General features: G+C 42.7%; 1 protein-coding gene across 1 annotated transcript; it reads right to left on the bottom strand.

Annotated features, from left to right (window-relative positions):
* Positions 1-27,307: 27,307 nt before the first annotated feature.
* opn7b (opsin 7, group member b) lies at positions 27,308-58,431 on the bottom strand. Its single transcript, XM_086105687.1, has 5 exons — positions 58,344-58,431; positions 56,544-56,706; positions 55,672-55,799; positions 29,591-29,925; positions 27,308-28,713 (listed from the first exon to the last, which is right to left on the bottom strand). The coding sequence occupies exons 1-5, from the start codon at positions 58,429-58,431 to the stop codon at positions 28,216-28,218; spliced, it is 1,212 nt and encodes a 403-aa protein (XP_085961813.1). The 3' UTR covers positions 27,308-28,215.
* Positions 58,432-72,089: the final 13,658 nt, after the last annotated feature.

The following is a 72,089-nucleotide window of genomic DNA, read 5'->3' as shown; positions in this document are numbered from 1 at the left end:
GATAACCCTGCCCCCCACCCTCTGATGTCGTTTGTGCCAGAGTCTGGCCCAGCAAATAATTGGGGTCAGGTTAAGCACCAGTTTCAAGCACCAGAGCTAGAGGTACAGCCAATTTCGGTGGTGGAAAAAGAAAGAACTGGTGGTAACGTGGGCACTGGCCGGAACCAGCTCGGGCAAAAGCCCAGTGGAAAAGGGCCATCTCTGACCTTGCTTTATAGACCCAAAATCCCTCACAGAATAAGAATCTAAGAGCAAAGAATCTTACTCATTATAAAATTCTTGGGGCTTAAGCGCTACTGGCATCTATTTTTTTTTTTGTCCTCATTAATCATTCACGCTCATGTAGAAGCTATATTAACAGTACTGTACTTGCCTCTAGGACTGTTTTTACAAGTGCAGTGTTTCTGAACTTTTTTAGAGTCAAGACACATTTTAAAAGGGAACAAATCTCATGGCATGACACTGAATAAACAACTCACAAAAATATACACTGAACTAACTAATGATGATCTTGTCTCAAGTTACTTTGAATTTTTTACTCACTCAGTTTGAAATGCTGGCCTGTTTACTTGAATGCAAAGCTATTTTTGTGTTGTAAGAATGTCAGCCTGTGGATACACAGGTCAATTGTGCCTTCTGGTCACTATAGTGTAAAAGTATTAACCAGTAATTTTGTTGTGGTTCTCACCATATTGTACTTTGAAGTAAGTGAATCATTTTCTAACCAGTTAGGTAAAATTGGATCATTTTTTTTGCGGCACTTGATGATCACTCACAACATTGGACCCTATTGTTGTAGACTGATGCCCATGCGCTCGGCGTAAAAACGGGTGTCGCTTCACGTTTGTGCCAGCAAAAAGTGTAGTTCAGTGTCTTTGCGCTCATGTTGCACCCAATTGGGTATTTCGCTGCATGGAGTTGCCTCGCCCCTGAGTCAGCTAACAATTTAGTAACAGAAAATATTTCATCAGTTTCGGGCAATGGACTAATTCAGCATGTTTGTCAAATTGGTAGACCCTCTACACCTCACTGGCCGCATTTGCCTTGCCCGGGGGTCGGCAACACGCGGCTCCAGAGCCGCATGCGGCTCTTTAGCGACATCTAGTGGCTCCCTGGAGCTTTGTAAAAAATGTTTGGAAATGGAAAATGATTTTGATATACTGTAAGCTAATATAGCTCAAATAGATATAGATACATGTTGCAGCTCCGAAAAAGGAGAGCTGTGGTGTTGTTTTTTTTAAAACGTACACTTCACTTTATTTATGCTTTTAACAGTCTCGACAAACACAGACATGTCTGCGTCCGACTCCGTGCCTTCTCTCTTCTCGTTCAACTCGAGAGGCATTCAAAGACAGCCTCCGAAAAACGGAAATTCATGATGACTTCACTGACATTAAGAAAAGCGAAAACAATGCACCAAAACAAAAAATCAAGTGAGGAAATCACAAAATAAATTCTATGGGGGCGTTTGTGAACACACAACAAAGGAATGAATAACATAAACAATTCTGAGACAGTCCAGTCTCTTACATACATACAGCATGTGTTTCCTTCATTGAAAGTTTTATAGAAGGCTTATATTTTTTTGTGGCTCCAGACATATATATATATATATATATATATATATATATATATATATATATATATATATATTGTCCTATATGGCTTTTTCAACATTTTGGGCTGCCGACCCCTGGTCTTGCCCCTCAGCACATCTGCAAATTTGGTCATTAAAGGTCGACTATATTTTAGACATCTCAAAAGGTTCATTTTGCAGTACAGGTAGTCTCACGCAATTTTGGTGTATTTAACCATGGCGCAGGATGACATATTTGGTGCTCTGCAAATGTCTGCGTTGCACGTCACCAGATTTAATTCATAAATATGATACCAGCGTGGGACAATCCCTCTAAATCTTTGTAGAAATCAATTCTCTGAATGAATTATAATTATTATTATGTTTAATAGTACCCCCTTCGGCACTCACCGTTGTGTGTGTTGGAGGGACAGTCACACATCCACCCTCCCCCATGCACACGTTTCCCCAGTCGACGTAAATGTATGATGATTGAATTTGCTGGAATAGAGGGGATACTTTGAGAAAGAGATTATCCCAGCTGACGTCGTTCAATGGGCGGCGCAAACACTGAACTGAACGGCCAGCCAATCATGGGGCACCCATCGACAAACAACCATTCACTCACAATAACACCGAAGGACAATTTAGAGTGTTCCATGAATCTACCATGTGTTAGGATCCATTGTGTCTGTCCTCAGTGTTCCACTGTGTGGCCCCTCCCTCTATTTCTGTTTTGGTTGCCTTTCCCTTAATTCAGTGTGGGCTGGACGTCTCCCAAATCATTGCACCTCTCTCACCTACAAATCTGCCAGTCTTCAACTCGTTTCCAGTTCGTCAGCTACCTTCCCTGCCATACTCTCTACTGCCCAGCAGTCAGGCCCGGCCTTCCAGGACACCTTTGGTTTGGGTTCTCCGACTGCCTTTAGTTCCTGCCTCCTTGACCTGGCTCTCTGCCCTGACAATAAACCTGTACTGAGTTCATTGTGTCTGCCTGTGGGTCCTGGGCTTGTTGTAAGATAATCTTATCAGTATGAACTGGCCAAAATGGACCCAATGTACCAGGCACTGTCAAGCCAAGGGCTTTTGCTTGGGCAACATGACAGATTCCTCCGTGCTCTGGTGGATAGCAACCAGTCTGTGTCAGCCCATATCTCAGAATTGTCTCTTCAGGGTTCCACACCTGCCCCCTCAGTCCAGTCCGGGACATTCATGTGAGTGATCCATATCCCTCAGTACAGGAGTACATTGCCCAGTGTAAGAGGGTTTGGCCCATTTGTACCAACCTGGCCAGGTGGTTTGGTTGCCGACAAAGAACATTCCATTGCTCACAAAGTCCCACAAACCTGCTCCCCCATGCCTCTGTTATATTGTACCCTTTGCCATCGACAAACTCACCAATCCCTCTGCAGTTAATCTTAAAATACCAGATAACATGAAGATTCACTTCACATGCCACGTCTCCCAGATCAAACCGGTATGCACTAGCCTGTTGCTGATTTTGAAATTGTTTTGTGAATCCCTAAGTTAGGCTACAGCTCATGCATCCAAGTTTGGGTACCACTGACATCATTAGGACATAATGGCCTACAGGTCAAGGGCAACTCCAATATAAAGTAATGCAAGGTATTGAATAGCTGCTGTAAATCTTGGACATGTGGTCTCCCGAGATGTGCCAGAGCGAGGCGGAGGACAAATATTCACTTTTTTTCTTACAAAGTTGCTTGACTGACAGAATCCTAAGTGAAAACTGATCCAGAGGTTTTAAGAGGTGTGCCATGCCAAATCCCACTGAGCTGGCAAGAAGCCCGACGCTGATTTAACTTTACATTCTTTTGACATGGATTTTCATGAAGTCATTTTTCTAGGTCAAATTATGTTTTTCTCTGTCCAGTTATCCAAGTGGCATGAGCTTGTAGGACTCACTGTTAGGGAGTGCCTTATCTCACAAATCCTAGCCGAGAGCTGTATCCAGACGGGCAGCTAATTTTCTCCCCAATTAATGAGCAAAACATTTACATTAAACAGTCTTGTGGGAATATTTAGAGGAGCAAGCAGTCTGCTTGCGCACCATTAACTACTTGATATCTTGGGGGATTCATCAAAGGTCAGTTCACATTTTTTTTAATGTACTTACCCTTTTAAATGTCATTTACTGAAAATAAACTTCAAAACATTCAGTAGTGGTCAAATGATTCACATTCAAAGGAGAGTATAAAGTGGGTGCAGCCCTAATAATGTCACTGCCATAATCTTGTTGTCTCATATACTGTACAGCTGCAGAGCAAGTATTTGCACAAATTAGAATGTCACGACTGTCTGTCATATCCAGCGATGTCAGTAACACGTTACTCAATAATTGCAGCCATTTTGAGTAACATGCAATCTAACATCTTACTATTCCTAATATAGTAGTCACAAATCAGATCAAAACTCCTATTCAAAGATTTAATGCATTTCTTTGTGGCCAAACAAAGCTAGTAAATTGTGCAATAAAATGTTTATTAATAATCCAAAGGCCACATCAGGCACTGTATGTTGTCCCATCGAGAGCACCAGTAAAATGGATTTTGTGATCCAATCCAATGTTGCTTTGAAAAAACAGCATCAAAGTAAAATGGATTACCTGATCCTGGGCAACAAAAAATGGGATTTCCAAATATGGATAATGTTGACCCAAATGACATCTTTTGATTCGTCTGCCCGCTGAGGTGTCCTCACAAATGCACCAAATTACATTTTCAGCATGTTGACATTTTACGTGTACATTCCAATGAAAGAAGTAGAGGTTTGCTTTTTCAATCTGGAAAGACAGTCCCTAAATTGAGTTTGGGAGTTCTTAGGCTGAAAATAGTTTGTTTGGTTGTACACTCAATTATGCAGACAGTGTTTTCACTGCATCTTAAAAACAAATAAATAAACAAATAAACAACACCAACAACAACATCAAACTCAAAGAGGTAACTAGCAACCTGCCTCGCAAAATACGGAAACATCCATGAATTGGGATTTAATATTAAACCAATATGGGACGCGGTGTGTTCTGTATTTTCCTAATTGTCCCATGTGTCTGTCACACACAAACGTGGACACTGAATTGTGGTATCAGCGGTAGGACCTCCTGCGAACCGCAAGCATATCCTTTTTCCGGTGCATTCTCCTCTGCTGTGTTCCAAATCCTCTGTCTGCCTGCATGCAGACAGCCCAGCACCTTTGCGCTGCCGCTGCCTGTCATGAGGGTGTTTCATTTTTTTGCTTCGTCTCAAAGTCAAGGTATTCCCAGTTGTTCCATTTACAGCACGTTATAGGCTATTTAATTTAAGTATTGTCCTCTTTCAGTAAAAGTGTCCCTAGACAGGCTTTGTTGAATTTACAGCACCTAATATGCTTGTAATACAGTTGACCAGGTCTATATGCTCAAATTCAGGCTATTAAGTTTTTCATCATTGTTAAAACTGTTCAAGTACCAATCTTTGTTTCATATCGAGCACTTTTTAACAGCCGGTAGGCCATGCTCAGGTTCAGGATACTTTGTAGTCTAGAAAAAATAACAATGTCCATTCCTAATATTCATTCATTCATTCATCTTCCGAACCGCTTCATCCTCACTAGGGTCGCGGGGGTGCTGGAGCCTATCCCAGCTGTCTTCGGGCAGTAGGCGGGGGACACCCCGAATTGGTAGCCAGCCAATCGCAGGGCACACAGAGACGAACAACCATGCACACCCTCACTCACACCTCGGGACAATTTAGAGTGATCAATCAGCCTGCCATGCATGTTTTTGGAATGTGGGAGGAAACCGGAGTACCCGGAGAAAACCCACGCAGGCCCGGGGAGAACATGCAAACTCCACACAGGGAGGCCGGAGCTGGAATTGAACCCGGTACCTCTGCACTGTGAAGTCAACGCGCTAACCACTGGACTACCGGGCCGCCCTCCATTCCTAATAAAGCACCTTAAACTTTAAGTACCTCTCAATGCTTTCTTGACTTCCCTTCCTTAGTGACCACCAAATGACCCCAGGGCCCAGAGGCTAATATAACATGCTAAATAATGTCCATTGGATCAAAGAATTTTGTTTTTTCGTACTGTATTTGAAAAAAAGACATACATTTCAGGGTTTTGGGGAGCCAAATTTCTTTCATTTTTAATTTAAGGGACAGTCCACACGGTTTGGCCGCGACACCGTGTGGAGTGTCCCTTATTTCGAGATCTGAAAGGTGGCAACAGTGGTCATATCAACTTTAGCAACAGTCAGTAATTCCCAATTAGTAATAGAGCTGAAATACTTTGAACAATTTCAAATGCATTTTAATATGATTCATTTCTGCGTGAGAGATGATGTGAACTCATTTCAGCACTTTTTGCCGAACACTAGCTGTAAGTTGTCCAAAGGTAATATGACTGGATTGTTGTTATCAGATTGAGTTAAATCTTGAAAATGGGTTGTCCAAAAGGGAAAGAAGGATTTTTAAATCAGATTTTATGTTGGAATTGAATCCCATCTTTATTCAGGATCAAAACTTCGATTTGTTTTGTTCAAAACATTTCACAAGGATCTGGATTACTTTGATTGCAACAATAAAGGAGGATCCTGATACCAACAGGGGCTAGGATTTCAAGGTGGATTTCAGGAAAGTAAAACAAACAAACAAACAAACAAAAGGTCAAATAATCAATATGTATCATTTTCTGCGGATACTTTCATTTATATTTTGCACTGGAATCGTTTAACTGTTACAGTGATGAAGAAGATAAAGTGGAGGTTAGCTTCCAATTAAGGCTTCCAGTAAAGTACGGTAAAAATGAATTATAAACATAAATGATCTTGTCCCAATGAAATAAAGCCCCAAATACAAAGTAGATTCCAACAAAAAACTAAATAAAAAAACTCTGTTCAATATTTTTGTCAATCATCAAAGACATAATCATCAGCGATGAACCTGTCAAAAACACTTTCTAACATTTGCATCCCTTCTTTCATGTCTATTCAATCCCTCATCCTGACAGAGCGCCAAAGGTTGGTTTGGTTCTTCAACAGGCTCAGGTACATCATAATCATCATCACAGACTACACTTACATGCAGTCAATATTCAGGTTAAAGTCAAAATTCCGGTTCCTGAAACATAAAAAAAAATCCCCGTTCCTCAAACATTTGGGATAGCACGTGTGAACGGACAGAGTTACTCCCCTAAACATGGTAGTTGAGATCAATTAGAATATCTCTGCCACTGATGTTGGTTGGTTCAGTTTGATGTCTAGTGTCAATGGGTACATGGGCTTTTAAATTGCCAATGCAGCACTGGAGGCATAAGATGGGGCTGGAGAGGGATGATTTCCCCAGAGAAACATTTTAATAATATTCTACAGTCAGGTCATACAATTTTAACATAAATGACAAAAAGCTTTTGTTCTTTTAATCACTGACACAAACTCCAACTTTACAATTGAAATCAAGACATGTAACATCTTCCATAACATGCTAAATAAATCAATATATGCAAAGAAAAGTCATAGTGAGGGGGGCAGTACACAAGGAGTTGCGTTTAAGACGTATTGTTTACCTTGGGTGTGCTTGAAAGCACACTGGCATCTCAACACCCAACCAGAAAACATTCCCATTTCTGTGTTTTTTTTAGCGGGAGGGCGAACAAAGCAGCCAAATCTTGAAAGCAAAACCCCAAGCAGACTGAACCATCATCACTGCCAAGTTCTTTGAGCTGAGAAAACCTCCAGTGTTGAAACTGTTGTGGTTGTGTTATTTCAGACCACCGTTTTGTTTCAAATGCAAATACTGTACAACGGTCACAAAGTTTGAGTTTTCCTCTTGAAACTCACGAACTATTCAGTGTTGTATATGAGGCTACCAGTCTAAGGATGGCATAGTGCAGATGTCCAACACTCAGACTCAGACTGTGCTTAACCACAAACTGTTGCGATTTGGAGCGTCACCGCAAGATGGACAAGAACTTGGAGAAACTGGAATCCGAGCTCAAATATTGTAAGAAATCGCGGATTTGGCTGATCGGCACCACTTAAGAGACATAAGCCACTGACTCAAGGCTGTCTTAAATTGTTGGGGAGCCTGCTACCAAAACAACATCTGCTATCTCGACCTTCCCCTGATGAAAGTACGCACGGAAGCTAGTCCGCCACCATCACCCCCTCCTTCTCGGCCATAGACTGATATGCCAGGACTGTCTCCACGAGAAGACCTTGACGTACCAGCTGCGGCCTGACACGCACACACAACCAGACAATCACTCGCGCATACACTCCCTTGTATCACCGCCTTCATTGTTTATGTCTTGTGACCTGTTGTAACTGTCATATGCTTGTGCATATATCTTCAAAATGAGGATAGTTTGAGCGTGTTTTTTTTCTACCCCTCTCCCTCCCTTGTGGTTTCTTTCTGACTTCCGGGTTGAGTGAACACTAACACGTTTGGCTGCCGCTGCTCAACCCCTATTGTGTTTTATTGTTTTTGTTATTGTAAAGTGTCCTTGGGTTTCTTGAAAGGCGCTTATAAATAAAATGTATTATTATTATTATTATTATTATTATAAGACATGACACAAGCCTCTCTTTGCAGGTTACCGTAGAGATGCAATTCTGCCTCATTCTCTTGGAATGGGTTTTACATTCAGACACATCCAATTTGTAATCTTCCTAAAATTCAAGGCGTCACATTCACAATCTCTTTGGATACTGAGCTGTCATATATCAGCTACATGGGGAAAAAAGTCTCTCGCTGCAGGAGTACTATTTTATTTTCAGTTCGAGGTAATCGTTTTGTGTGGTTTATGAACCTCCATCCATCCATCCATTTTCTGAACCGCTTGATCCTCACTAGGGTCGCGGGGGGTGCTGGAGCCTATCCCAGCTGTCTTCGGGCAGTAGGCGGGGGACACCCTGAATCGGTTGCCAGCCAATCGCAGGGCACACAGAGACAAACAACCATCCACGCTCACAATCACACCTAGGGACAATTTTAGAGCGTTCAATCCGCCTGCCACGCATGTTTTTGGAATGTGGGAGGAAACCGGAGTACCCGGAGAAAACCCACGCAGGCCCGGGGAGAACATGCAAACTCCACACAGGGAGGCCGGAGCTGGAATTGAACCCGGTACCTCTGCACTGTGAAGTCGACGTGCTAACCACTGGACTACCGGGCCGCCCGGTTTATGAACCTTGTGAAGATAAAGTGGATGAGAAAATGGATTATAATTATTATTATTTTCAATTCCTGGCCGATCTTCGACCCACTTCACTCCAGATTGTCGCTACGTTTCTCCATTTTCTGTTATCTCTATTATTTTCTTCTCTTCTCCTTCTTACTGCTATTTTTTTATTTTTTTTCTTCGTGCTACCGCTATTTGTATTTTTTTTCTTCGTGGCAGGGGTTCACTTTGGCCTGAGGATGTCATGATTCGGTTTAGGGACCAACAGGTGGCACTGTAGGGGTCCCCCGGCAGCTGCACACCTGTTGGTCATTTGGTAATTAGTTGTATAAAAGGACTCCTGCCCGAACACTCGGTGTCGGGTCATTGTTGCTCTTGCTACTGTCATGTGTGTTGCTGTTTGCTCTTAGTTTCTGTCATGTTTAGTTCATTGTTATGTTTTAGCTTTAGTCATGTTTTTTTTTTGATACTTTGGACTTTGTTTGTTTTGGATGTAGTTTTCTTTGTTTTAAATACAATTCTTCAAATACACCCTGCACCTCCCTCCTGCCTGCTTTTTGGGGTCCACCACCACCTCGCAACGTGACAGAGGAGTCAAGTTCAGCATTCGCTTCATTGATATCTGACGCCATCTAGCGTCGTGAATGGGTATAATGTCTAGACCCCGAATATAAGACGACCCCTACTTTTTCAGTATTATTTCAATGCAAAAAACACTGTCTTATATTCGGGCCAATACGGTACTTGGTCAGTTTAGGCCCTTTTCAAATGCCCGTGGAGTCAAGATTTGCTATAGGCCACTGGTCCTCAACTAGAAAGGCTGTAGGTCCACTTTTTTTCTTTTTTTTTTTTTTATAAGACCAAGGTCCGGTCCCATGCACGGCGGTCATGGGAAGCAGGGCTATATGCCAATTTAGTATGGTCAAGCCAAGCTTATACAAATCAACACTCCTCACAACCAACCAATAATGGGGTGCATGAAAATAATTATTCACTTTGCCAGTACACAGCAAATAATGAGAGGTATTGTGTTGAGGCAGAGGAACTCTTTTATTTTGTTAAGTTGTGCCTGCTTAATAATAGAAATAGCCTTTTTAGGGAAATAAGACATTTTTACTTTAACTTTGTTAAACAGTAGTTGTCTTTTTTTCCCTTAATTTAACAAAAGCAAAACAAAATACTCATTTTACCAAAATAAATACTAAACATGAAAACAAAAATATTTTCATTTGTACAATTCCCCTTTTCACATCCCCTCTGAAATCACTGAAAAATATATCAGAAGAGGAGTTAAGAACCATTTTAAATACTGACACAAGGGAGCACAGGAATGTGCAGTGCTGTTCTTCCACTAAAGGTGAATGCAATGTCTGAGGCATGCAAATATTATTTGAGGACGCCATTGGGATGTTCATTTACCATGTTGCGGTGTTCTGCTGTTAAACAGCTGCAAAGATCCCCGGGTAGACGGGAGCAAAACTGCACACAATCGAAACCTCCCGCGATTCATCTTGTCTAATTGTCTGTGTGCGGCTCTCCTGGGCTGAATCTGTGAGCACACTGTGGCGTCGCGCATGCGTCTGTTTCCTGACACAATCATCCATTTTGAATGCGTGTGTACTGGGATAGACGCGTGCTGACGCTAATGTATGGGCACACCTTAAATTCAGAGGAGCCAATCAGCGCATCGTATATGCTGACGCTTATGTATGGGCACACCTTAAGTTCAGAGGAGCCAATCAGTGCATCGTTATCGCCGACATGCCCTGCTCAGCCAGGGTCTCCAGTTCGTCAAACATTATACACACACAGTCGCGCTGCTGCGTCCTCTGCAATACATCTGTTCGTGCACGCAAATAATAAAACGGATAATTTTAACAAGCGATCGCGGTAATGCGCAGATTATAGTCCAAAAATATAAAATGTATAATGTAAAAATCACTTTATAATTTATTATTTTATACAATTTGCCGAGGGTCCGGACAGAGGAGGTCGGCGGTCCGGACAGAGGTGGTCGGTCGTGGATCGCGGTCCGCCAGTTGAGGAAGACGGCTATAGGCTATAGTCAGCAGAATCAGCCTGACACAGTTGGCACTGATGTCACCTCAACTCGTAGACAAGAATCTATGAGCAGGTTTGTCGAAATTATCTCGAATATTTCTCGAGTGGAAAATAGTGTTCTGCTGTGCACGGTTTAAATTTAAGTAAAAGCAACATTGATTATTTAAAAACGAAACCCAGTTTGCCATTCAATATTAAGTGGAAATGTGCTTTTTTTGTCTTCTGTTTTTCTAATTGTTCTTTGACCAAGCAATAATAATAATAATAGTAATAATAATAACAAAGGTAATATTTTTTAAATCTAAACACAAAGTATTCTAAGCTGCAGCCCCCCTGACTGCTGTTACAGAAGCACTGGTGATGCTGAAACCTTGGCAGTGATACACCACTGATGACTTGAGAGTGCCCGAGGGAGCCACTGGAGACTTGAGGTAAATTCCACCAACAAGTTCAGTCAGGTAATAGAAAATAGGAACACGAGCACAAAACCAAGTCAAGAAAACTCTTGAACTATTAAAACACACACTGATGAAGACATTCACAGCAATAATCATCACTGCAAGAATAAGTCTGCTGTGAAGATGTAAGTTTAATGAGGCTGGTGAGCCATACTTTTTACACGGACTGAGTCCACGTGGGTGAACTGACCATGAAGTCATCATCCATTTCATTAATTAAATTGATCTGTCTGTTATAGAAACAGAGCAACGGGATGAGGGCAAGAATTTAGGAACAGACATCGGGAAGAGTTTGTGAGTCAAATGCAAATCCAGGCAAATGGCGAAGGGGCGGTTAGTCTTGGTTCCGCGTAAGGGGGTCTTTTGCCCTAACCATGCGTTTGACATGAGAGCATTGTGTAGACAGCGAGCTAAACAATTCTCCAATCAAAACACAAAGATGAGAATCCACCGTTTTTTTTTTAATGGAAGTCTTTCTTGTAATACTGCATACAAACAGAAACACAACACAAATGTTTGTACAGCATCCAATTATACATATGAAATGACACACATGTAACATGTGTTTGTGTGTGTATTCTCTCGCTTATTCAAGAATTCCATGGTAAGTATTGAAGGAGATTAATTGGTGAAATATTTATGTATACTAATAAAGAACTTGCACAACAAAGAGTAACATGTACAACTGTGTAAATGTACTTACAAATTGTGCCTGAACTTGTCAAAAGAAAGAGGATGGATGGAAGGGGATGTGATCGATCACACCTCTACACTATTATGAATCAAAATGGCTACCTCACTGACTTTTTGGTGGTTTTAACTACTTCCACCACTAGGGGCACTGCATCGTAATACTATTGAAAGTTGAGGGGTTCGTGGTTTTGTAGTGGATAGCTCTACTTTAAGAATGGGCAAAAGGAGAGATGGACTTCAGCTTTTTTTATTTTCCCAACGTCTGCTCCGTAATTCTCGAACGAACACCCATCCTTCCGGTGACAAAAACACTTCCTGCTTTTCTTCGCCAATCAGATGCAAGCAATATAAGACTATTCCAGAAATTATTAAATAGAATATAATTTAGGTAACTGTAACATAAAATAATGTAATGCTCAAATATTAAATGACAATGATTAACAATTTAACAAAAGCTTACACAATCAATGGGGGCAGAATAGGGTGTGCGTGTGATTAAATCAAAGGGGGAAAGTGCATCCTCTTCACATCCTCATATATCAAAGCGTGACTACATCAGGCCGACGTGTCAACAGATGGCATGGTGGAAACACCCTCTGGGGGGAGTTTTTAAACGTTAATACTGTGAATGAGGGGAACCATTTTGATTTGCCGGAGTTTGCTCTGTTTTATCCCACAACGGCGCACAACAGCAGAAACGGTACTAAATGGTAAATCGGCTGTTACTTGTATGGCACTTTTCTTCCTCAGGTACTCAAAGTGCTTCATTCACACTGTTACCTCATTCACCGACTGATGACGCAGCATCAGAAGCAATTGGGAGTTCAGTATCTTGCTCAAGGACACTTAGGCATGGGCTCAATGGCCGGGGATCGACCCTGCAGGTCTGGGTTGGGAAACAGCCGCTCCACCACTGAGCCTAACTTATAGGTTGCACAGAAATGTTATTAATTCTGCATCACTGTATCCTCCCAACTGCCAGCACTCCTTACTGGGCAAGTCACATGATCACCCTTGCTCTGTCTTGGGATCTGTCTGGCAGACATAAACCATATGCACCTCCTTTTAATTGTTATCAAATATTCAATGTTACCTTATCATAAGCTCAATATCGTTCATACCTTTCTGTTCTGATCTTCCTGAAACGTCAACGTTTATTTTCTCTTTTCATCCCACTTCCATTTGTGCTCAACAATTCTCATCTACCCTTCTGACGCACATCTTGTCATCAATATCCCATTTAGAGGCCCAAAACATTGGTATGAATTGGAAGCATTGGATCTAAGAGATCAATATCATGCAACATGGCCTTAAATAGTCATTTGGAAAAACAAACAAACAAAAAAAACCCACAGAATCCTAGCCTGGGTTTTCAGTTTAGTTACATTTAGTTACATCTTTGTCATCAAATCCATATGGTTACGTTCCTGTTTTTTCCTGCACCCTCCTCAATCTTATTTTCTCTTCAGACGCCTTTGAAAGTGTAAGTGGGCGGATCTTTCTTGTTGCACCTGTTGGCAATCTTTGGCCACATGATTTAAACTTGGTCACAGAGGAAGGAAGGTGTGGGGTTATATTCAGATTGCTTGTTTCCACTCCCTCTGCATAGTCGCTGACCCGCTTATTGCTGTTAGTTTGCCTTTGTCCTTGAATCTTTGCAAGTACTGCTGTGTTTTCTCTCATTGCTCATCTTAAGTTTGTTTAGGTTCCAATTTGTTCTGGATTGTTTTTAGTCCAGTGCTATTCGCTGACCACCTCTGGTGTCTCATGTTAAAAATAATAATGATAATAATCACATACAGGGTGTCCATAAAGTCTCTTTACCATTTCAAAAAAATATTAAAAATGCAATTGATTAGATATTTTATTCAGATTTGTTCTATTGTATTCAGTGTTGATTAAAGGGTTTTTTTTCACATTGCATTTGTGGTGTGGGATCATGCGCAATCGAATAATTGGCCCATTTTTCTTCAACGAGACATCAATCTCTGCAAATGTTTACCATGACCTTTTAACTGAATATGTGGCACCACAACTGAATGACCTTCAACCAACCATCATTTTTCAGCAAGATGGTGCACCACCACATTGGGGGCTGCATGTTCGTGGGTTCCTCAATCAAACATTTCCAGACCGGTGGATTGGAAGGGATGGGTCAATTCCTTGGCTGCCACATTCACCAGATATCACTCCCCTGGACTTCTTTCTATGGGGCTATGTTATGGGGCGTGTATCGAACAAAGATAAGGGACATTACTGACCTTAAGCAAAGGATGACTGGTGCCATTGCCACAATTGAAGAGGCTATGCTACAGCGAACAGGGCAAGAAATCGAGTACTGTCTTGATGTGCTTCGTGCAACTAATGGTGCCCATGTAGAAGTGTATTAAAAGAGGTAAAAAAAAAAAACTTTAATAAACGCTGAATACAATAGAACAAATCTGAGTAATTAAAATCAATTGCATTTTTAATACATTTTTGAAATGGTAAAGAGACTTTATGGACACCCTGTATATTATATAATAATACACCTCAGGGTTATAGACATGCAGAAAAAAAAGGACACTATTGTCGAATAATTGCAAATAGTGTAATTGCACATACAATGATCTGAGATGCAATTGCATTGCATGGGGGGTTCACATCAGTCTTTTTTCATGTTTTGGTTTTGTTGTCAAAGCAAACATGAGCAAATTATGAAGCAAGTAAAATAGTCATTTGAGAATGGAATGCTGAGAACTGAGGGGCCTTTTTCCTTCTGGCACTTCACAGCCTTGATGCATGGTGCTCTGCCTATGCCTTCAATTTCATCAAGTCCATTGTAGATAACAAAAGAAAGTGAATCGTCAAGTGAAATTCAACAGCATTTCATTCGTGTCAAAGTGATTGTTTTCGTGACACGATATCGGAAATGTCGAATCGATCTAAATATTCTGTCAGACCGGAAATAAAACTGGACTAATATCCTTTGTGAGTGGATCGCACATTCACATGTGGGAGACAGCTTACAATGTTCAAAACTGAAATTATTTATACTGGCAAAGCAGTGCAATCGGCTTCAATTTCCCATGCAGACTGTGGGAGCAAAGACAAGGGCTGTCGAGCTGAACTGTTTTTGTTTCAGGGAGGCTGCTCATGGGCGACAACTGACTGGCTCGGGCCCACCAGAAACATTGTCACATTTTGAGATGATCGTTAAGATCAGTGGGGAAAGAACATATGGGACTTTATGAGGCTAAAAAGGAGATCATTTTTGGCGATATCAAGACTCACGTACAGACAAAGCGTATGTCAAAAATCACTGTGCTCACTGTAAATAACAAAAGTACTTGCCAAGCCCAATTAGTGTCCGTTAAGATCCCAACACAAGTCTAAAGGGAGACGTAGTTTACACACAACTGTTAACTACTTACGAATAGGTGGTGCTCTTTATTGTACTCCGAAACTAATTCACCACATAAGTGCACACCTTTTCACTTGTGGACCTTGCATCATATTGTGGCAGATGGCGTTCCTCATGGACAAGTGAGACAGTGGGATCATGCCCGTCTCCCTCCGTGTGCATACAGCTTAAGTAAATCCTCTCAAAGATGCAAGGTTAATACCACAGATTAATTTAGCGAAGAAAAGGTATAGATTAGTAGGACCGTGAACAGAAGCATCAGATTAAATTTTGCTAAAAATAAAGGTCTCTTTGGAGTGGCATCAAACTGCTCAGAATGTCCGGTCGAGAGACCTGAAAAGGCAGTACTGTCTTGATTAATGCATATATTTCTCATTGCAATAGTATTGTTCAAATGTGTCCTTCATTATATGTGAATGATATAAATTGTCAATTAGAATTTTGTCTCATATTGGCTCCAGTTACAGTTTTGGCTCACTTGCGTCATACTAACTGCTTACAATCATGAAAACGGTTGCACTGAAATAATTCTAATCCCAAACTGAAATTAGAAAATGAGGAAACCAAGGCTGAAAAACAAAGCACTGAAAGAAATTGTAATGCCTTAAAAACCTATACAAAGTCCATGGCCTGTACGGTACAGTAAAGGGCCTTTACCATTTTCTACACTTTACAATTTTGTCTAAGTGTGAAGTCTCTGGTTCCTTCTGAGCGATGCATACCCTTTCACCGGCGCCACAGAGACAGTCCTGAGTGACCAGGCTGCCTTCTCGCCCAGGCCAACGGCTGCCACGGCAGGGGAATTTTCAGCTCTTTTCCCCGGCTTCCTCCACTCAGTTCAACGGCCCGTCGGCAGATGACGACCAAGGCGCACTGTGGGCGGCCACAGCGGCGTGACACACCACAAGCCCTGGCGGGATATTTTTCCCCCTCTTTTTCTTCTCGGTCTAATCTTACCCTGAGCTTTGATCCTGTGCCCCGTGACATCACTGCTGTCTGGGGGCACCAAAAATGATCAGATGTATAAAAAAATGTTATTGAAGGTCACAAAAGGGACAAAAGAATCCTAAGGGGGCAAAGATGCTATTTTTTCCGGGCTGGATACTCTGCATCTTTTCTTGGCAACATGTTTGTTTATGTTTGTTATATAATACTGTAGAGATTCTTCGGAGGAACTGCACAATCACATCAATGAGGAAACTCACAAACAATGTCGCATTGCTATTGTGGCCGTCTTGAGTCACACAGATATGTAATAGTCAGACTCCGAAGTTTATTTGAGGAAAAGGCTCGTTGTCTGAGGAAATGTGTCAGCAGCACTGCCGCCACATCGTGCCCTTGAAAAATACATCGAGGCGTGTTATGGATTTACATTTTCTTTGTTTTCTTCAGGTTAGTTACTACAAATGATCATGTTTGACTCTATTATTATGCCGCTTTAAGCCTGAACACAGACATGGTGCTATAGTGGTGTCATTTCTAGTCGTGTACAGTGTACTAAATTGCGCAGAATCTGGCACCCTGAGTTAAAATGTTCATGTTGCGAAGGGCACTTTGGTCTCTTGCAGTGTGATGCTTTTAAGTGCTTGCAGCCTGCGCAGGCTACTTAAACAGTGTTACACATATGATCTAAGGTTTTGACTTGGAGCCAAATACAAAAACAAGTCAGACCATGTCACCCCTGACAAAACTCCTTCCAAATCTGTTTTTTTTTGTGTCGCTGGGTCATTTCAGCTCACCGTGATAAGTGGTGCTGACCTGTCCCCAGATCAGTTTTCTGGGTGTTTTATATCAATAAGAAATGTCATTGAGACAAGGCGTGATGTATAGCCGTCGGCTGGTTGCACCAGGAGCCAGAGGAAAGAGATCAGCAACAGCGTCACAAAAAAATAAATAAAAATCACGCACGCTCACACATGTGCATGGTCCATGCTGATGGGGGGGGGTACACGCTTACTGACAACGTAAGCGTTTTCTCTCTCTTACAGTCAACGCCAGCAAGTCAGATGTCTCTGAAAGCGCAGTTTGTCCGAAGTTTTTAAATGCAGTGTTCCACAGGATGGCCACGTACTTCCAATTGGCACACACGGGATCTATTTATTTTCTGCAATATTTCTGTTTGCCTCTTCCACTATCACTTCCAATTCCATCACCGTAAACATCCTTTTATGCGGGCAACGCTCTCCCAAATCATTATGGTGAAAACTGTCAGAGCTATCTTGAATGGAAAACCTGCTGGCAAGGCCCTTTTGCAGTGAACATGCTATTTGGAATCTTAATTTCTTAGTTTGTTTCTGTGCAAAAAGCTACTCTTTCCTTCCTCGGATACATTTCATCACACATGCTGTTCTACAGGACGTTTTTTTGCCTATGATTATTCAACCAATTTCACATAGTTGTTGTACACTTCAACCAAAATTTCCTAGTTTTAAAGTAAATGTGTGATCAAATACAATAGGTTATTCAAATATGCAGCAATATTTTCAAAAGAATCATCAAGTAAGCAGAATATTAGAGACCCAATACCTTTCAGCCTCAGTCACTGCATTCGTACACCACTGTGGCCAACAAATACCACATCAATATCACTTCATCAACGTTTGGAAAATGTATTTTCTATGCGAACTAGTTCAACATTCCGCTCACAAGTTTTAAAATGAGCTAGCTCACGTCATAATTGATTTTTAAAAGTTGAACTCGTTCATTGTTTTTTTTTGTCCCCCACCACATCACTCCTCCCAGGGTGCTGTTGCAAGCTGTCACCCTCTGGCATACTGGCATTTGCCCGTTGTTGCCAAACATTCAAGTCACCTTCGTATCCAGGGGCAGCTGCCACCTGACAATTAAAAAAATAAAGAAACAAACAAACAAAAAATGTATTGTCTCTTTTTAATTAATTAAAAACAGGTCATAAATGGGCAAATACAAAAATAATCTGCAATCGGAACCAGGCTGAGGTAGGAGACTATCTATCTATCTATCTATCTATCTATCTATCTATATCTATTGATATATCCATTCACCAGCTGAGGCTTGTTTTTTTGTAGGTGAGAAATGATCTTAAACACAACATTGCCATTTCTTTTTTTTTTTTTTTTTAAATTTGCCAATTTTTTGGTCATGTGCACATACCAGCATTGAAGTCTCCGAACAGAACAACGGAGCTCCCAGCTGAAGTGCTCTCCAGCACCCCCTCCAAGCACTCCAAAATGATGAGTACTCTAAACCAGTGTTTTTCCAATCTTTTTCGAGCCAAGGCACACTTCTTTTATTGACAAAAATCCCGCAGCACACCATGACCTGAAAATGTGAAAAAAAGCTTATTTTAACAATTAAGTGTTCAGTTGTTTCTATAAAAAAGGTCTCCAAATTTGGTGTGATAAAGTGAACTACTATTCTCAAATGACGGCTTGACCTTCTTTCTTTCATACAGCCATACAACAATACCAAGATACATTTTAAAATGAAGGTTGAAAGCTCCCGTGTGATATGAATTGACAGAGTCAAAAACGAAGGCAATTTTTGCTGTAATTATATTTTAATTTAGAAATGTAAGATGCCACCTCTTTATTTTATTTCATGAATGAAAATGCTTTTTCAATTCTAGTTATTTTGTTTGTTTTCATGAACTTTAATAACCTTGGCTGGAGCATATCCCTGTTAACCTTTATAGAGGGGCAGCACGCTCTGAACTGGTAACCGGCCACGGTGAACTATCTCCTCATCACTATTGGTCGTTTTGGCTGATGCACCTATCCCCAAAAATCAATGGAAGTAATATACTACTGGTGCTCTGAAGTTGTTGTGGATGCTATACTTCCTGTCACTGTTTGTTTGAAACATTCAGACGGATCCTGTCCTCGGAGAGAACCTTCGCATGTTTCAAGGCATCCTTCATTCAGTGTTGGGCAGCCTCTGATTGCGCAGCAGAAGGGAGCGTGAGAGGATCTCTTTTGTGTTGTTGGCAATACGACTTGCTTCGCATTGCCCGTCACCGGGCAAAGAGGTGCTGTTCTTTCCATTTTGTCACAAAAACTATGGCAGGCTTTGAGACTAGAACAGAACACACCATCACTTTTCTTGAAGTGAAACCAATGATGGAAGTCATGGAAATCTTGGTATTCTTCATGAAATTCATTTGTCATTCAGTTGCACCCGGGACAAAGGAGAAATTGGATACAGCTTAGATACTTTGGCAGGGTTTGAAAAATATTGACATTATTTTGGGGGAAAAATTTTGACACAAATATATTAATGAATAGGGGACTACTTAATCATTTGCTTCATTGCTATATTTTGTTTCAAGACGGCGCTATTTTCAAATGCCATATAGTTTAGTTTGATTACCAGTAAAAATAAAATGTGTTCTTTTGATCACTCATATTTTTTAGAATAAAACTCTAGAATAGTACAAACATCGAACAAATTCTGCCAGGGTATGTAAACTTATGTGCACAACACTTGACAAAGTTCTTTTTTGAAATGCTTTAATTGAATTTATATATATATATTTTTTTCACAGTGCAACTTAAGTTTCACTTATTCACAGCAATAAGTCCAATAATCATAAGCTGATAAGCATTTTTGAGATAGTTTACTCCTCTATACAGAAATATACATGCTTTACAATGCATCATGCCTGCCTTGTTTGTACCTTTTACAATTGAGGACAACAATTTTCCAAATGTATTGTATGTTTCGAGGATTTGAATTACCATATACAGTAAATGTACAGTATATGCTCAGTGCAGTACTTTTACTCCAGGTACATTTGGGGGGGGGGGGGGGAAGGGGGGGGACATACTCACAACACAATACTTAGCATAAAGTTGAGTATTTGCACTGAAAAGCCAAAGGACATTTTAGTTGTTTTTTTTTTTGTTTTTGCCAGAAAATATTTAGAAGGTAATATGTAACGTAGCATAGAATATATTTGATAATTGTGTACCCTGCTCGTTTGTGCGACAACAGAAAACTTGATGCTCGGCCACATTATAACTGGCTCATGCTTTTCGCACCCTTGACATCTCAGCACAACATTGACATGAGCCAAAGCTCGGTTGAGTTGACACAGATACATTCTTTGGGGAAAAAAAAACACCTAAGAGCAACAACAACAGATCCTGCAATCATGCTGTGGACAAAACCTCCTGCAGTGCAATTTTCCTCATATTATGAGTGCCTAATTAAGGGAATCTCGATGGGTTCACTCTGGATAGCAAAACCGTAGGCTTTGTGGTTTTTAAAACCATACAACCCAAGTCCTGATTTGTATGTTGTAAAAAACAAGTGTTATCGTTTTCCTACAACCTCACATAAGTTAGGACGCACCCTGCGTTGTTTTGTTCCTGTGCTGAGTAAATGCATCAATACAGGTGGTACGGACGAGAGAGCGGTCTCATTTGTCATATGAAAATCGGAAAAGACGGAGACGATGGCTTTCCATTGCGTGAATGGGCATGCAATATTTTCTGTACTGGGGGAATTGAAATGGCCTATTGAATGAAATCACCAAAGGAAAGAAAAACAATGAAAATCCCATTTGATTGAAACAAGTGATCATTAAATTAGAATCAAACAAAAATAATGTTGTATGGGTGTTGCAGAATAAATGTATGAATACAAATAGATGGAGTGCAGATTGACAGGGTTCAAGAAAATAAATTTTCATGTGCCATAACAGGTGAAAAAATGAACCGGCAGCCACACATCAAATAGATACATACCAAACTATCACCAAGCATTTCAGTATTAAATAAAGTTACATTGATACGTGATGATAAAAGCAAATGAAAGTTTTCCTTCCCGATCTCGACCTCCAACATGGTGGACAAACAAATACCGATCATGTGATCAAAAGCAATCTACAGAAAGTGTAGGTCGAGTTAGGAAAATGACTGTAAGCTTTGGTGAAGTAATAAAAAAATGCATCTTGAAATCCTCGAATCATTTGTGAACATTTCTTCCTTTATCTCTCAAGGCTCTATTTTGGTTGACTGACGCCCGTGCGCTCGGTGTAAAAATGGCCTTGTGTTAATTTTCGACACACACAGACACACACACACAGACACACACAAACACACACTCCTCCCAGAGTCACCCAACAATTTGGTAACTGTAATTTATCTGCGCCCGAGATAAAAACATAATTTTCATGCCAGGGAAATGGTCGAGTTCAACGCGTTTATGAATTTGGTAGAAGCGCTATGCCTCACTGGGCGTTCCTGCTGCTCCGACCGGCGCATCTGCAAATTTGGTGGCAAAAAGTGGACTAAATTTTAGACTTGCAAAAAGCAGGTCTAACTTGAGGCGCATGTGGTGTTATGCGATTTTAGTGTCTTTGATCTAGCACGCAGGCAGACAAATCCGGCACTGCGGTTGCTCGTGAGAGAAGTCATCGGATTTCATTGACAAATATATCCCTCTGAGTCACTGTGAAATCAGTTCATTGAACATATTATAATCATTGAAAAACATTTGAATTGCACCCCTGTCACTGTCGTGAAGGGCCGGGTGTCACACAAAGATGCACTATTGTGGGTGCAAGGTGGACTTTGCCCCTGCCAATGTTCAATGAGTTTATTTCAGTTTCTGCAACGTCAAGCAAGGCGTACTCAGCCATACTATGCTCGGAACGCAAATGAGAGATGCCGTGAGGATTGGCTGGGAAAAGACTACTTCCTACCCACAAGGCCCCACAAAGGCACAAAAACTCAATTTACCCCCAATTCTGTCCAAAGTCTTGCAAAACAAAGAAAAGTCCACCCATGTGCACAGCAAGAATGCGTTTTGCACTATACTTGCACTTGGCACAAAAGTAGGACGCTCAATCTTCATGGATCCTCAATTCTTTCACGCAACCATCTTGGTTGTTCGAAACGAGTGGTGTTCCCACAGACACATCATGCAGCAGTGTGTGACCTTCCATCACATGCTGTTGCAAGCCACACGAGTTTGTGAGAATTTAGTCGGAGATTCAAGAAGTGAGGCAGTAAATTGGGCTCTAACTTTCAACACCTTAGAGCAGGGGTGTCAAACTCAGGTCCTGGAGGGCCGCTGTCCTGCATGTTTTCCAAGTCTCCTTGTTGCAACACACCTGATTCAAATGAACAGGTTCAATGTCAGGCTTCTGCAGCGCTTGCTGATGATCTGATCATTTGAATCAGGTGTGTTGCAACAGGGAGACTTGGAAAACATGCAGGACAGCGGCCCTCCAGGACCGGAGTTCGACACCTATGCCTTAGAGTATATTCTGTTCTAAATGAACTATATCAAAAAACAAGATCTTTGAAAGGATTCCCCAAACTGTCAATTTTATACTATTAAGCGTCTATTAATATTCCGCATGAAATCATACTACATTCTACTGAGCGCAGGCTCTTCTCAGCTACAACAAATAGGGACACTTTTTTTCATTGTTTTCTTTTCTCTGATATTCTTTGGTAATCATCAGCTTCATAACATCACATACTTTTCTCTATATTTGCAAGTGTGAAGTCATTCACGTGCACAGCTGACAGTCAATGGCATACCTTGATCTCAGTGCACAACGGATTTGTGTGATTACAGATTTGTTCCTCTGATTGGTTTCATTTAATTCAACCACAGCTCTTTCCGCTCGTATAAATGAATTTGCTTGGAAGAATAAATACATGACAAAAAGAACAAGATGTGTATCAAGCAAATGCAATAGTGAGCAGTCACTTTAGATTCTAAAACAATAATTGTGTTTCATTTACGTGTACACACACACACACACCAATCATATCCTGTATTTAGATTAAAAAGTACTCTCCCATAAATGTGCACTGGGTTGACACCCAAGGAGGAAAGTATAGTAGGCCTATTTGAAAAGCTATCGTAGCCATTTGATAAAAGCACTTACGTTCGACTCGCTCCTCGAACAGATAGTGCAGACAGAACAGACAATAAAATAAATGATTCAATTATAAGCTGAGAGAGACAATGACAAGTGGTTCTACAGTTCAAGTCCGTACCCAGCGGAAACATCACAAATGTGCAATCCGCCATGAAAACAAGATAGGATTTGTGTTGGCGCGGCAGGGGGTCTTGCAAGACTTCTTCTCCACGACAGATCTTTTTGAGTTCCTATGTATGGAAGAGTTGTAATTCTCATGTTTCTTCAGGGCATCTGTTCCACTCTCATCTTTTAGCCATGGGAGATAAATCGCTAGTCACCTGTATGCATGCATAGAAAGGCACTTTCTCTGCATCTGTTGTACTGTATCTTCAAGAATACTTCTAATACAGTGCCTTGCAAAAGTATTCACCTACTCAGCTTTTTTTCAGACCTATTTACAATCTCGATGAAGAGAAATTAAAAATACATATGCATCAAAAAGGTTTTTAAAAACGGAATATTGGCAGGTGCATATGTTTTCACCCCCTTCGTAATGAAGCCCAAAATATGTTCTGATGCATCCAATTACCTTTAAATATAATATATCTTTAAATATCATAGAATTGGTGAAGTCTATCTATGTGCATTCTTCAAAATGGGTTGTTCAAAACCAAAACTGGATTGTGAAATCAGACTAGATTACATACGGCAATCTTGGTTTTAATCTGGATCAAACCTTCACTTTGTGTTGTTTATAACCTTGACTAAAAAACAAAAAATCAGGGTAGCGTATCTTCAGGGCAGATTTCAGGAACAAAATGTGATTCACAGTCAATTCTAACTGTTCAAATAGATTGTGTTTGTCATGCCACCAATCGTGGTATATGCTATCCAAATTCATAGGCTGCATCCTCTCATCACCTAATTTGTCGGCCCACTGCCGGCGGTGTCCAAATTCGCGCGGCCTCCAAATGTCGCCTTCACATCTGGCTTTCTTTTCCTTGGAGTGAGAGCGGCCCTGAGCGAAGGCTGCGGAGCACCTTTCGGATCCTTCATTGCTTTGCCCTCCTTCTTCGATGTTCGACACTATTCTTTGACTCGGCACAGTTTACTTTCAATTGTAAGTATACGTTTTCGTATGTAATCTTAAAACATCACCTATAACATAAAACTAATTGGGCAACAATTGAATAGTTACATTCGGATTAAGTGATCTTATTCGCCTAATTGGCCAGAATCACTTCAAGATAGCGCCAGTAACTCTTGAATGGTGGGTTTTAATCGTTATCATTTTGCATGTTAGCATTATTTTTTTGTCATGTTTTAGCGAGTAAGAAACTGACCGCCCAATTTATAAAACTGCAGGCCGAAAACAATGGCTTCTTCACAGGGGCCAAATTCTCTGCAGGCACGGCTGTGGTTCCCAACCTTATTTGGCTTGTGTATCCCCGAACTTTTTTGTTATTCCTCGACTACCCTCTGACTTGTATGTGTTGGTGATTCACCAAATGTACATTAAATGGAGTTCATTAAATGAAAAATATGTTATTTTCGCAATGTTAATTTTTAGGAATTCTCTCCTTTTTTTTGTTTTTTGTTTTACCTAAAATGAAAATGATAATATATACACTTAATATAAATAAATATAAATAGTAGGGAGGAAAACAGAAATAAAAGCGCCTTTGTTATTTATAAACTCACAACATTTACCACAAAAAAAAATTAGCTCCTTTGAAAAAGTCCCCTTTAAACCAGCACATACATTTTAATATGAGAAACAAATCACTTCACAAGAATATTCAGACCCACTCTTGCAATTGTACTTTCTTTTCATCAGCAATTCGAGTGTTAATGAGACTTGAGCTGACACGCTATGTCGCAGGTTATCATCAATTATTATGCATACCCCGTGATATGCTGACATAGCCCAAAGTGTACGTGAACCCCTTCTTGGTAAACACTGCTCAAATTTACGGTACCATGATATGGTTTTTCTTAATGTGAATTGAAATTTTGGATTTATGGTATCCAATTGTTCATGAATCCATTTTTTTAAAGATACCACAGCTAATCTTGCTGCTGTTCTAGAATGCAACAATCACGTCATTGAATGACTAAAACAATCAACTTCTCATACTAACTCATAATTATTGAATCACTCTCCATCCATATTAACAAAATAACAAAACGGATAGTAATTAAGACGAATGGATTGAAGTGTATAAACCTGCATGTTACCAATAATACCAGGACCTTTGGACATATTTTTGCATCTCTATTATAATTTTTTTTTGCATGCATGCATGCATGAATGCATTTTTATTTATTTAATTCAGGACTATTGCGGAAAAATTTGGCCTACAAGCCAAAGTGACTAGCGTGCAGGTAAAAAAAATAAAAATAAAAAATAAAATAAAATTCAACAATTTGAAAAAAAAAAGACTTTGTATCTAAATCCACATTTTTTATCTTTAGTGTGTAAATATATTTAGTCATGTCTGTGTTGTTGTTGTTGTTAAAAGATTGCAAGTGCCCAGGGAGAGGTGAGGGTGTGGCAGCAAAGTCCACATCAGAAACCTGGCCCTGGTTTGATATCATGGATGGGATGTTGGGACAGAGGCCATTCATCACCTCAAATCTAAAGCCTTCACCCCACCCACACACACACAGACACGCACACGCACACACACACACAACCACCTCGCACCCACGTTCTTCCTAATTGTCTCTTTCCTTGACGACAGTTCGGGCCAAGTCAGGCCAGGGAGGTGCAGATGCAGCAGCAAAAGAGGGAGGAGAATGAGGAGGAGGAAGATTCGCAAGAGGAAAAAAAAAGAGTAAGCAAAAGGTAGATGAGTTGTAGAAAATGGATTTGGAGCTTCAGAGAATGGAAATGGAAAGGCAGATTTTGGAAGATGAGAGAAAGACAACAGAGAAGAGGGAGATATTTGAGTGGTTCTTCAGGCTGATGCAAAAGATGATAGATAAAATAATAAGAATAATAATCGTGATAGTTTTTTTTATTATTTAGACTAAAATATATACTATAACATTCATTTAAAAGTGTATGAAAACTGAAACCCTTGCCAAACGTCTGGAGAATGTTTAAGACCTTGAACGAACCCTGACGTGAATGCACATTTTCATACCGTCCATTTTTTGCAAATGTTCCTCCCTCAGTGGAATAGTGGCTCTTTTGGTTTTCGTGACCTGCACATGCATGAAATATGCTGAGACTTTGACCCCACTGAGTGTCAAGCATAGGCCTTGAGCTCAAAAAGACATTTTGGATCGACCTATTCTTCATATCTATGGACGAGCTTCGGTAGGGTGCAAGCACCTTTTTGCATTATTTTCACAAAAACATGCTTTCAACAAGGCTTCCACCCCTAAAAAAATAGATAGATAGATAGATAGATAGATAGATAGATAAAATGAGTAGATAGTCGGCGAAAAACATATTGTATTGTGTCTACCAAAGTCAGCTGGTCTCTCATTCAAGTACGATGTTCATATTAAAAAGATAATTCTGTTTCGATCATAGCCACTTTACTGCAGCAAGTTTAATCTTAGGTCTGGGAGGATGGATAGATACCCAGCAAATCATATTACGTTTTTACTAGTTGGCAGGATACTTTTTTTTTTTTTTTGGAAGGGGGTGTGGGGACTTGGCAAGGCTGTAGTTTTCTTCATTTGATTTGGTCCTTACTGAGGCATTTAACGAAAATGAATATTGGTGATGCACTGCCGCCTTCTCATTTGTTTTCTTCCATTATTTACTGTATTTGATTGTCAGATTGACAGTTCCCTGCCTTTGTAGGTATCGCTCACATTTTCTACAGGTATAAAAATAACAAACACTTAAAATAATCTTAAAAAGAATCACCAATGCTATGAAAAGCAACATCTTTACATAAAACAAACCAGCCCATCTCTCTCGGTCACACACACACACACACACACACACACACACACACACACACACACACACACACACACGGCAAACTATTTAAGATCAGGGTTTGCTAGTAAGAGCCAGCTCTCATTTTTATGAACACTTAAAATCTAAGCTTCACATAACATTGACATCAGTGAAAGGCCATTTTTTAAAATTGCAAATTACAGTGGATACATTGCTTCTGGAAGTAATATTACGAAGAATATTCTTAAATTTGTCATATTTTCCTTGATATAGTTGTCATTCTTCCAAGAAAAGCAAAACACTCATTCTGTCAGAATGTTCCGATTTAAGTACCTCTTGTCACAGTGTAATTCATCTTTTGTACAATTCAAGATGTGTAGCTTATTTAAAGAGATGATGTGTTTTGACGAAGGAATCTGACTGTGGCTATCCTTTGTCCTGAGGCTTTCCTACTGAGTACAGAGAATGCAACGGATGTTGTGTCACAGTGTCTTCCTGGCGACAGCTGACTGACTTACAAGAACCTCCCACGGGTGCTTGGTCGCTTCCCTCAAATGACTTGGGCTGACACATTGAAACCAATGCAGCACAAAGGAAAATCCTCCTTTTTAAATAAATATAACCACATTGTCTTCCTATTTGAGGCATGCATCAATAAATACATCAACCAAACACAGCACCCGATACATTATTCATAATTACATTAAAGGCAGTTTCAGAGCTCGTGCCTCTGAATCTCAGCGGCATTTCCTCATGTCCTCTTCAAGGTGATCTGGAATCTGATCAGTTCAGCGCATGTTTACATTACCTGATTTAACTTTGATGTACTTGCATGTTGGTTGTTGCATGACAGGGGCGTTGTTTTGGCAGTATCACATACTTGAGGCGTTAGATAAGTTCTTTGAACTTTGGTCTTTGAAGTCCTGACCTGTAGTTTCTCATCGATGAATGCAGTTGCCATCTGTGCGCGCTTGTGAGAAACGTCTCACATCCAGTGTCTTTTCTTCCCACCTGCTTACCTGTCTTCGCAGTCCAGTCCCGTCCAAGTACGAGTTCAGCCTAGAGAAAGTCACTCTGCTGCTCATTGGAGAGTTGACTGACAGTCACTTCGCTATGTTGCGACCCCTGGAGCATTGCGGCAGCCCTCTGAGGGTTGCAGTCCAAACAGTTTTCCCTGGCAGTCGTAATCTCAGGACAAGGACAGTGTCTGCATGTGCCGTGGTTCTCCAGTAGTCCGTTGGAAAATTGCGTAGAGTTACACTCTTCTTTGTCATGAGGTTGCCGGCACGGTCCCTTCTGGGTGGAATTGTGCTGACACAAACACCCGCAGAGTGACCTTCTGCACAGGGCTAAGTCCCGACAGAGAGACTTGCGGAAGTTGGGTTTGAAAACCAGATAGACAATGGGGTTGTAAAGTGTAGAGGACTTGGCGAAGATAGCGGCCAGTGCGAAAGCCATAGGTGGTACTTTTGAGGTGTTACCAAATGCTGCCCACATGGACACAATCGCGTAGGGACTCCATGCTGTCAGGAAACCAATGCAAACTGCCACGGACAGCTAGAAACCAAAGCAAAAAAATAAGTTGATAGAAATGTACATACACAACAAAAGGTTTGGGATTTTTGACTCTCGGATGAAATCTCAGGATGAAGCTGAAAGTTTTACCTCGACAAATCATGTCCAACAAATACTGTAAATTCCATGTAAAGTGAACCTAAATGTGTCTTGTAAATTTGACACACCAATTTGACACACCACAGACACGAGTGTCATTAACAACCTGGCCATATTTGAATGATCCAAAAAAATGTGCAAAGTATCTAAAATGAAGCACCAAAACTATTTCAGCTCTTGGACACTGTGCCACTCAATACAGCACATCTTTCTTATGCCTAAACACCTCTCCTTGTTTGAGCCGCGAAAAGGTATCCACTTCAAGCCTCTCACTGGCGTCGGGCGGAATCCTTATACCTCAAAAGTCATTACTTTTCAGGAGACCTCAAAAACCTAATGTTTGTTCAACCATTAGCATTGCATCATCTAAGCCATTTTTAACACTTTAGACTGGTCAATAATTTCTACAAATAACAGCCACTCGTGTGGATTGACCAATGGTATAGAAAAAAATACGAAATTGACCAAATTGTGACATGGGAGGTTTCGGTTTGACGGCAGCAGTCGACTGGCTGAGATATATCCATATATCTGCATTCAAAGGTTTCGAGAGGTTGTGATTAAGTTCACCTGTAAAGGTTATCATCAGGGGTGCACATAACCGGCGCACCAGCGTACATGAGGGCTCGCAATTGAATATTGTGCTCTTGTTCAAGTCACCTAGCTTTTACGTGCTAATACTGGAGGCGAACTTCAGTTTGAAATCAAGTCAGCTGCTACAGTGCAAGAACGTATTGCGTAATTTGTGCCGGGAACGTACCTTAATAATAAGTGCATGTGCATTGGTGATCTTGTTCTGAGGGGACATGTGCTGCTGCACTGCCTGGCGGGAGCCACGGACGGTCAACAGGATGAACACGTAGGACAGAAAGATGACCATGCAGGGAACGATGTAGCAGAAGAAGAAGAGGCAGACGATGTAGCTCATAGCCAGAGAGTTCTGGCTAGGCACGTGCCAGTCGATGCAGCATGCTGTACCGTACGGCTCGGGCCCGTACTCTCCCCACCCCAACAGGGGCCCCACGGCAAACACGGCCGCGTAGCACCAGACCCCGGCGACTAGCAAGCAGGCGTGGCAGGAGGAGAACTTGTTGCCTGAGGAAAAGCATAACAGAGAGCCTGATTGAAAAAAACAAGTCTCACGGTCAGACGAACATAGCTGGGCGCCCGGTCTTGTCAGCTGTGTTCTCACAGACGTGTTGCATGGGGAACAGTATGTGCTTGTATTATGGGGACATGTATGGCAGGATGTGGGGAGGACATCATAACATACTTGTCATTTAAAGCTCGTCAAACCATACCGGATCAAGTGCCATAATGTTTTTATAGAAGACGCCAGAGGGAATAAATAAACAATGACTGAAAAGTGGATAGAAAGCTCTTTTTTTTTTACATTTGATGGTGCATCACTAATGTATTCAACAGTAATTAAAAGCATTCACGTGAACATGAAAGTATCTGTGGAAAAAAAACATGGACATGCTGCACAGAAAACCCATTTCACAAAAGACAACAACAACAAAATAAATCAAAGAACTTGTTACAAACATTGTTAACACTATCATTATTAAAAACTCGAAGACTCTGTCAAGTGAATTCAGAAGTTTGTTAATACATTAAGCGAGTTTGAAGATAAATGCTGCAAACGTGCAATGTAGTACTGAACTGGGGAGAAAATGCACCAAACTGGTTTTCACTATTTCAGATTTTCTTATTATTTGTAAATTTTATTTCATGTATTTATTTATTTATTCGTCGGGGGTGGGGGACTATTATCATTGGGGGAGGGGGCAACACCCAGTGACACAATTTGGCATCCAGCATGAGTCTCCCCTCTCTCACTGTATCCGAACTGAGAGCCTTGGTGCGCATACATACCTATCCGGTGCAAAATAGCGGGAGCTATTAGGCCCATTTCTAGCACTGCGGCTTGCAACCAGTTAGCTAGCTAGCAATGCATGCATCCCAAAAATGCATGTTCCCTGGATGCCACAATTTGAAGAGCATCTCGACATCCTTGCGTGCTGTGTGTAGCTGTGTGAGTCTACTGAAATATGGTGAACACAAAGCACTGTGGGGATATAACTGCCGGCAAGTAGATGCTCCAATGTCTGTCATGTAGTGTCAGCCACAGGCTGAATAAGGCGTGCCGTCATGTTTAATAAACAGTTGACTTTCCCTGAAGTGTCTCTGTTGTGTGGACCCACAACACCAAGTGAGGAGGTGACACAGAAAAGGAGTCTCCCGCCTGTTTGCCGCATGAGAAGAATATCAGAAACCTGTTAGCTCGTGGATAGCACCTTTTGTCAGGATACAGAAAGGCCCGATATGACTTTGTGGGAGATATTCCTGCCGCTCCCGGCTGTAAGCGGTTATACTGTTGCGGCTTAAATATACAGGGGTGTGTGGCTGTAGGAAAGATGCTCTAGTGTAGTGCTTTGAGTGTCTTGACAGTAGTGCTCTTACAAATGAAACACATTTACAATTGTTAAGTTATTATTCCTCTCTGTTAGTTGGATTTGAAAGAAACAAAGAATGTAGAATGTTGTTGGAGGTATTTCCTGCTCACTGTGTTTACAATCACCTTTAGTGCCCCTTGACCCCCACCACTTTAGGGCCCCCCTTATCTCAAGTATCTGTGTTCCTGCCATCACACCAAATGGTGGGTAGTGGTGGTCTGGTCTCACCTCACCACTCCCAACTTTTTCCAGCCACACCGGGAGAGATGACATGTTACTTTCTTTGTTTCCCGGATTTGCATGAGAGCCTTACCTCCCCGCCTCTCATGATCATATTGTCTCTATATAATCTCATTATCATGTTGTCTCTATATAATCTCATTGTCGTGTTATCAAGTGAGGCACACGTGAGTCCAGCTGTCGTGTTAACGTGGATAACTTTTATTTAGCTTTCCCGATGCGTGTATCCTCCCTCTAGTCACTCTCTCGTCTCCCGCTCTCGACGCACACCATGACGTAGTCGCCCCGTGACTCTGTCGTCATGCTGTACACGATTACACCACACTCATGAATGTGTTTCTTTTACGCTTCCTGACTGAAATCCTGAACTCTTAGCTGCCCGAATCGATTCGTAAACTGCAGAAAAATAAATTAAACCCTTCGAAGGAACTGTTCATTGACTCCAGCCTTTATTTGAAGAAACAACATTCTCCTCCCCCGAAATTCAACGAACACGTGGGGAAGAGCCCCTCTTCCCTCAACACAATTTAATTTATTAACCTTAATGTAGTGTTTTTTATTAAATTTCCACACCAGATTGTTGTGAAAAAAATGTAGATTGAAAGCTGTTTGTGACATCATACTCAATACTATGATGACTTTTTGGCACTTGAGTTTATCGCGTGCAAAAGGCATGACTTGATTTTACTCATGAATACCATACATTATTCTAACTTCAGGCACATGAGTGATCACATTATCACTTGGCAATACAAAGTCCCCCATCGGCATGACAGGAGAGAATTTGTCACAGCTGGGTGGTGTCCATTTCCAACTCACATTGAAAATAATCAAAACACAGATGAACTACAACTACTCCATCCATCCATCCACCCATTTTCTGAACTGTTTCATCCTCACAAGGGCCGCGGGGCGTGCTGGAGCCTATCCTAGCCGTCTTCGGGCAGTAGGCGGGGAACACCCTGAACCGGTTGCCAGCCAATCGCAGGACACACAGAGACGAACGACCATCCGCACTCACACTCACACCGAGGGACAATTTAGAGCATTCAATCAGCCTGCCATGCAAGTTTTTGGAATGCGGGAGGAAACCGGACTCGTGTGATGAAAACAATTCTGAATGTCATCCTGTTTGATAAGTAAACAATTTTGTTATCCCCAGGCTAATGCATCAATAGCAACAAAAAAAATGTTACTTAGTTCACCCCCAGCCCCCAACCTTCATTAAACGGTACCCCTTTGTGTAGTTTTGATACACTTACATTCCTATTACTGTGGTTACAGTCATGGGTGTGAAATGATCCATCAGAAATACCGGAAAGGCTCTCACCCATAGACAATTACTAATTGATTCTGGTGATTGCAGCATTACTGCAGCGAGGAACACTGCGAGCCTTATCTGCAACAAGACCAATCTTCTTCAACTGCATGTCAGAACCTCTTATGGTCCAAAGTGAGCGTGGAGGCAGCTGGTTAAGCCCTGCGGCTTACAATGCACTGTCGTGTTATGGAGTGTGTGTGTGTGTGTGTGTGTGTGTGTGTGTGTGTGTGTGTGTGTGTGTGTGTGTGTGTGTGTGTGTGTGTGTGTGTGTGTGTGTGTGTGTGTGTGTGTGCGCGTGCGCACGTTTGCTTGCCCTGATGCATATCTTTCATCTGATGTGAAGCATCCTTTCACTGATTAAATCATCTCAGCGGCAGCACATTAAAATTTCAACCTGAGCTTGTTCTACACCGGGAGCTGACTTCAACTACTAAAAGGACATCCTCAAGCGGGCACACATTTTAAGCAAGAATTTACCAAGATCTTTGCTCGATGAGAAGTCCTAACTATGGAAACACTCATATAATGACGCCCTATAGCATTGTTGCCCATTGAACCAATGCCTTGATTTTACATTTGACAAATCTCACCAAACCCACCAAACAAAAATGCCAAAAAAGTATGAATAATTAAATAACACCCTCGTTTCAATTAACTCACAAACTGACTTACACAGTGTGAAATCGGAGCCTTTTTAATTGAGCACAATGCTGTTCTACGACTCAGAACTAATTGTCCTCCTTCTGCTAATACAATAAAATACACAATACCATTTTTGACACTGAACTTCAGGTACAGGAGGAGCAGAATTATTATTCTCTCTTATTGCACATTGCTGGCGTCGGCAGGAACCTTACATCTCCAAAATTGTCACGTTTTAGGAAACAAAAACAGTGGCACGAAATAATTGGATCATTCTTGATTCATTTTATGGAAGTAAATCATTTCGAAAATAAAAATAAAAAAAGATACACAATTCCTCATGTTGCAGCTCCTGCAGCCATACTGTCGCATGCAGTCCAACAGTGCCAACATTTTCTGCTGAAAAAAAAAAAATAATAAAAACACAGATGCGGCAAACATGCTGCATTGGAGGCGCAGGCATCAAGAGCTGATATTCTCCTCCGATGAATAGCACAGCCAAAAATGCAGGATGTCCACACGACATACTTGTACAATAAACATTAAGGGCCCTATTTTTGCACCCAGTGCGACACAACGACCCCACCCTCGCACACAGTAATACCGCGCGCGAGGGTGGGGTCGTTGTGTCGCGATGCAGTGGGGTGCTAATTAGAATAATGGGTGGGACGGTGGACGACTTGTTAATTCATCTGTCTCACAGTGCAGAGGTGCAGGGTTCGATTCCGGCTCCAGCCTTCCTCTGTGGAGTTTGCATGTTCTCCCTGTGCTTGCGTGGGTTTTCTCCCGGTACTCTCGTTCCCTCCCACATTTCAAAATCATGCATGACAGGCTAACTGATAACTCTATATTGTCCCTAGTTGTGACTGTGAGTGCAAATGGTTGTTCATTTATGTGTGCCCTGCGATTGGCTGGCAACCAGTTCAGGGTGTCCCCCCCACCTACTGCCCGAAGACAGCTGGTGTAGGCTCCAGCACGCTCTGCGGCCCTTGTGAGGATAAAGCAGATCGTGAAAATTGATGGATAGATGGATTATACTAATGCATTCAATGAATTTGATTTCTACAATGATTCAAAGGGTTTGAGGCATACTATTGTCATATTTATGAATGACATATGACCATCCACCACACAGATCAGCAAAGCGCATAATCTGTATGCCTGAGATTTGATCAAATCCTACAGAATCATGTTACACCACATACGCCACAAAGTAGCCCTCCTGGTCTGGTCGCAGCGTACTCTTTGTCACTAAGTTGTTAAGTGCGCCAGGGGCGTGTAATAGAAAACACTCTCGGCCCGCCAGAAAACCCCACCAAGGAGCAGCAACGTGGTAAAGAACAATTCCCTGGCACAAAAATGAAGATCGAGTGCACAAACGTGTCTGTTGTCACAGTTAAAAAACAAACTGAAAAGTGATCGGATCCCACAAACGCAGACACGAAATGAAACTCCGTAACAAAAATATTTATTCACAAAAAGCGCACCGACAAAATATGAACAGAAATCATTTGTCAACAATAACCAGGAAAAAATATACATTGACAAAAAGATCAGATGTGAGGTGAGGTGAGACCAAACCACCACTACCCACCATTTGGTGTGGTGGCAAGTTCCAGAACCCCGCTGTGCATACATCCTGGGATGAGAGTTCCCCCCAGGGGGGCTTAAGAGCAAACAGGGACCTACCCAAGGTGCGGGGGAACAACAGAGGACACTTGGGGGACCGTTAATCAACCAAGGAGGAAGAAGATAAAATCCAACACTACATACGTTGTTTTAAGTGTGCAAACAGATGTTCAGAAAAGAGACTGGGTCAATAGTACTCATAGAAAAACACAGTCCCTCGTACTCATAGAAAAACACAGTCCCTCAATAGCTGCAACACAGAAACTAAGGATAACAGTTCCTCTTTTGATGTTGACAAGTCCTCTGGAGGGGTCCTGAAAGTGGCGGGGTGAGGGGGTACCAAAGGTGATCGTAATCACAGTAAGCAGGAAATACCTTCAACAACTTTCTACATTGTTTCTTTCAAGTGTCTGAACAAACAAAACCAACAGAGAGGAGATAACACCTTAGTGACCGAATCTAACCAAGAGGAGAGGAATAATACTGTAATGCCCTTCAGTAGCCCTCCCCTTTATGAAACCCTCGCCCTGAGGGTTCAACAAAAAAAGTCCTCCAGCCGTCGTGGTCTTCGTCTCAGCCTCTGTGGTCGGCCTGGCTCTGAGTCGATACCACCTTCAGGTGGCTGGCTTGGGACAACATTGGTGGGATCCGGGGAACATGGATCCACCACATGTTCTGAACTGGTGGATGAAGCGGACCCCGCCTCAAATACAGGAGCACCGCTGCCCCGGTAGGGGGCCAACCTGTCCCGATGTAGGGCAACCTTTCTGCCCCTGGGGGGGACAGCCACCCGATAAACTACCTCTCCCACCCGCTCAAGTACCCTACATGGACCGTCCCAATGGCTGTCTAGCTTGGGGCAGCGCCCTTTTTTTCTTTTAGGTGTATACACCCAAACCAGTTCCCCAATCTGGAAGTTCCGCCCCTTGCTCCGCACGTCATAGTTCCGCTTTTGACGTGCACCGGCTTTCTCCAGCTCGTCCCGTGCGAACGCGTGCGCTGCCTCCAGCCGATCCTGCAGTTTCCGGGCATACTCCAGTCCCGGCTGGTCCTCTGTGCTGCCGGGAGGTCTTCCAAACGCCATCTCTGCTGGTGTCCGAATTTCCCGGCCCAGCATCAGCAGAGCAGGAGTACAGCTCGTGGAACTTTGGACCGCCGAACGATAAGCCATCAGTACCAGCGGAATGTGCTGGTCCCAATCACGTTGGTGTTTGGAGGTGAGGATGGCGAGCTGCTGCTGCATGGTGCGGTTAAATCGTTCCACAAGACCATCGCTCTGCGGATGCAAAGGTGTGGTGCGTGTTTTCTGCATGTCCAGGCGTTTACAAAGAGCAGCAAAAACTTTGGACTCAAAATTTCTACCTTGGTCACTGTGGAGGATATCTGCAGTCCCAAACCGACAGAACATGCCCTCCAGTAGCGCATCCGCCACTGTCTCCGCCTCTTGGTCTGGCAGTGCGTATGCCTCAGGCCACTTAGTAAAATAGTCCATCGCACATAGCACGTAACGGTTCCCTCTGTCCGTCACGGGGAAAGGGCCCATAATGTCCACAGCAACCCTCTCCATGGGCGCCCCAACCCTCTGTTGCTGAAGCGGTGCGTGCGATTGGTCTTGAGGTCCCTTGTAGGCCGCACACTCGTCACAGCGCCGGCAGAAGTCCTCTACGTCCCGTCGATGCTGACCCCAATAGAACCCTTGGCGCAGCCGTCGGAGGGTCTTGGTGCTGCCAAAGTGTCCCGAGCCGGTGCTCCCATGGCATGCTCTCAGCACCATCTCTTTAAGAGCTCCGGGCACTACCACCTGCCATCTCTCCTCCCCGGTGGCTGGTTCCTTCCAGGCACGCTGCAACACGCCGTCCTTCATGCGTAACACAGCAAACTGGCTCCAAAAGCCTTTGGTGGCAGCGGAGAGTCCCATCACTCCTTCCCAGGGTGGCCTCCTGCCACTCTGGACCCACTGTCGCACAGGGTTGAGATCACGGTCCTCTTCCTGCTTGGCAGCCCACTCTGTAGTGTCCACAGCCTCCAAAGTGCAGCATGACGGTCCAGCAGCAGTCGCTTCCCCACGCAGCTCCAACTCCCTGGCATCCCGCCGGTCGCAGTAGCTGCAGCCACTAACAGAACATGGCCGCCGGGAAAGGGCGTCCGCATTGGCATGTTGAGCCCCAGCCCGATATACCACTGTGAAGTGGAACGCCTGCAGCTCCTCCAGCCACCGTGCTACTTGGCCTTCTGGTTCCTTGAATGACATCAGCCACTGTAGTGCGGCGTGATCTGTCCGGACGGTGAAAGGCACGCCACACAGGTAATACTTGAAATGGCGTGTAGCCAAAACAACTGCTAACAGTTCACGTCTGGTAACACAGTAGCGTCGTTCACTCTTGTTGAAAGTGCGGCTGAAATAGGCCACCACTCGCTCACCTTCCGGCCCCACCTGTGACAACACCGCCCCCATGCCGACACTACTTGCGTCCGTGTCCAGCACAAAAGGTAAGGCTGGATCTGGCGGGGTGAGAACAGGAGCATTCATGAGGGCTCTTTTTAGGCTGCAGAACGCCTCCTGACAATCCGGCATCCAGAGGAAGGGTTGGTTGTCTTTAAGGAGGTGGAACAAGGGCGCCCCGATGCAAGAGAATCCCTTCACGAACCGTCTGTAGTACGAGGCCAGCCCCAAGAAGCTTTTCAACTGCTTCTGGTCCCTTGGTACTGGCCAATCTTTAATGGTGCGGACCTTCTCCTCCAGCGTGCTGATGCCCTCACCGTTCACTCGGTGGCCCAGGAACTCCACCTCCCGCTGCATAAAGTGGCACTTTTCTGGGTGCAGTTTCAGCCCAGCCGCTGCAATTCTTCCCAGCACCAGTCTCAGAGACTCCATTGCAGCCTGAAAAGACCCACCATGGACGAGGACATCATCCAAATACACCAGGCACCTTTGCCTCGGAATGTTCGAGAGCACTGTGTCCATCAAACGCTCAAATGTTCCTGGTGCATTGCACAGTCCGAAACTCATGACCTTAAACTGCCAGTGTCCTCGGGTGGTGCAGAATGCCGTCTTGGGTCTGGACTCCGTGGTGATGGGGACTTGCCAGTAGCCACTGCGCAGGTCGAGTGATGAGAACCACGCGGAGCCTGAGACCAAATCCAATGTCTCGTCTATCCATGGGAGCGGGTAGCAGTCCTTCTTTGTCACCTTATTGAGCGGCCTGTAGTCCACACAGAACCGTGGTCTGGTGCTCTTTTTCCGGGGGACCATGACCACGCCAGACGCCCACGGACTGTCAGAAGGCTCTATGATCCCTGCCTCGAGCATGGCACGGATCTCCTGATCGGCTGGGCCAGAGGCAGGCATCGGGGCCGAACCTTTACTGGTCGCGCGTCACCGGTGTCGATGTGGTGCTCAACCAAGTGAGTGAGGCCCACCACATTCTCACTGAGGGCAAAGATGTTCTCAAAGTCCCACAGTACCTGCCACAGCTGCTCACGCTGCTCGACATCCAAGCCGTCACAGTTCTTCTCCCAAATGGACCGGATAGCCCCAGTCCGGTTCTCTGTTGGCCGACTCGGGGTTAACTCCACTGACGTAGCTGGGCTGGATGTCATTGGCCCCGCCAGTGAGCAGTCCGTCACGGGGCGAGCGGACTCTAACCGATCTACCGTCGACTGTCGAGGAGTCAGCGCTGCTGCTGCATTGGACAGGCTGGGTCCGGTCATCCGCACATCTGTGTTCTCCGCTGCAGGGTCTGCATTGTTGACGGCCACCCCCGGAGTACCCTGCCTAGACGCCAGGATCAGCATGCTGACCACTCGGCAGGGTGAGCACCCCAGCTCCCAAGTCCACCACACATTTCGCAGCTTTTAAAAAGTCCCGTCCAAGAATACAGGGATCACTCACGTCAGCTACCCAAGCTGAGTGGGTTGTCGAACGACCCCCCAGGACGAACAAAAATGTCCCTTTGCCTCTCATCTCGGCTGTTTCACCGGTCACGGTCCTCCGTTTTGTAAAGGTCGATGTTAAGACGGTCCCTACTGGAACAACGTCAGGCCTCACAATTGTGGCTGAAGACCCAGTGTCCACCAGGGCTGTACAGGAAACGTCCCCAATCTGCACACGAACATGACTGGGGTCCCCCACGTCCGTCCAGCCCACCGTTATAGCTTTCTCTCCGAATGCGGGGTGCAGTTCCCGGTTAACAACTGTAGGGGTCCGCGTTGTTGGGGCTACACGGACCCTTTTCCGTTTCCCTGCTGGTTCAACAACTTTGGGCAGCGCCGCAGCAGGTGACCTGGCTGTCCACAACCCCAGCAGACAGCCGGGTGTGCACGATGTCCGCTTCTTTCCTCCTGCTGTGCTGGGCGGGTCTTTATTGCGCACACCAGCTCCTCCAACCACGCTGGCCTGGGCTCCTCCCCTTCCGACAACGAGGTGGCCAAAACGGGGCAGGCGGATGTCTGTAGCGCCCCCTTGGTTGCAATCTCCCACTCTGTAGCGAGAGAGAGTGCCTCTCCCAGGGCTGCCGGGTGGGCAAGCTGGACGTGCAGGCGCAGCTCATCCGGTCTGAGAGCTTGGATGAACTGATCGCGTATCAGTTCATTTTGGATCTCATTTGGCATTCCAGCATATGCGCGCCGACCCAGGCTCTCGATCTCATGAGCAAGACAACGGAGTGGCTCACCGGGATGTCGATCCCGCTGCTTGAACTCACAGCGCAAAGAGTCCCTCAAATTAAACTCCCCAAAGGGCCTCTGCAAAGCACCCACCAGGGCGCTGTAATCGAGTCTCTCTCCGGGGCTCAGCAGCAGCAGACAGGATGTAGCCTCCTCCGTCAGCGAAAGCGCTAACTGCACCGCTTTCACCTTGTCCGACCAATCCGCTGCGTTGGCCACCAACTCGAACTGTGCTCTATAAGCCTCCCAACTCCCTTTTCCGGAGAATTTAAGAGCTTTCATGGAGGGCCACGCGAGCCCAAGGGCGCCGCCATGCATGTTTACGTCCGTTGCGATGGCGGCGGCACCTGCCGCTACGTCATAGCGTAACTCAGTTTTGGCGGGCCCGCGCTCATTTTGGCGCGAATCAACAGCTTCATGGCGACCGCGCCCGTTGCAACTCGACTCAGGCATATCAATCACGCACGGTACGGCTTCATCCTTTACCGTCCGCCGGGTAACGGGATCGCCGCCCGGAACGGCCTCTTCCTTCACCTTCCGCCGAGTACCGGAGTCGCCGATCATCCTTACGCAAAAACGGGAGTGCGACGGGTGAATCCAAAACTTCTGACACCAATGTAATGCCCTTCAGTAGCGGAGAGAAGGATGCTCGCAGTCGCTGATACTATTAATCATTTTTAATAACAAAATAAGTAATAAACACACGCATTCAAAGGAGTTGCTGTTAGCCACAACTCACGCCCATGCGCTCCCCACTCAGACTAACTACCGGAGCCAATATTCCCCCAACCTGGCTCCTCCCCTCCCTATGACGTGACACAAATACAAGAAACAGATATTACACTACTGTAACGATTGAGAGGACGAATACTGTATCAATCAAGTCTATAACTAAGAGGAGAGGAATAACACTGTAATAATCGAGAGGACTAGTACTGTAACAATCACATCTAACTAACAGAGAGGAATAACACTTTAACGATCAAACCTAACTAAAGGGAGAGGAACAATACTGTAACAAAACGTAGAACAACGAGAACAAGCACGACTATAGCGAGAGGTCTGGAAAACAAACACTTGAGCAATAGCAGCAACCACGTCTAATAATGCAACAAGCTGCAGTCAGCTTGTCAGTTCTTAAATACATGGCTAATGATCATGGGCAGCAGGTGTGCACACTGAGGGAAAGGCCCTCGTCTGCCACCTGCTGGAGACACACAAGAACAGGATCATGCCGTCGATGAAAAGCGAGCCCAGAGACTCCCATGACACGTCCTTTTCGTGTCAATTTGTTGTTATCCTTTCGTTTCTTTTTTTTTTAATTGTCATGTTCGATTGTTTTGTGTTTGATTTTTATTGATCAACAACACATTTTTTTTGCTCTGCTCTATTCAGCAAATTGAGTGTCGTAAACTTAATGCAGCATACACTCCGTCTTGAGTTTGTCTCCGATTGAGTTCTCTTTAAATGAAAAGTAGCCTGAGCTATACTTTCCCAACCAGGTGCACTTAACATCACAGGAGAAATTCTGTATCGATTATGTTGTCAGTCAGCTGCAAACTCCTCTTTTGTCTCCGCTATTTCCATCTCCCCATTTTCATTAGCGCCTCTTAAAGGAAACGCGTGGCGGGATGAGTCCACCAAGCAGGGAGGCCTCTGACTTATCCCTTTCAAATTTTTTGATTTCTGGACTTCGATCCAGTGCTCACAAGTCCATCAACAGTCACAGGTGGCTGTCGATTAGATCTAATGAAAAGATGTGTTTTAATGTCAACTATTCTGTTCATCATTAGGTGTCTATGAACAACAACAGAACTAGCATGAGGCAGCTTTTCTGGCTTTGATAAAAGAAGTCATAAGGTTTGTGGGGGGTGAGAGGGGGGGGATATTTCTTCGACTCAATCCTGATTACATTTTATCAGCATTATAAATGCTACAGTGGCTCGCCGCAAGGTAATACTGGATGATGCACTGGAGTACAGAAGTTGTGTTATTCCTTCAAATGGAAAACCAACAGAAACTTGATTGATGTCATCATGTATAATGGTCATGGCATCTAGTACGGCAAATTTGAATGGATTGAAATGGTGAATGCACTCTCTGACCTCAATGCTCTTTGCAGCATCTGATGATTTTAAATGAGGGGCACAGTAAAGCCAACGGAAATCTCCTTTTATCTAGCTTTACCCATGGATCGCTTGGTCAATACGTCGCTACAGACACTTTGAGGATGAGCGTTGATGTGACTGATGGGATTAGTACGCAGAGGTTTTGCTGGAGCTCAACTCAAAAAACGCATTTTCCCATGATTTAGAATTTCCCCACCCACCAGTTGACTGAAGCCCAACATTTTAAATCTGAAATGTGTCCAAATTCTAATTTGTTTTTTCACCTTGGCTGCTGTGTAGTCTCGCGCTCTTTTGCCATGCTCTCGACCTTTCATGTCTCTCCCTCACTCCAGTTTGTGTGCTCACTGTGCTGTTTGTCTCTTCCACCTAACTTGGAACTGAACTAATTACAAACAGCGTTACAAGGAAAAAGACAAGAGAAACCAACAAATGAATTCAATCAGAAGCCGGATCTCATTGTTCACTAACAACCAGATTGCTTGTGACCAACATGTCACGAATGTATGGTGACCAAGCGTCTTGCGGAGCGCTCACCATATCGTGTTTAAAGCTCAATGCAGGCATTCTGCAAATTGAGGCCATGTCCCGCAAAATCAATGCTTGTTCAAATACCAAACTTGATCACGATATCAGCCCGCACCTGACGCAAGCTGCAAGGCTTGCTGAGAACGACCAGAGATAATAAGGCAGTGTTATTGCAATGGGCATGCTGACGGCCTGAGCGATGTGCCCGATTGGTTTAACAACTGGGCACCACTGCCTTCATAATCACAATATCAACCAGGCTTATGCAAGGTACTCCCATCAAGTCCGTTTTTCACTGGAAGGCAGCATTTTGCTCCGTAGATAGCAGAGGTGGGAATTCCCTACATTGACGGACACCCATTTTGCTGACGAATGGCAAATGATGGCAAGCTGGCACACTGAGCACTGGCAGAAGTATGTGCAGACCCACACTACATTTCAGAAGGTGGCGGTAACACACCAAAATCAGTTTGACAACTGCCAAAAAACAGACGAAGATGACAAAGTTGAAGGATCAGCGTTGGCTTTGGGTTTCCACAAAGATTCAGATGGCATTTTAATGCAGCAAGATTGTACATTTGGCATCAATGCAATATGCGAACAGCCCAGGCTGTTGATAAAATTTTGTAAATTAACCCACCTCTGGTAAATAGCACCCTCAGAGGCCAGTATTCTGGGATTCAATTTGGGGGCACACCCTCCCAAATTGGCTATATTGCCTATGACAAGGGTGCCCAAACTTTTTTGACCGAAGATCTCCTTTTCGATCAACCAACCTCCCGAGATCGACCCGTTACCGGGCACGCGCGCATACGCACGCACGTACACACGCATGCCATGATGAGCAACAGCCTGACGCTGAGGCATGCGACGCATTTTTGCAGTTTGTTAACGATAGTAGCTCATGCGTACCGTTTTAAAATGCTTCTCTCGGCCCTCCAGATTCCCATTCTTTGCCCATCCCCTCGGTGAATTGTACGAAACAAACTCTGAATGAGAATAATGATAACGATGAAAGATTAGCGCAACAACTCTGAGCACAAGCTGCAACCGCAGACTGCTGAGCGCTAACAACTTCCGGTGTCGCAGTCACACGCCACGGTAGGTTAACGATGACCCGCTTTATTTTAGTTTTCTTTTTAAATACTTTTTGTGAAGGTGAGACTGACAGAATGATTAGGGTGCAATGTGCATTAACACAAAAAATATATTACTAACATGCACAGAGACACAATTTTTTATTCTTTTTTTTTTTTTTTTTCCCATACACCCCTCAGATCGATTTGGGACCAGTCCCTGATCTACTGGTCAATCACGATCGACGTAATGGGCACCCCTGGCCTATGACATGTAGACCATCTCTTACCCTGAATTAAATAGGAAAGGTTCCATCGCTACAAGGACAATGCCTCTTATTTCAAATACTGCCTTCCATCTTTAATACCGACATGTATGACAACATAATCACTGACAGAGTGAGCGCAAAATGCCTCACAGTACATCTGAATCGGGATGAACCAGAGGTGATTGCTCTAAGACTGCAAGGGAAGCTCAGGTTCCCCTGAAATGTCAAAAGTAAGTGATCAAATATAAGATAAGATAAGATAAGATATCCTTTATTAGTCCCACACTGGGGAAATTTACAGCCTCCAGCAGCAAGAATGTAGGCAGAAAGAAGAAGAAAAAACAAACAAACACCGTCCAATTAAGTGCAATATAAATACAAAATGGATAAATCGCAGTGCTATTTACAGTTATTTTCCACATCATTCAATTATTAAATATTATTGTTGCTATTTTTTATTCAGCAGCCTGACAGCAGTTGGTAGGAATGTGTGCACGTACAATTGTGTGGAAATGGCATTGACTAAATATGTGCTACAACGCACTCAACTTTTGTTCCGAATCAGCTTCTTATTTCTGGTTACGACGCGACTCTCTTCTTATTCATTCCCGTAGCTTCACTGTGCTTTAAACTGTGTGGACGCTGAGCGTCGACCGCGCGGACACTGGGCGTTCAGTGTAGGTTGTCCCAGTGCATTGAAACGAGACGAGTCATTGGATAAATGCTGGTTTTGTCCCGCCCATCGGACGCTCAGCGTCTCTGGGAGTCTATGGACAGTGGGCGTTTATAGGCTGGCCCGGATGCTCAGCTTGTCTTCATGATGATTGGATAATCTGTCTGAGGCTGAATCTCTTTTTGATTGACAGCGAAATGAGCCAATCACCGATCTTATGGTGAAGGCATCCTTTTCATTTTTTTGAAAAGGAACGGAGAGTGGAATTCACGTATAAATAAACGGACACATTTTATGATGTAGGCCGAAATTGAGCTTCCCCTCCTTAATAGACCAGCATCCGCCACTGGGATGAATTTATCTATGGGTCTGACCCTGTTTTGCAACACAGCGTTCAGTGGGTAGAAGTGGAGCTGCTTGTTAAGTGCATAAAATCATGTCGGAACAAAAGAGCAGCTTTGCTCAGCGGATGTTGGGAAGCAACCTTTTTGTGCACGGTTATTGGTGAGTTAGTCATGAGGGCATAAGTGCTTATGCTCATTTACATTTCAGGCTGTTTTATTTGTGTTCTGCATTAAACATGTGTTTCTGGATGGGGGAGAAACAAGTTTCAAAAAGAGCCCGCCTAAATTGTGGCCTTGACTTCAAGGACACAACTGAAGCTGAAAGAGACCCCAGAATCCAGTTAGAGGCAGCTGCACCAACATTTCAAAACTCACTGCAGCAGAATGTGAACAGGGACTACAAAGCCTGATTCTGTTGATGAGTTTTCCCACATTCTCCTGCCGTGGTTCAAGATGCACTTTTTGGACCCAAACCCTTTTCTCTGATATATTTTGGCAGGCATTGTTTGAATTGTTGTGGTCTTAATAATAAATATTGATATACTTGTTGCACTTGATCAAGAGATAAACAGGGACCACTTTATTTCAGACCATCGGTTTTGTGATGTCAGTTTTAAAATGCGGTACTATTCACAAACAGTGGGGGATCTTGGATGACTGATTTGGTATTGTTACATCAGGAAGAACTTCAGATACTCAAATGGGATCTCACTTGTATTAGCGCGTTTCGACCACAGGTACTCAGAGCGCTTCGCACTGTTACTTCTTTCACCTACTGGTGACGCAGCACCAAAAGCTACTGGGGGTTCAATGTCTTGCTCAAGGACACTTCAACATGGTTTCCCAACTGGTAGAGCAACCTCCCAGTTAGGAAACGACCACTCTACCACTGAACCATGCAGCCCCAAATACACAATAACCAGCGTTCCAAGTGAACTTCATTTGACCCTCTCTGAATTTCTCAATGCTGCAAAACTGTTCATTGTTTCAGTAGAATTTTTGTTTTGGTTCTGTTTTGTATATGTTTCAGTTCCTGCTGAAGTGGAGGGCATTCCCTCCAGTGGCCCACCTGCCATACGTTCTAATCAGCAGACTGCCACCTGCTGTCAGATTATAAGATAAGATAAGATAAGATATCCTTTATTAGTCCCACACTGGGGAAATTTACAGCCTCCAGCAGCAAGAATGTAGGCAGAAAGAAGAAGAAAAAACAAACAAACACCGTCCAATTAAGTGCAATATAAATACAAAATGGATAAATCGCAGTGCTATTTACAGTTGTTTTCCACATCATTCAATTATTAAATATTATTGTTGCTATTTTTTATTCAGCAGCCTGACAGCAGTTGGTAGGAACGAGCGTCTGTATCTCTCCTTCTTGCAGCGCGGGTGTAACAGTCTCTGGCTGAAGGAGCTACCTAGTGCTGTCAGGGCGGGCTGGAGAGGGTGGGAGGGACTGTCCATCATAGCTTTTAGCTTAGTTAGCATCCTTCTGTTGCCCACCTCCTCCAGAGTGTCAAGGGAGCAACCCAGGACAGAACTGGCCTTCCTGACCAGTCGCTCCAGTCTCTTTCTGTCCCGGGCTGAGATGCTGCCTGACCAGCAGACAATGCCATAATGGATGGCCGAGGCCACCACCGAGTTATAGAAAGTCTTAAGGAGCGACCCCTGAACCCCAAAAGACCTCAGTTTCCTGAGTAGGAAGAGTCGGCTCTGTCCTTTCCTAATCAGGTTGTCCGTGTTTGTAGACCAGTCCAGTTTGTTGTTCAGAAGAACACCTAGGTACTTGTAGGAGGTCACCCTCTCTATGTCCATACCCTGGATGTTCATCGGTGCCGGTGAGGACTGTTTCCTGCAAAAATCCACAACCAACTCCTTAGTTTTCCTAGGGTTGATCTGGAGGAGATTCTGCTGGCACCAGTCCACAAAGTCCTTCGTCATTTCCCTGTACTCCCGATCGTCCCCCTCTGTAATGAGGCCAACAATCGCAGAGTCATCGGAGAACTTCTGAAGGTGGCAGGTTGGAGTGGCGTGTCTGAAGTCCGAGGTGTAGAGGATGAACAGGAATGGAGCCAGAACAGTCCCCTGCGGCGCTCCAGTGCTGCAGAGAAGCCTGTCCGACTCACAGCTCTGCAACCTCACGTACTGCGGCCGATTTGTGAGGTAGTCAGTGATCCATGCTGTGAGATGGTGGTCCACTCCGGCGTCCTGCAGTTTGCCTCCCAGCAAGTTGGGCTGGATGGTGTTGAAGGCACTGGAGAAATCAAAGAACATGATTCTCACAGTGCTCCCAGCCATCTCCAAGTGTGACAGCACTGAGTGGAGGAGGTAGATAATGGCGTCTTCCACGCCGATGCCAGGCTGATAGGCAAACTGCAGCGGGTCCAGTGCCGGGCTAACCAGCGGTTGAAGGTGGGCGAGGACGAGTCTCTCCAGCGTCTTCATCAGGTGAGACGTCAGCGCCACCGGTCTGTAGCTGTTCAGCTCCTTAGGGTGGGGGGTCTTGGGCACTGGGACCAGGCACGAAGTTTTCCACAGCTGTGGAGTTCTGCCCAGCTTCAGGCTTAGGTTGAACATGTGCTGGACAATGTCACACAGCTGGTCAGAGCAGGTCCTGAGGAGCCGGGAACTGATCTTGTCTGGACCTGCTGCCTTCCTCACATTCATCTTCCTCAGTTGGTTCCTCACCTGCTCTGTTGTGACGGACAGGCAGGAACCAGGTGACAGACTGGGTTGATGAGAGCTGGTCGAAAGAGGAGGGGGAGGAGAAGAAGTCCTCAGTGAGAGTGGTTGCAGTTGGTGGTTGGGGGAAGGGACAGACGACTGGTCGAAACGGTTGAAAAAACGGTTCAGTCCATCTGCCCAGTTCTTGTCCTTCTCAGTCAATGTCTTTGGGCTGTCATGGCCTGAGATGGGTTTCAGGCCCCTCCAGACACCAGCGACATTGTTGGCCTGCAACTGGTCCTCCAATTTGATCCTGTATATCTTCTTCCCCTCCCTGATCTTTCTTCTCAGCCGAATCTGCACGGCCTTCAGCTCCTCTCTGTCTCTCGACATAAAAGCTCTCTTCTTCTCCTTCAGGAGGGCCTTTATGTCGGGATTAATCCATGGTTTGCTGTTGGAAAAACACCGCACAGTTCTGGTGGGTACGGTGTTCTCCTCACAGAAGTTTATGTAGTCTGTGATGGTGTCAGTGAGTGCATCAATGTCCTCCCCGTGAACCTCGCTGAAGAGTTCCCACCTGGTCGTGTCGAAGCAGTCCCGCAGAGCATCTTCAGCTTCCGTGGACCATTTCCTGACCATTCTGGTCACAGTTGGCTGCCTGTGCACCAGTGGTTTATACACAGGCTCGAGAAATACCAAGTTGTGGTCTGCTCTTCCAAGAGGGGGGAGGGGGAGGGGTTTATATGCCTCCTTGGTATTGGCATAAAACAAGTCCAAAATTTTATTGTCTCTAGTGGCACAGGTTACATATTGCGTGAAGGTTGAAAGGGAGGACGACAGAGAGACATGGTTGAAGTCCCCAGAGATGATCAGCAGGGCATTGGGGGACTGTGTTTGCAGCCTGCTCATGACAGTCATCAGGGCATCACGCGCTGCATCACCATTAGCCGACGGGGGGACGTACACTGTCACATCTATGACGTGTGAGAATTCCCTCGGGAGATAATGGGGCCTGAGGCTAATGGCAACAGTTCAATGTCCCGGCTGCAGAGTTTGTCTTTGATCGTGATATGCCCCGGATTGCACCATTTGTCATTCACAAAAACAGCCAGTCCCCCACCTTTTCTCTTTCCACTCCCTTCATTCCTGTCCGCACGTATGAGTTGGAAGCCGTCCAACTCGGCATGTGTGTCCGGAGTGATCGCTGTCAGCCACGACTCCATGAGTAGCATCAGGCTAGCCTCGCGGTACTCCCTTTGATGTCGCGTTAGCGCCGCCAGCTCATCCATCTTGTTAGGGAGCGATCTTACATTCCCCATGATGACGGACGGGAGGACATGTCTGTACTTTCTCCTCCTTGTGCGGCGGTCCTTCCCGGCTCGACACCCACGTCTCCTCCTCTTCAACTCGCGTGGGATATCCGGTCTGTCACCGGCCAGTAGCCCGCTGTTAGCCCGCCATGCTAACAGCTGGTCCTTACTGTAAACAATGGAGTTGCGTGTGCCATCGGGATCTCCGTTCACAGGGTACGTAAAAAGATTAAAGCAAATAAAGGAGATGAGCAGAAATGAAGCTGCCCCTCTCCCCCCCGTAGGTTTGGGGTACAAAACCACGCAAAACAAAATGGGAAGAAGAAATAAATAAAGTAAAAAGACGAAAAGAAACTCAAACAGGGATATGCGCTGCTGGAGAGGCAGCCACTCAGGGGGCGCCATCATAAAAAAAAATAATAATAATTATTCAGCCTTATTCATGACTCGTATTTTCTCATGTAAGTAGTGTTTTTGTTGCGGTGTTATTCTCTGTTTGTATTATACACACATTGGATTTCCCTTAACTTTTGTGACAAGCGATTTACATTTATATTGGTCCTTGCCTTCTGCAAGTATATTTTTGTTTGTCTCGTTTTGCCCTGGTTCTTCATTATCAGCGTCTTTTGTTGTATGTACATTGTGGGTGTGGCGTTTTTGTAAATAATCATTTTGTCAACTCTTTGTTTGTGAAACCCGATTCTGGTCCGGGATAGTCCGGAACACTTGAAAATTTGAAACGTACTTTTATTTAACAAGCTGAACAGTAAAATTCACCACACATCTTTGATCCATGAAAAAAGTATATCCAATTGTATGCCTCTGTATTGCTTTCAATGAGTATTCAACTTTCAATTAATATTTGGGGTATGCATATTTTGACTTTATTCCCTGAAAACAAAACCAAAACCACGAAATGTGGATAGGTTTTAGAGAATGTGTGAGAGAGAGCACATTTAATGAAAAACGTTAAGGTCACATGATCCACAAGGTCAATTTCAAGGTCCAATTATAGGTCAAAAGGTGAAGTTACTAAAATATGCACCCATCTTCCTAATGATTCCAGACTTCAAATCCGTGTTGGATTCCCTTGACAACTATTTTGTGATGATTGATCCAATAGTTTCCGAGATATGTGTTCAAAGAAAGGCGGCCCTGCCCCATTTTGCCGAACTAATTAAAATTTGGTGGGCCGTAGCTCCCGAACCCCTGCTCCGATTGACCTAACATTTTAGATTTAGTATTGCGCCATCATTATCAACAAGTACAGAAGTTTCATTGAATCAAAAAAAAAGATGAGACCAAGGTAAATCTGAATATTGTTCCATGCATGCTTCCCAACCTAGCCCATAGAAATTATTTTGAGATTTGTATTCTCTATCTTTATTTTCTGATTGAATGTGTTTTTCGTTAGTGCAGTGTTGAACTTTTACAACTACTTCAGTGTTTTATCTCAAAGAGATATTTAATTATTTTTGTGGTGATTGATTGTAAAAACACTCTTTTGCACGAGATAGGCTTGGATAAGGTTCAAAGTTTGGTTGTTTGAAACTCACTCACACCTGTCAGATTTTAGTTGGCCATTGTTACAACTTTTGAACACTTTCATGTTTGCAAGCATAAAAATAGCCAGGAGTGACGACATGTAAACTAAAAGTAATAGTTTGCCGGCATATAGTTGTAATCCCTGCAAGTTTGACGTTCCTTTGAAAAGTATAATAGGCACCAGCGGTTGTCTTATTTTAACTTGCTCAATCACTGGTTGGTGTCTGTTGGTCGACTTCAAAGTCATCACTTCTGATCATTGTTTCAAATGCAACAAATTAACTTTCTCTGAAGAACAAAAAACAACATTCGGAAAAGTGACTGCAAAGATGAGCTTTCCCACAGAATCAGAAGCTAAGCTGACGGGTGTGCAGATCATTTGACAGCAAAGCCAAAAGAGAACTGAACATGTAAAAGCCCACCCAGACTTTCAAGGCAACACAAATACATCAGGCCTCAGCATGGAACAATATATGGGGTGTATTTCATACACAAGAATGTATGAAATGGCCTCATTAAAATAGCTAAGATTGAATGTTCTCCTTTTTACAGCCTCTTTGACTCATACCTTTGTAACAGCTACACAGGCACAAACGCACCACACAAAAATCAAAACAGCTTACACAGTAAACCTTTATTGGAAAAATCATGACATCATGCCATCTTGCTCCAAGACAGCTCGCTAATACTGTATTGGAATGGTCTCAAAGTTGTGCGCAGGGGCTCAGAGCTACAGCAGTTGTAAATATTTCATGCCACAACGCATTGCAATTTTCACCGTTGGGCAGCAAGAAATCCGTAACAATGCTCATTCACATACGTGAAGTATTCATCTGTGAATAAGGTAGAATCGCTCTGTGGAAAACCAATGAATGAAACGTGCACCTTGACAACACGAAGACCTTTAAGAAAGAAGCTGCACTTTATGTAATCATGTTCTATATCTAATATACTCTACAGTACAGTAACAGAATACCTGGTGAGGGTTACTCAAAAGGGAGGCACGTTGGATGAGTGGCGAACACATTTGGGTCAGTTCCGAGGTTGGGGGTTCGAATATGGCTGTATGGTGCATGTCCTCCACCTGCTTGCATGTATTGTCTTTGGGTACTCTGGCTTCTTCAAACCTTACTTCTCCTTGGATATTGATATTGGAAATTGAGTGTGAACAGTTGTTTGTCTATGTGTCCTGTGATTGGGTCGAGAGACTCGAGAGTAACATTTCCTAAGGGGTGGAAGTCAACTTCACTTTGAATCATGCAATTGGGACAATACAGAATAAAAAATCCACGGGAGCCGAGAGGAGCTACAAAATGGGAGTAGTAAAGGGATGAAAGTCATTCTGAACGGAAGCAGGAGGGGAGTGTGAGTCGTTTTCTGGGACAGGATTTTTTTTTTCCTACCGTCCGGGACTGGGACGGGGTGTGATTTTTTTCTGTGGAAGAGGGATGGGACGGGAGTGAAAATCCACTACCCTGTCACACTCTACTGGCCACAAGTCCAGAGTGTACCCTACCTCCCAACCCAAGTCAGCTGGGATAGGTTCCAGTAAGTTCCCGAGTGAGGAAAAGCACTATCGCGGATGAATGGGTGAATAACTCAAATACTACTACGGTACTTCCTCTGCCTTAAAATAGGTACAGTACATAGAAAGGGACAAAAAACAATTTATCCGTAATGTTGTATATACAGTATATGCTGTATTTACAGTACAGTATTAATCAAACCAGTGATAAAGTTCCACTCTCAAACCATTTCATTAATCATCGGCAACGCAAAACCAAGCTCCTGCTTTGATTTCACAGAAAGCAAATAGCCCATAGTATGGTACTTTTTTTTTTTTTTTTGTGGAGGAGGGGGATCCCCAACTTGACAAAAAGGTGCACGGCAAAAAGCCCAAAGGCACATGGTCCAACTTCGACCCGCCGTCCAAAACAATGTTGAGCTGGTCCCATGTTCCACAGCGCTTGGTCCAAAACTATTCATCTTATATATAAATGATATCTGCAAGGTCTCAAAACAATTTAAATGTGTCCTATTTGCTGATGATACAACTTTCTACTGTTCTGGAATAAATCTGAAACAGCTCCTGACAACCGTAGAAAACGAATTAAACAAATTAAAAAACTGGTTCGACAGAAATAAATTGTCACTTAACCTGAAAAAATCGAAGTTAATTGTTTTTGGCACAAGACCAATCAAACACCAAGCTAAAATTATGGTAAACTCAATTGAGATAGAAAGAGCGTATGAAACCAAGTTTCTCGGATTAGTAATAGACTCAAAACTATGTTGGAAGCCACATATCGATAACGTAAAAAGAAAAATAGCCAAAACCGTAGGGATCCTCTACAAAACCAAGGAAGTGCTAAATAAGAGATCTTTGTACACATTATACACGTCATTATTATTACCATATATGACCTGCTGTGTGGAAATATGGGGAAATGCCTGCAAAACAAACACACTCCCTATTCTCAACCTACAAAAAAAAGCAATTCGAATTATTAATAGATCAAAATATACGGAACCCACAAATCCACTATTTATCAAATTAAATACGATGAAATTTTATGACCTGGTTGACTTTAAAATCGCCCAATTAATGTACAAAGCACACAATAACCTGCTCTGCCAAAACATTCAGAAGTTTTTCGAAATTCGAGAAAGCAGCTATGATTTAAGAGGTACCAACTTATTCAAAAAACTCAAAACAAGAACAAACATCAAGCAAAGAAGTGTATCTATCAAAGGTGTTAATCTGTGGAATAATTTCGAAACGGACCTGAAAATGAGTAAATCGCTTGCTGAGTTCAAAAACAAATTCAAAGAAATAGTACAAACAACCTACATCAATCAGAGTTAAAATGATAAATTCAAAACATTAAATATAATGATAAATCAGAACTAAGTTGATAAATAGAGAAAGCTATATAAATATCCATTATGAATACAAGAGAAAATTGACACAAGAGTGTCAGGGTGTGGAAGTATATAATCCCGATACAAACCAAAAGTTGTAAAAATATCACGGTTAAGGGTAAAGTATGAGCCTTAATGGAGACTTCTTTCTTCTTACTTTTTTCTTTTCTGATTGATATAAAAATGATTTATTAGATACAATCACATAACGGGATAGGACTAGATACGTTTTTTACTTCTTCCTACTCCCTTGAACATAATAACTGTGTTGAATGAAGATTGATTTCTTTCTTTTTACTTTTTTTATCTACCTTATTTTCTGTCAAATTATTACTGTATATATGTTTTATGTTCAATAAACAAACAAACAAACAAACAAACAGCCAGGGCAAAACCTAAATCTCAAGGTTGGACTAACAACTCCTATATGATCTCTAAGATACACTCAACATTGAGAAGGCATCTGCGAAAAAAAAAAATACGTACCCTGGTAAGAGTACTGTTACATTTGAATAATAAGACTCACTCAAAAGTCAAAAACAGGACTCTCATTCGGTAAGTATCCATTTAAAAAATAACTCTGCTTTTTTAAAGAAAATATCAAATGAAGGCACATTTAGACACAAGATATGGTTTTCAGTTTTCTTTTAATGCGCATGAAACCGCACCATAGGCTCATGAGGCAGAGGTGATTAATTACATAACTCCATAATTGTAATTGTTTACAATCTAATTAGATTTCATTGGATTCCGAGAGGTCGACGATTCACACACACACATATTGGCAATGCTGACATGTGCTTCATTAGCTCAAAAGAAGATGAATTTTGCCAACTTACAGCTTTATCTTAAGTGCTGAGAGTACGAAGAATAGCGCGGACAAACTGCAGTTTGTGTTTGTGTGCTGTGGCTGACCTCTGGGTCTTACAGTATTCTGCAAAGCATTCATTTTGCAAACGCAGACTGAGACAGACATTTGTATGCTTGCCGGCTGAAATGTCAACATTCACTGGGGTGAATTGAGACTTTTTTTCTTCAGACTTCACGTAAACAAGTCACTTGGAACATGTGACTTCTGTGTTGTGGTCACATTTAAGCGTGTAGTCGTGTGACTGTCTGTCTCCATTAGATTGTTGAAATGGAGTCAAATGTCACTCATGAATATGATGCATGAGTGAAACAGAGTCATGTGACAGCAAATATCTCTGAGAAAAACAAAACAAATAAACTACGGAAGCAGTTATAGATAAAAATACCGAAGGAGTGGAATGTAGCTCAATGTAAAATACTAGTAATACAATTTGAAGTAAAAAAAGTATGTTGTCTCGTTTGAAGCAACTACTCGGACAAAGACAAATTGTCCCAAATTTTAAATGTAAATATGGAGCAACTAGGTGGAAAATACCATACTCATGCACTTCCCACGTTTTAAAATGGAGTAATCACCTACTACTGCCAATACAGAGGCACTTTCCCTGACTTCCATACAATGCCAGAAAGATTTGTCAACTACGGCACCTGGCTGATGAACCCTACTTCAGGCTCCATCAATACAATGAATAGATGTTGTGAATTGTTCTTTTTGGAATCTATAACAAGGGTCCGACAGATTATCGCGTCGGCTGATTTAATCGCCAATATTATCACATGCCCTCTGAGACAATAAAGCCCTGGGTTTTCGTGCTCGACAACAACAACAACGACAACGGCAACAGCCAATCGTCACCGGGAATGTACTGTCTTTACTATGTGACATGCATGCAAAAAAAACCCAAAACAACAACAACAGACACAAAGAGAGCATGGTGACTGGTGAAATAAAAACAATACTATTGCTTGTGCAGCACCTATGTATGTTAAACTAAGTACGTTCTTGACGCCAATGACAATGGACGAACTGGTGAGGCTTAAAATAGTGTCGGAAGGATGACTGACACAATGACATGGCTACTTCTGTATATTAGCACTTTAAAAATTGCCTCAAAACAGCAGATTATATTAAAAAAAACAATCAGCAAAAAAACACACACTTTTTTTGGCTGATTGTTTTTTTTCCCCACAGTAACATATCACAAAATCCAACAACATTCAACCCCAACCCCACACCTCCTCCTAAAAAAAAAAGCAGCTTCTTTGTTGATTTTTCTATATGTTGTTTAGTTAAATAACCAGGACAACAAATAAATATTAAGCAAACAAAAAGGAGAAAATATTGTGAAACAATCAAATGCACTGCTGGTAATTAATTTCTTGTAAGTGGTAATAAACCAAAAAATAAGATCTTTTATTCACATATATAAAGCTTTTTTTCATTCATTAACCCTTTACAAGAAATTATTTATTATTGGCTGATTAATCAGCTATGTGAATTTTATTCTGACAAATATAGGAATCATCTTTAAAACAAAAATGTGTCGAGTCACCTTACCATAATTTGGGCAGCAGACCTTGAGCCAGCAGACAGAGGAAAGCACCGTTAGGTTCGTCAGACTGCACAGGCCAAACAAAACGCCACAGAAAGCGTAAACGATGCAGGTGACTTTATTATACAGCCATCTGGATGTGGAGAAAGAAAAAGATTAAAGGAGTCTTAGCACTAGGGGATGGTCGGGGTTGCCGAAACATGAAACATCCGATTTTATCCTCAAAGTCAATGAAATGCACTTTCATAGTGCTTTATCTCCACTGGATGTTGTCCAAAAGGCCTCAAATTGACTTTTGTTGAAAACCTATCTTGTGTACATCCCCGCTAACGGCAATGCTGCATAAACCTTTACTTTAATGAGACACTTAATTCAACCTCGCGCGTGCATGCGTGTGTATAATGTGACTCTAGTCTGGGAATACTCATTGACGTTTTTAATGGCCAATTCGCTCATCACTTCCAGTCACTATCGATTCGTGCGCAGCCCTATAGTTAACAAAAAAACAACGACATTGCAACATTAACTAAATGAGTGGAAGGTTTTGTAAAGGTGTTTTCTCAGCATTTTAGCATAATGAGAAATCACTAGGAGATCACATTCACTTCAATTAGATTTCCTGCTTCTAACATTTGTAGCCACCCTTGTTTTGCCCTTCCATACATTAGTTAATATGGTTTCGATGTGAACATATCCATTTCCCATTGTCATTTATTTTATCATGCTCAGTTAGAAAGTCAACAATCTGAATAAATGTCTGATTATTGAAAGCTTTCCTGCTCCGGTAAGTTGACATATTCTTCCAATTCACAAAAAGTCGGCTTTGACAGGTGAATATGACCTAGTGATGTGAAACAGTAGATGAAAGGAGTCTTACCGATGAGTGTAGGCTGATGCTACAGCAATAGGAAAGAGGGAGATGGTCATCATCAAGTCACTGATGGCCAAGTTGACGACAAAGTACTCTGCTGGCTTCAAGGAGGACTTTTTTCGATAAGCCACGAACAGCAGGATCCCGTTTCCCAGTACGGAGAGCACACCTGCCAGGCAGAGTTATACAATATTTGATCCTCATTCTCCTGAAGCTCAACTGTTTTCTATGAAAAATGATTAGAGCCACAGTGAAAAAAAATATATCGTCTATGAGTTTGTTGACAAAATGTAATATTACAAGCATAAAGCTTAAAAAAAACTCACAATGTGAATAACAGCAACTTTTAGGTTACGTGCTATAATCCGGAAAAAAAAATCATAAGCATCTTCCCTGAAGTTTTAATTTGTTTTATTTGGGCTACAGTGTCTCTGCCATGCGCGCGTGTGAACAACGTACATAACAAGACGGCGGCAAAACATAAATGTGATGTCACAGCCGACTACTCTTAAATGTGGCCAGGAGAGCTTTATTGTGTTTAGAACACATTGGCTGGGAAGTTTCATGACCCTGCGCCAACCCTGCGTAACCAACCACCTAATTTAGCAAACAAAAAGACTAAAAACATTTTAATGGTTCTGGTTTTGCATTCAGCGCAATCAGAAAAAAAAAAATCAATACTTGTATACTTATTCACAAGTCATTTCAAATGTGCGCTGTGAGTGAGGGTGTCGGGGGTGGCTGGTGTGCTGGGCAAGACCACTAACGATCCTTTCAGCTTTGGCAAAGTTGCTCGGGGCAACAGTGTTGATGATATTTGACTTGAATTCACGTGAAACCATCAATCAAGAAGTGGGAAGGTGTTGTTTAATTCAAACACAGAGAAGGTTGATTAGTGACGCATGGCGTCTTCAGTTGCCGTCTCCATGAAATGATATCATTTCAGAACAATCATTATTTTCTGCATTTTTTCCTACTCCCACCTCACTTGTCTGTCATTTTCATTTCATTCTCCTCTGGTGGGAGGAGCTAACATAAAAACAGCAGTGAGGAGATAGGAAGATGCAAATAAAGAAATGAGAATGTCCCACCCAATCATCGATTGTTAAGCAGTAACAAGACTTCTGTCGCTGGCTAACCTGCTACTCGGCAAAGCAAGATCACACACGTGCGGCCGTAACACTTTGTCACATTCTGCCAATTAGTCAACACTAGCTCCTCCCCCAAATAGTGCTGGTCATTGAACATCAAAGATGTACTGTACCTTGACACCAATCACCTCTCACCTCAACGTTTATTCAAAAAGTCCGTGCGCTCCCCTTGTATTGTCTGTGGCCACAAAATGTCATGGTGCCAACAGATAACCATTTCATGTTGCTTTTTTGGGGGGTGCGTAGCTGTATCTCACGAAATATTATCCGGTGTGGCTGCACATTTTGCACATTCCAGAAGGGGCCACTGCAAGTTGATCTGAAGCAGCATTTGCGCAGTCACATTCATGTTGTTGATGTGTGACAACATGAATTAACCATTGCAAAACTTTTACTTCAGTTTAACGTGTCAAGATATTCTTAAAAGTGTCATATTTATTCTTTTAATATTGTATATCGGTTCCTTATCTGATGACTTTATTTGCATAAGATTACATTTGTTCTTATAAAAGACTTTTTTTTTCAATCTTTATTCTGAATTGATTAGAAAAGTAGAAAGAGTGCAGCAGTTAAGAGCAATTTCCTTTTTTCATTGTGTCTCTGAAACTCATTCACAGTATCAAACAAAGGAAAAGAAAAAGAACAAAAGCCTTACCAAAAATTGTATACAGTGTCCCCATGAGGAAGTCATTTTCTTTTGATATTCTGGACACAAACAGATATGTTTCGGAGGCATTTCCCATCTGAAAGAAAAATGGGAACACAGACATAATGATGGATGAATATTTTTACAACCCTGGCAATTTGAAAGAGCAAACCACTTTCTTGAGGAAGAGAGACACCGATACCTCAGTCGTCCAAGACAGATCCGATTTTCTACATGACACGATGAGTAACATACCTTCAATAATCTCGGAAAGCACTTTAATGCACTATTGGATGCGGTGACTGCATGGATTCAGTTTCAATTCAGACAGCTTTTGAAATTAAATGTGGAATCACCTGCATTAACCTTGCTTAGCACTATACCACCCACTGTCACAGGTGTGTGTGCAGTGGCGGTTCTGGGGGGGGGCCAACGGGGGCCAGTGCCCCTGTAGCACCGATTCTGGCCCCCCCCCCCCCCCGTGGCCCCCCCTCCGAGCGTAGATTACGCAGTTGTGCCGAGTCGCCGACGCGAAAGGTGGAACCAAAGTGCGTGATTTAACATTCTAGTCGGACCCTTTAGTGCGATCGCCACTTAAAAATGAGCAGGAAAATGAGAAGTAGTCCGCAGAGAAGGACATTACCATGACACGAGTGCTATTTGCGTGTGTGTGTGTGTGTGTGTGTGTGTGTAACTTTTTTAGTCTCCCTTTTTATTTTAATTTTTATTTAACAGGATCAATATATAAGACATTGCCTTTTAAAATTTGGATAATTATATGCATGTGAAACATCTAGCTTCAGTGTATTTGCAATTTTTGTCCCCGGCAGGCTGGTACCATATCCTCTGGCTTGAATATTGAATATTCTCAACAGATGGACACGGCGTATTGTTACGCTTGCAGACATTTTAGCCCTCCTAATACTGTTTTTTTCTCATCACTGTAATGTTATGACTACAATTTCAAAGTCTGAAGAAATAAAAAGTCAAATAAGATTTCGAATCTGTCTTTTTAGCCTGGGTTGAATGTGCCCCCCCCATCAAAACCCCTGGCCCCAGCCCGGCCCCCTCAGTGAAATTGATCCAGAACCGCCACTGTGTGTGTGATGTAAAAAAATACAAAGCGCAGTATGCCAAAACACCGGAAACTTTGAAAAAAAAGCACCTTTGTTATCTATGAACTGTGGCCAGTTCACTGACAAATGAGTGGGTAGTCACACAACGGCCCAGTTCAGATACACATCAGTGACCTTCAAAGTACAAACAGAAAGTCTCAGAAGATTGGGAAAGTTGTTTAGGGCCAAATCACGTCATGCTCCATAATTAACAGGAAGCGGGACAAGTGAAACCCACACTTCCTTGTCTCTATAATCCATAATTCACAATTAACAGAACAGGGACACGCATGCTTTGTTGGCGGGCACAGGAAAGCATGATAAGGCAGAACTTATGGACAGGGCAGTAGGCTGGCTGGGAAAAGCGTGGCAGGAAGATCAGGGGCCGACCGGGTTAGGAATGGAAGATCCATCCAGACACCAGGGTTGAAAGAATTTTCCACAAACCCTGATCAAAACAATCTCGCAATGAGTGAGTCATCAGCACAGCCTTATACATGTTGGCATAAGTGACCGGCTGTGACAGACAGACATGAAACGAATTCGGGTTGTTTGATCACACAAATTAACTTCCGGCGCAAAAGAATTTTTGTTGTGCAAACCAAGTAGTTATTTGCATACAAAGTAGGACCTGATAATTCATTGTTCTTTGAGACCCAGGCAAGTTGCTGAGGCAATCCTTGTCGATGAATATATGTGCTGTGATGGCATGGAAATTATATTCATTGCATTTTTTTAAATGTACTTCATGACTTCAATTTTACTTAAACAATAGTGAATGCTGATAAGACCTGTAGGGTGGGGTGGGGTGGGGGTATGTGGGTCTTTGGTTTGGGGGAATGGTTTGGAAGTGAGGGAGGAGGGGGGGGGGGGGGGTTGAGGTGTGAAGCTTGTTTTGGATGCATTTCTACGACCATACACTCAGTAGATTATCTTCAAAGAGAGCCATGCTTTTTTGATTTACAAAAATTTAAATAATGACATGATTATTATTTTTAGTGTGGATGAAATTTTCAATATTTGAGATAGAAAATATGAGCAAGATTGCTTCTTCACTATAAATAAGTGTGAATGAAAACAATAATGTGTCAACATCAAAATGTTACTTATGTTCATGGTAATTGTTGACATTTCAAGAGGACAGAAAACTGACTTTTGAATTGCCGCTACACAGATGGTTGAGCCCAATGTTGGAGCCCAAGTTGAAATTGCAGTTGTTTTGTCTTTCAGCCCAACTGGTAAACGTGTGGTTCTCATAGCAAGTAAATTTTTCTGAACCGCTTCATCCTCACAAGGGTTGCAGGGCGTGCTGGAGCCTATCCCAGCCGTCTTCGGGCAGTAGGCAGGGGACACCCTGAACCGGTTGCCAGCCAATCGCAGGGCACACAGACGAACAACCATCCATGCTCACACTCACACCTAGGGGCAATTTTGAGTGACGTACTCAGAGAATGTCGCAAACAATGGGGAACAGCTCCTGGCTGCTCAGCAGCAGGCCCTGAGCAACAGAGCCATTGAGGCCCAGATGTACCACACCAGACAAGACCCAAGGTGTAGGTTGAGCAAAGAGGCACTGAGACGATCCAACACATAATGGCAGGGTGTAAGATGCTGGCAGGGAAAGCTAATATTAATAAGAGTCTACCTAAACATCTGTGCGGCGTATGGACTGGAAACCCCAAGGTCAAAATGGGAAACACCTCTGAAGGTGGTGGAGAATGACCGAGCGAAGATCCTGTGGGACTTCCAGACCCAGACTGACAAGATGGTAATGACGAACCAACCAGATATTGTGATCATAGATAGAGGGCGCAGGAAAGCAGTTGAAGTGGATGTAGCGGTCCCAAATGATGGAAACATCAGAAAGAAGGAACACGAGAAACTGGAGAAATACCAAGGGCTCAGAGAGGAGCTGCAGAGAGCCTAGAAGGTAAAGGTGACAGTCGTGCCTGTGGTGGTCGGAGCACTCGGGGAAGTGACCTCCAAACTGAATGAGTGGTTGCAACAGATCCCGGGAACAACATCCAGAAAAGCGCAGTGCTGGGAACAGCAAGGATACCGCGCAGAACCCTCAAGCTTCCTGGCCTCGGGTGGAGGACCCGAGCTGAATGTGGGACGGACACCGCTCGAGTGAGACTAGGAAAAAAAAAAAAAATATATATATATATATATATATATACACACACACACACACACACATACACACACACGCACAGTATATACACACACATCCATCCGTTATTGATCCACTTATCCTCATGAGGGTTGCGGGTGTGCTGAAGCCCATCCCAGCTGTCTTTGGGCAGTAGGCGGGGGGACACCCTGAACTGGTTGCCAGCCAATTGCAGGGCACTGTCATGACCAACAGGTGGCACTGTAGGGCTCCCCGGCAACTGCACACCTGTTGGTCATAGGTAATTAGGGTTTTAAAAGGACTCCCAGCCCGAACACTCAGTGTCGGGTCATTGTTTGCTCTTGCTACTTTCATGTTTGTTTGTTGTTGCTGTTTGCTACTGTCATGTTCGTTTGTTTGCTGTTCCTTAACTGTTGTCAGGTTTGTTTCGGTCATGTTTTGGTCACGGTTCTGTTTTAGCTTCACTTGTTATTTTTGTTTGCTACTTTGGACTGTTTGTTTTTGGATTTAGTTTTCTCTGTGTTTTATCAATACACTTCTTCAAGTTCACCCTGCTCCTTCCTCATGCCTGCTTTTGGGGTCCACCACCACCTCGCAAACGTGACAGGCACACATAGACAAATGAAAACATCCACACTCACACCTAGGGGCAATTTGGAATGTTCAATTAATCTCCCATGCATGTTAATGCAATGTGGGAGGAAACCCTACATACCCAAAGAAAACCTACACCGCACAGGAAGGTTGGAGCCAAGCAGCGCACGACAATTTGAAATGCTACGGGGGCTGACGATTGTCTGACAAACCTCAAGTCATAAATCAAATTGACAGTTTGCATGAAATGAAAGATTCCCAGGAGGGAAGCTATGGAACTCATCCCCCTCTTACTGAGAACATGTTGCAGTAATGAATGATTGTAAGACACCTCTGTGACAAATCAAATTTCCCTGGTATACAAATTTACCGATGGTACAAAGACAGCGGGGGAGGACAACGATGTCAAGGACGGTGGGTGAAGACTATTACGATAAAAGAATGGCAGGCTGGAACAAATGTGGGTGGACACATGAGGAATGAGCAATATCCCATGACCGAACCTGTCAGTGGTGCATGATTGAAAAGAGAATGACCAAGATTAGTGAGCCAACTTGTTCACCGTATACATGAGACGCTTATTTTGCTCATCCCGCTCACCAATGCCTGGGTGATCCCCTCGGAGAAGCTGGAGTGCGTCTCCAGAGAGGGAGGCCTCACACTCCCACCCTGACCTGATGATTTCAGCCAATGTGACCACTGGCGTGATTGTGAGTGTCAATAGTTGTCTGTTTCTGTGTGTCCTGTGAGCAGTCCAGGGTGTAGTCCATCAGTGTCATAGTCAGCTGAATCAGGCTCCAGTTCCAGGATAAGCAATAAAACCGGATTCAGTGGTTCGATGTTGTGATGACATAACCCTAAAATCAGACTGCAGATTTGCATGCGTGTTACAGTTCCAGTGGATTTAGAAAAACAGTTTAGATATTTATGATGATGACGTGATAGGAACTGTCTATGATGTATTCATTCCCCCTTCTGCTTTTTTTGCGACTCATTCAAGACTTTAATCTATTGAAAATTCAAACACTGCCCCTGAACTCTACCCTTAATGTTCTATGCGACGACTGAAGTTATTAAAGTTAACGATTCATGTCAAGCGCTTTGTTACAGCTGCTGATGTTGTGAAAGCGCGATATAAATCTTTGATGTATTGTATAGTATTGTATGAAAACTAACAAAATCCCTCAAGCTAAAATAGAAAAAACATATTTTTCTTGATGATATAAAATTAAAACGAGTGTCTGTAAAAAAAAAAAAGACAAATACCAGTGACACATTTTATGTTCATGAAATCATGTTGTCTTGATAAAAGTGAAGCTTACTTTAATTTCAGCAAAAATGTGTTTTTGTCTTTGTCAATTCATATCACACATGAGCTTTTGAGGTTATTTTTAAAATTACTTTAACAGCCATTTGGAATTGGAGTTTACTTTATTACACAATAGTTGGTGACATTTTTTTCCCATTTATGAAAATATAATGAACACTAAAAATAAGATAAACAAAACAAAAACTAACAATTTTTCAAAAACTATAAACTAATGAACATTAACAACCCTGCTGTAAAAACAAATTTAAACTCACTCAATTTAGAAAATAAAAGTCAAATTGAAATAAAAAACTAACTACAATGAAAAATCCCCAAATTATTACCCTGGCCACAACTCATGACAGCAACCGCATCCATTTTCTCTTCACAAGTGACCATTCTTCTTCCGATGAACTGCCTTCAGGTCAAACTGTGGAGTCCCGAGCCAGAGAAATGGCAGAGCTCAGTTATGATACTTCCCGTTACACTATGAAAAAAAAGAGGCCACGATTACAGAAACTTTATTGTGTAGTGTTTGAACAACTAAAGATGTTTTTTTTTTGAGAGAGTTGACAATCATGTCATGAGAGTTGAGCCTAAGTCAATAAACATATGACGCTGTCTGTTTTTTTTTTCCACCATAGTACATCAGTGCCCTAACTTTGGAACAATTGATAAACAAATAATTATAAAAATATAACTCACCATCACGATAACACTGTTATAATTTGTGGGAGTGCTCCATTTGTTTTTCTCAAACAAGTTGCAGGGTCTTATCTTGTGTTTCATAGAATAGTCAGTCTAAAAACAATTTGTAGCATTTAGCTGTTTTTGATTTAGCTTTTATCCTATTTCAGGATGGACTCGCATATTTTGCAAGCGACCGTGCTACCGGTCTCATTTCTGGTCGTATCTTTCCACACGCTTGCAACAGAGTTTGTAATTGATTTCCATTGTGTATTGAGTTTCTGTTTCTCACTTGAACTCTGTGCACCTCTTGTTTCACCAAATCCTGCTTGATTTCTCTATTTTAGTTTTGTCTTCCTCGAGCTTCATGTTTTGGCTGTGATTGACAGTAGTCCTGAAACTCAGTTGTGACTGACTCCAGCTTCCTTGTAACCGGCATCAGATAATTAGTGTCTCTAATGACGGTTGTAATAGTTGATGTTTTATGTTCACTCTTTATTGATGCCATTCACGGACAACACAGGCAGTAAACTAAGAAGTTTGTTTTGGCTGTTTGCCAGATGGAACTGTGACACCAACTTGTTGCTGCAGAAACCAGCTGGCATATGTAACTGTACTCCAGTGGACAATGTCAGATAAATACACCGAAATATCAACTGCTCTTCCTTCCATTACAATTGCGCCTGTCTTTTAAGGTGATAAGAATGCAAAGGGAGATAAAAAAAAGAGACAGAAAAGAGAAAAGCAAATCCCCATATTGATAGTATGAACAAATCTTCACATTGCTTATTAATGCATAAGTGGTGTTAAACCCTTAGAAATGAATCAAAATATGTTGGGGTGAGCAAAATGCTCATAGCTAGCCTGGTTGTCATTTATCAAGACGAAGTGGATACGCAACATCGATTTCATGTCAAACAACTGTGGGACTATTTTAAAATCTCATTACATTTACGATGACAGTAAATGATATTAGTTCTGGTCTCCAACTGGCCATGAACGATATTGTCATGGCTGGAAATTCGTTCCGTATATTTTGCGGCAGGAGAAATTGAAGGGACTGGATTTTCCCTGTCTCTGTGCAACATACTGTAAGATGATTGCATAAGAAGTGCGCAACACACACACACACACACACACACACACACACACACGCACCTACATACTCTGTACTTGCAATACGGCTGATTTTTACTGTTACATAATTTGCAGGCTTGCAATTTCAAGTCTTGTTAGACTCATCAACAATTTGCCCTAGAATGAACAAGGTCCAGTTTTCTTTGAGCTTGATCAAGCATTATCGTCCAAATCGGCCAGCACATAGTCTTTTTTAAAGTGCTGTTGGTTTGCATTTCCTCTCCATATCTTTGCCTGATACGAAAGATAAAAGAGTAGAAAAGGGGGGAAAAGGGGGCTGGGGGGGGGGATTCTTGTGTGAGCTAGAAAGACAAGCAAGCAAAATGCAAGAACAAAAGTAATTGGGAAAGGCTATATCTCCAAGAGCACAGGGAGATGCACTTGGAGCTGTGTACAACAGTAAGATTATGTATATAGGACGTGACTGATTATGTATTAAAAAAAGTACAGCAGACAGCCTCGAGCATTTTCTCCATCACAAACCAACAACTGCTCTCACTTTTATTTTACAAAAACTATCACTTAGCCTTCCAAATGCAGTCATTCTTTACTCTGCAACCTGTAAATAATTGCATTTTTTTTCCTCACCGTCACAGTTTCAGAAACAGCACCAAGACACACTAATAATTTCTTTTCACCAACAAACTTTGATGGGTAATCCCCACCGTTGCACCCACAAATCTGTCAAAATATGAATGAGATAAGAGTGGGAGTGAGACTCGGGGTACGCAGTCAATGATACAGGCAGCACAGGTCTTCAACTTCCTTTCAAGCCTGCAAATATGCGCTGGTGAGTCAAATCTCAAGCTTGGTGAACAGCAAGTCTGACGGGGGCCTCTCCATCACTGACTGTATTGCTCTCGATATCAATTTGTGATGATGAAGTAGGGGAGCTTTGTCCAAAGGACTTAGTCAGCTTCACAGCTAGAAACAACCCTTTAGATTATATTTGATACTGTGCGCTATTCATTTCTATAACAATATCTCACTGGGTGTGAGAGAAATGCTTTTGGGCACTGTGCAATAATAATAGACATAATACAATATTCAGCATATTAGCATACACACTATTCACTCTTTATGCTATGATCCATTTTTATGCCTCACGATTGGTTCAAAGATGATTTTCAATGTGCAATATTATGGGTACATATTATGCATTTCAAGTGTTTTTTCTTATGATGTGCATCCTGAGTATATTATAATTCATCAATATGCCATCACTGTATACATCACCGTCAATACTACACTTCTCATTGTGCACAAATTGTACAACATTGCTGTAGTATAAAAAGACAATACATATATATATCTATATGTATATCTCTCTCTATATATATATATTTAGATATAGATATATATACTGTATATATTGTATATATAGATATATATATGCAGTATATACAGTACATTAGATTGTTTTTTTTGTTTTCAATATTCCCAGGAGAAGTGAGTGCCTCAGTAAATTTTGCCTATCCATGATTCACCATTTGTCAGCAGCCAGGGTACCCGTCCGTCACTATTTCAAGCCCAACCAAACTGCAATCTGCAGTTCGTTGTTGTTATTTTAACAATGCTTCCATCATTGCTTCCATCAGTAAATTTCACCAGTCTGTCAATCATCAATCCATCAGTCCATCAAAAAACAAAACCAAATATCACGTCTAACAGATGAAAACCCCAATTTGATTAAAATGGTAATAATATGATGTATTAACATCATACGGTAACTCCCCAAAGAGCTTTGCAAAAACATGCCTACGTCACATTGTAGCCAAACATACAGGAGAATCCTGGTGGATTAATGTGCCTCGTAACTCCCTGTGGAACCCGAAACGAGGTTGCCATGACTGTCACTGCTTCTTCTTCGACGTCTTCTTCTTTGTCTTTTGACGGTGGCCAATACACCTTTTGGTGCATTATCGCTACTTTCTGAAATGGTGTGTGGGTCTGGAAATTACTATTTCACAACCTCCTATTTTAGCCTACTCCTTAAAAAAAATTAAATAGAAATTCAAGAACTTCTCTGTCATAATGTCTCTCGTATTCAAATCTAGTTTGTGACCTCTTATCTCATAATGATTTGACCAAAGAACAAAGAGGTACTCCAGATGCAATTATTTATTTATAGATGACTTCAGTATGGATCGAAATGTTAAAAATAAATAAATAAAGAATGAGAATTTCAGTTTCCTGAGCAACAAATGCAAGTTCGTTTGTGAAAACTTCACTATCTTGACAACATAGTTCCTTTCAGAAGAGCCAGAGGATAAATGCTTTCCATTCGAGGTCTCAAATTCAGATCGTCTGGGTCTGTCTGAGCCACATCAAGTATTCAGTCAACAAAAGGGTTTCAAGTATTCAAAAAGAATACAACTCATCCAATCGTCTAAAAACAGTTCAGAACAAGACTGGTGACCCAGTCTTCTCGCCCATCGCCCAGGTACTTTGCAGACTCCTTTACATGTCTAGTTGAGAAACGATGTCTGGTTTCTTGAGTACCGTATCTATCTCTGAGCATTCAAGTCATGTCTGGGTGTCGCTGTGCCCAACAAGTAAACTTTTGGTGTCCTGTTTCTCATGAAATTGGCTTTTCTCATCACCAACCTTTTCTCTTCACAGCATGTTTTGAGGAACTGGGTAACAGGATATCTTTCATTTGATGTCACGTCGAGATTATTTTTCACCAAAAGATGCCCTGAGCCTGAGCTATAGTAGCCCAAAAGTGATTGAAACACACACACACACACACACACACACACACCCAGGGCAAGGAAATGACAAAAAAAGGTGGGAGTTGCACTAACGTTACACATTGATATTAAGTCGGGGGCTTGCGAAACATCATTTTGCGGGCCGTCGGGCCACACGTTTGAGACCTCACCTCTACATTTACAAGTGAGTAGCAAAATCTTTGTTTCCATGGCATCACTTCAAAGTTAATGAAAGATGTTCTTGCGCTTTCTTTTGCTGTCTGTGCTGATTTTGACAGATCTTTTATAATTCAGCGGAAAAAAAGGGACATTACGCTTCTTGTCAATGCACTGAATACTAAAGAGTCTTGTCTCGAATGTTGAAAGAGCAGAAAAGGCACAGAATTACATTCCTGAATATGTGAACAGCATGTTTGCTGCGCTGTATGTATCTGTATGTATGATAGGTATGTTTTCAATTCCCAAGTCATTTACCACCTTGGGAAATTGTTTGGCCCATTTATCAGCAACCTGGTTTCTGTTTTCATGATGATCAGTGCAAAATGAGTTGAGGCTCACCCTCAATCAAGTCACCCCCAAACAGCTGTGGTCCAGCGATCTCTGGCAATAGCAACACAGTTTGTATCTTTCAGGAGGTTCTCCCGAGTGTTGGCGCATCAGTCTTGGATATCATCAACAGCAACCTCTCTTCTGGTGTAGTTCCCCAACAGTTTAAACATGCTGTGGTCCAACCCTTGATCAAGAAACCTGGTCTTGATCCAGATGTGCTGTCAAGTTTCAGGCCCATTTCCAAACTGCCTTTCATTTCCAAAATTCTGGAAAAAGTGGTGCACATGCAGTTGAAATTTTTCTTGGATGAACATAACATCTTGGAGGTCTTCCAGTCAGGTTTCAAGACGATGCATAGCACGGAGTCAGCCCTGTTACGCGTTTCTAATGACATCCTCCTGGCAAATGACTCTGGAGACCACGTGTGTCTAGTTTTATTGGACTTAACTGCAGCATTTGATACAGTGGATCACAGTATTCTGCTGACTTGTTTGCAGCACTCGGTGGGCATTGGTGGCAGTGCTATTGAGTGGTTTAGGTCCTATTTAGCTGACAGAACCTTCTGTGTCAGCCTTGGCTGCTCTGAGTCAGGCACTGCTCCCCTGTCATGTGGTGTTCCACAGGGCTCAATTCTGGGGCCTCTGCTGTTCTCGCTGTATCTGCTCCCATTGGGTTCCATCTTAAGGAAACATGGTATTCCCTTCCACTGCTATGCAGATGACTGCCAGATCTATGTCCCACTGAGCAAGAAAGACGCCTTCTCATTAAGGCCACTCCTATCCTGTCTGGAAGAAATCAAAACCTGGATGGCACAAAATTTCTTGAGATTCAATGAAAAGAAGACAGAGGTGATATTGTTTGGTCCCAGTGGCCCTTGTACATTCCATCCTGTAGACTTGGGCCCCCTGTCTCCTTATCTTAAGTCAACAGTCTCAAACTTGGGCCTTAAACTGGACAGTGATTTCAAACTCGATCGGCAAATTGGTGCCGTTGTTAAATCCAGCTTCTTTCACCTTAGACAGCTGGCCAAAATAAAACCTCTCCTCTCACATGAACACTTTGAGACAGTAATTCATGCCTTTGTCACATCCCGGCTCAATTACTGCAATGCCCTTTACTTTGGAGTCAGCCAGTCCTCCATTAAGCGCCTTCAGCTGGTCCAGAATGCCGCAGCTCGCCTCTTGACTGGTACTCGTAAGAGGGAGCACATAACTCCTACTCTGGCATCCCTTCACTGGCTCCCCATTCATTTTAGAGTTATTTTCAAGATCCTCTTATTTGTTTTCAAATCTCTGAATAATCTCGCGCCACCTTACCTCTCTGAGCTCATCCGCCCCTACACACCTGCCCGGCGCCTCAGGTCTGTGGACCAGACCTTATTAGAAGTACCAAGAACTAAACTGAGGCTCAGAGGGGATCGAGCCTTTTCTGTTGCTGGTCCCTCTCTCTGGAATGACCTCCCACTGAACATTCGGCAAGCCTCCTCGCTGCCCATCTTCAAAACCCTCCTCAAAACTCACTTGTATTCTTTGGCATTCGACTCAGCATGACTTAGATTTGTTCTTGGTTTTACTGTTTGGTGCTTTCTACCGCCTTTATTACCGATTTGTCTTACTGTTTATTGTGCATGTTAAATTGCTCCATGTACAGCACTTTGTATGCAGCGATGGCTGTTTGAACGTGCTCTATAAATACAGTTGACTTGACTTGACTTGACAGTGTGTGTGTGTGTGTGCGTGTGTGTGTATATATATATATATATATATATATACATATATACATATATATGTATATATATATATGTATTAGAGCTGTCAGTTTAGCGCGTTTTTATTGGCATTAATTTAAATGAATTTTAACAGGATTACATTTTTCTCACGAGATTAACGCGGCACACGTCACAGCGGATGTTACTAAGCATAAAACAACTACACATTGTGTGTTTAAAACGGCCACTTACAGTAAGTTGCTCTGCCTTATGCTAACAAACAATGCCAAACGCCAATGTCATATAAAAGATTAACATTAAACGTTACCGTACGGATTTAGAAGCAACGGTTATTTGAAAATAAATGGTGAAGCAATACATTGAGGAAGAATACAAAAACATTCTGAGACACTTATGTATTATTATATATTGCTATTTTTCTTATTACAGCATCCTACCGAATCACTTACAATCGTAGTGGCAGATGAAGTGCTGCTGTTCATTTGTGTTTGTACAACTGTGTTACACTGCCTTCCGGTGGCCAAGGTGGGAACACCTGAAGGAGCAGCACAATGAATTGGACTGCAGCATTAAATCATCATACACAAGGTCTATAATGATGTAATTTTTGTATTATAATTAATAATAATAATAATAATAATAATAATAATATGTTTTTACAAAATACACTATTGTAGAGTACTATTTTTCCTTATTTAAGAACACCAATCATTTCTGTTTTTGGGGGACTGGAGCAGATTAATACATCCATCCATCCATTTTCCGATCTGCTTTATCCTCACAAGGTTTCGCGGGGGGTGCTGGAGCCTATTCGAGCAGTCTTCAGGCAGTAGGCGGGGACATCCTGAACCGGTTGCCGGCCAATTGCTGGGCACACGCAGACGAACAACCATCCACTCTCACACTCACACCAAGGAACAAGAGTGTTCAATGAGCCTTCCATGCATATTTTTGGAATGTGGGAGAAAACCGGAGTACCCGGAGGAAACCCATGCGGGCCCAAGGAGAACATGCAAACTCCACACAGGAAGGCCGGAGCTGGAATCTAACCTGGTACCTCTGCACTATGAGGTTGATGCGCCAGCCACTGGACCACCGGGCCGCCCCACATTAATCTCTTTCAATTAATTTCATCGGGGAAACACAGAAAGGCAAGTGGTTAGCACATCCTCCTCATTGTTCTGAGGTTGAGGGTTTGAATCCTGGCGCTGTTAGATGTCAAGTTCCCATTACAACCTTCCTGCGTGGAGTTTACATGTTCTCCTAATTCTTGCATAGGCTTCCTGTGGGCAATCCCTCCACATTTCAAAAATATGTTTCTTAATTGGTTACCTGATAAGAAATAATTGAATTGTTCGTGAGTAGGAATGTTGGTCCATAGTGCCCTGCACTTGATTGCTGGGCAGTCCGACGTGTAGCTCACCTGCCTGTGACCCTTATACAGAAAATATGTACAGGGAATTGATGGGACAGTTTTCCTCATGTGCAAAATTCAATAATTGCCAAACTGCTGCTTATTTTTCTCATGTGCAAAAAAACACTATCTAAAACAACAGATTGTGTTTGACTTTTGAGGACCCACCAAATCACTTTTACGTCCATCTGCTCAACTCTCTGCTTGCCACTGACAAATGAACTTCAAACAGCATAACGCTCAAAGAATTGAGGTTCTCTGGAGGCATTTTTTTTTCTTTGCATCACTTTAATATTTGGATCAATTGTGCTTACTTCCAACCCTCCATCTGCTTACTTCATGTCAGCCTGCTGACTGATTCACACACATACTC

Source organism: Hippocampus guttulatus, chromosome 1 (assembly GCF_054856545.1).
Source record: "Hippocampus guttulatus isolate MCC_2025c chromosome 1, RoL_Hgut_1.0, whole genome shotgun sequence".
NCBI classification, from domain to species: Eukaryota; Metazoa; Chordata; class Actinopteri; order Syngnathiformes; family Syngnathidae; genus Hippocampus; species Hippocampus guttulatus.
Note: the sequence above shows the minus strand (reverse complement) of the source record. Positions and strands in the feature narration are given on the sequence as shown.

Bases quoted from the DNA above. Each gene is read 5' to 3' on its own strand.
- opn7b (XM_086105687.1), bottom strand. From the start codon at position 58,431: ATGGGAAATGCCTCCGAAACATATCTGTTTGTGTCCAGAATATCAAAA. The intron at 56,707-58,343 runs GTAAGGCTTTTG...TCTGCCTGGCAG, and splicing joins GACACTGTATACAATTTTTG to GTGTGCTCTCCGTACTGGGA. The intron at 29,926-55,671 runs GTAAGGTGACTC...GCTTTTCCTCAG, and splicing joins GGTCTGCTGCCCAAATTATG to GCAACAAGTTCTCCTCCTGC.